At 33.3% G+C, this 72,089-nt stretch overlaps 1 long non-coding RNA gene across 1 annotated transcript; it reads left to right on the forward strand.

Annotated features, from left to right (window-relative positions):
- The first annotated feature begins 18,642 nt into the window (after positions 1-18,642).
- Positions 18,643-53,627, forward strand: LOC140693939 (uncharacterized). The gene is made up of 3 exons (XR_012069658.1): positions 18,643-18,899; positions 27,445-27,515; positions 53,397-53,627. It is a non-coding gene; the product is annotated as an uncharacterized lncRNA (long non-coding RNA).
- Positions 53,628-72,089: the final 18,462 nt, after the last annotated feature.

Consider the following 72,089-nt stretch of genomic DNA (forward strand, 5'->3'; position numbering starts at 1 on the left):
CTGATCATCGTTTATTATCCTTCCTATCTACTGCTGGATTAGTTTGTTGATGTTGTTCGAGGATTTTTGAATGTATATTCATCAAGAATATTGGCTTTACATTTTCTTTTTTTTTTTTTTGTTAGTATCTTTGACTGGTTATGTTATCATGGTATTGGTGGCCTAATAGAATAACTTTGGGAATTTTCTTTCCTCCTTCATTTTTTGAAATACTTGGGAGGAAAGTGGTTTTAGTGAAGGCATCCAGGCATTTTGTTCAAGGGGTGTTTTTAAAATTATACATTTTATTTAACTTGCACAGATTGTTCTTTTCAAGTTTTCAGTTTTCTCTTTATTCAGTGTTGGCAGGCTGAGAAATTTATCCATTTCTTTAAGATCGTCCAGTTGGTTGTCATGTAACTGCTCAGAGTGCTGTCATAATCTTTGTTTGTATTTCTGTAATATCAGATGTTATTTCTACTGTTTCATTTATTATTTTTTGGGGGCCCACTCCCTGTATTTCTTGATAAGCTTGGCTAAATTTTATCAATTTGTTAAAATTTTTAAGAAAATAAAAGCTGGTTTTTTTATGATTTTTAAATTATTTTTTAATTTTATTGTATTTATTTTCAACCTAATCATTAAAGATTTCTCATTCTACTGCCTTTAGGTTTTGTTTGCTCTTATTTCACTTTATTTTGGGTGGCAAGCTTGGTCCTTTGTGTGAGGTTTCCTTTTTCCTTGTAGAAGGCCTGAATTGCTCTAAACTTCCCCCTTAGATTTGCCTTTGCTGCATCCCATAAATTTTATGAAGCTCTTTTCATTGTAATTTGATTCTACGTATGTTTTCATTACCTCTTTGATTTCATCATTGACCTTGTTTTATTTTATTTTTTTAAAGGATGTAGTTTAATCTCATGTTTGTGGTTTTCCTGTTCTTCTCTACAGATTTGATGCATAGTTTCATAATTTTGTGTATGGAAAATTACTTGCTGTAAACTATATTAGCTTAATGTTCCTGAGGCTCTTTTTATGACATAATATGTGGCTAATTCTTTAGAAATCATCCTGTGCACCCATGAGAATCTTATGTGTTCTCCTTTTCTGATGCAGTTTCCAATAACTCATTTAGATTCAAATGATCTAATTTGACATTAAGACCTCTGTTTCCTTACAGATACTCTTTCTGGATGATATGGCCATCAGAAAAGTGAGGTGTTAAACTCATCTATTATTGTTTTATAATGAATTAATTACTTCATGTCTACTAATATTTCTTTTTATACTTATGATCTACATTGTTGGGTACATATATAATTTAATGAGTGTAATACTCTATTTTTATTTTGATCTCTTTTTCTTTATGTAATCTCATATTTATCTTTCATTGTAAACCTTATTTTAAAATGTATTTTGTATGATTTGAGCTTTGCAATCTGCACATTCTTGTCATTTCCATGAAATATAATTTCCATCTATTTCCTGGCTGTGTATGTCTTCCACCATAGAGTAAGATTTTTTTGGGTGGAGGCCAAGATGTTGGAGGAGAAGGATGCTGGCATCGCACCCTTTTCCACAAATGCACCAAGACTCATCCACAGACCCACTCAGCTAACCAGAGAACCTGCAGAACTCTGATAGAGCATTGTCCTCTTCAAAAGATAAAGATGCAAAAAATCTGGCAGGAGAAAAGGAGGAAAGAAAGAAGAAAAGGTAAAGCAGATTGTGACAGGTCTCACAGGGAGGGATCAGCTAAAAAGGACTGGCGCTCTTTCACTAGGTCTCCCCACTCCCACTGAAATGTTGGCAGAACGGACGGGGAGCCTCCAAGGATTGGATCTCTGAAGTCTATAAGTTGACTGACAGTACTAAGTTAAACAGGCAGAGGATCCCTGTGACAGCCAGCCTGTGATGCATCCAGGCAGCTGAGGGCAGGGCCATGCTGCAAGACCTGGTTGGAAGATGGGGATGGGTGCACTGAGGCAGACCAGGGGAATGGATGGGGCTGTGTGCCATTGCTGTGGGTGGACAGGGCAGAAAAACCTGGGCCCTCCATAAAACAACAGGGCAGATGTTCCCTGGCAGGGGAAAGGTGCATTCCCCATCTCTGAAATTCCACAAATTTTCTTGGAGAAGAGAGCTGGGGCTCAGCCACAGCCACCATACCCTCTGGTGCTTTGCACCCAGGTGGCAGTGGGGGCAAAACCTGTATCCTCTCCTAAGGACTTAGCAGCCTCAAAAGCCAAATGGGGCTTGTCTACAGTCCGAGGCAGATAGGATACTTCTGTCATTTTTCCTCAGAATACTTGCTCTGCCTAGACAAACATGGAGATGTGTTTTGGCCCAAACAGGGACAGGTCTGTTCCTAAGTCTACCCTGAGCCCAATTCCGGTGTGCAAGCCTGAGGCGGAGCATTCAGTGGCACAGAGCAGTGGAGAGACTGGCACCCTGAGGTGGCTGGCAGCCCACCAAATTTTGGGGTTGAATGCAGCCTCTGGCCATGGTGCTGGGAGAGGGCATGACACCCACTCCTGCCTGCTCAGTCAGAAACATTTGACTGCAGCCTCAGACAGGGCAGTGAGAAGCCAGCTTACAGTAAAGATAGCTGCTCCAGAACCAGTTTTCAGTGTAGGAGCAATCTACTTGCTGATAGGCTCTGGGAGCAGCACAGATGAGGGCTCCAATGGAGGGCCTCTGGAAAAAGCAAGCTCAGCTTCAAAAACAGGATGAATACAGAAAGAGTTCACATTAAATGTACACAGTCTCCAGGAGGACACTGACCATCCCCTTGTCTTAATCTGTTTTTACCTGTTCCATTTTCTATTACCCTCTTAATTTTTACTACTAAGTCAATTATATATACCCCCATATTAATCCCTTTGAAATTTTTAAAAATATTTTTAATATTATTATTTTTCAAAACTCTGCACCAACTTGCTTTTCTATTATTCATTATACAATGTCTTCAAACTTTTATTTCTCCCTTCTTTAAAATTCTTTATGTCTCTCTCTCTCTTTTTTCTCTTTTCTTAGTTGTATTTCTACATAGGCATTGTGTAGATAAACACCTTTAAGAGCACAGTAGATAATTGATACTCCATAAACCACAGTGCCAGAGAGGTAGGAGCAAGATGAAGAAGCAAATATTCTCAATTAAAAAACAAGAGAAATCCCCTGAAAGAACGATCAGTGAAATAGATATCGATAGCCTACTAGATCAAGATTTCAAACAAGAGTGATCAAATTATTGAAGGAAATAAAAGATAGAGTTTAGAGATATAAAATATGTAAAAAATGAAATGGAAGATATAAAGAAAAGCTGAGTAGAATAGGTAAACCTATTTACTGAGATGAGAAATGATCTAAAGTGGTCACAAAGCTGACTAGACATTGCAGAGGAATGAATTATTGACTTAGAAGACAGGACAATAGAAAGCATCCAATCAGATTGTCTACAAGAGAAACAATTGAATAAAGCATGAGACCTAAGGGATAATAAAAAGCATGCCAATCATGGCATGATAGAAATCCCAGAAGGGGAGGAATGATCAAAGGGGATTGCAAAGGTGTTTGAAGAAATAATGACTGAAAACTTCCCAAACAGATGCAAGGAATCAGATATCCAAGTACACTAACCTCAGAGTGTCCCAAACAGGAAGAATGCAAATACCAACACCAAGACATAAAATTAAGATGTCCAGAGTCAAGAATAAAGAAATGATCCTAAAGGCAGCAAGAGAATAGCAAAGAGTGAGTTATAAGGGAATCCCCATAAGGCTCCCAGCTGATTTCACTACATCAATACTAAAGGCCTGAAGGGAGTGGAAAGATATATTCAATGTCCTGAATGAAAAAAAGTTGTATCCTAGGATACTTTAATCAGCATGTTTATCCTTCATGGTAGAAGGATACATAAAGAAATTCACAGACAAGAAAATGCTACAAGAGTTTAGCAACACTAGACCCATGCTAGAAGAAATATTTAAAAGTCTACTCTAAATAGAAAAGCAGCAGGATACAACAAATATGTGAAACTCACAGCAGGAAAAGTGCTAACTCATGAATTACAAATAAAATACACACAAAATTTTAAAACAAGTGATACAAATCATTGAGAATGGGAGAGGGAGGCAGGAAAAGAGAGAATTTTTTTTTTGTTCTTTCTTTTTAAAATATTTTGTTCTCTGTAGGATGGGTTTGAGATCATGTTACTATAAGTTTAATAAAATCACTTATAATAATGGTCTAAAAGACTTATAAAAAAGGGTAACAACAAGACAAAAACTTATCAGGGTGTCAATAAAGCTAAATAAAATACATGATAATACAAAGGAAAATGACCAAACCATAAAAGGAAGATAAAAGGAACAAAGAGGAAATACCAAATCAACTGCAAAAATAATGTCAAAATAGCAATAAACACAAACCTATAATCGATTATTTTAAATGTTAATGGACTAAATGCTCCAGTCGAATGTCATAGAGTGATATGCTGGATAATAAAGCAAGAACTTTCAAAATGCTACATACAAGAGACCCAATTGAGAGAGAAGGACACATAGAGATTGAGAGTGAAAGGATGGAAAAGAGTATTCCATTCAAATGGAAAAGCCAAAAAAGCAGGTGTTACAGTAGTCATTTCAGATAAAGTAGTCTTTAAAACTAAGGCCATAAAGGAAGGTAAAGAAGGACATTTTATTCTGATTGAAGGAGTTATACAAGATGAGGATAGCACACACGTTAATATATATGCACCAAATAGAGGAGCTCCTAAATACATAAAATAATTACTAACAGATATAAATGGGGATACTAATGGGAATCTAAACATATTTGGAGATTTCAACACTGAATTAACATCACAGGACAGATCACTGAGATAAAAAATAAATTAGGCAACAGAGAAGTTAAATAATACAATAGAAATATTACACTTGGTGGATATTTTCAGAGCATTGCACCCCCCACAAAATAGTATATACATTCTTTTCAAGTGCACATGGGACATTTTCCAGGATTCATGATATACTTGGGCACAAAAGAAACCTCAGCAATTTTAAGAAGACAGAAATTACCTCAAGCATGTTTACTGAACACAATGCCATGAAGCTATAAATCAACAACAGAGAAACAAATGATAACAAAAGGAAAACATGGAGATTAAAAAATATATTATTAAAAAACCAATGGGAAAATAAAGAAATCAAAGCTGAAATGAAAAAGTACCTTGAGACAAAAGAAAATGAAAGCAAAACGGCACAAAATTTATGGGACACAGCAAAAGCAGTGCTGATAGGGGAGTTTATAGCGATACAGGCCTTCCTCAAAAAAGAAGGACAATCACAAAAAAATAATTTAACTCACCAGCTGAATGAACTAGAAAAATAAGAACAAAAAATCGCCAAAGACAGCAAAAAGAAGGAAATCATAAATACTGGGGAGGAAATAAAATAGAGATTAAAAAGAGCATAGGAAAAAATTAAACCAATCCAAAAGGTGGTTTTTTATAAAAGTAAGTAAAATCGACAAACCTCTGGCAAAACTCAAAATGAAGAAAAGAGAGAGAGCACAAATTTGCAAAATAAGATAGGAGAATGGAGAAATTACAACAAATAAAATAGAAATACAGAATATCATATGAGAATATTCTGAAGACTATATGGAATCAAACTGTATGACCTAGACGAGATGGACAAGTTTCTGGAAACATACTGTCCACCAAGACTGAATCTAGAAGAAATTAACCCCTTGAACAAGCAGAGCACTAGAAATGAAATCAAAATAGCAATATAAAACCTCCCTATGAATAACAGCCCAGGACAGGATGGCTTCACTAAGGAATTCTACCAAACATAGAAAGAAGGACCCATATCAGTTTTACTCAAACTCTACCAGAAGATTGAAAAGGAAGGAATACTCCCAAAGTCATTCTATGAAGCCACATTCACCCTGATACCACAACCAGGCAAAGACACTACCAAACAAGAGAATTAAAAGCCAATATCACTGATGAACACAGATGCCAAAATCCTCACCAAAATAGTAGCAAATAGAATCCAAAAACACAGAAAAAAATTATACATCTTGACCAAGTGGGGATCATGCCAGGGACACAGGTGTGGTTCACCATATGCAAATCAATCAATGTAATACAGCACATCAAAAAGAGAAAGGAACAAAACCGCATGATCATCTCAATAGATGCAGATAAAACATTTGCTATAATTCAACACAGAAGTATGATAAAAATTTTAACCAAAGTGGACATAGAGGCAACATATTTCTGCATCATGAAACCTATAGATAACAAATCTACAGACAGCATAGTACTCAATGGTGAGAAAGTCAAAATCTTCCCACTAAAAACTGGGACAAGTCAATGATGCCCACTCTCACCATTTCTATTAAACACAGTATGGGAAGTCCTAGCAACAGAATTCGGACAAGAAATAAAGTTATTCAAGTTGGATAGAATGAAGTAAAACTGTTATTATATTAACTTAGATGACCTGATCATCTATATAGAGAACCCTAAAGATTTTCCAGAACAAAACTACTAAAGCTAATAAAGACAATTCGCCAAGTAGCATGATTCATGATTAATATATAAAAACTGTCACATTTCTTTACCCTAACAGTGAAATATTCCATAATTTTAAAAAATTCATATGAAATCAGGTCAAAAAATGAAAAACCTAAGAAAAACCAAGATAAAAAAATCAATAGGATACTGATAAATAAATTTGAAGATGATGCAAAGAAATGGAATGAAATCTCAAGGTCTAGTTGAGATTAATTAATATTGTTAAAATATGCATACTACAAAAGATGTCTACAGATATAAAGTGATTCAGCTCGAACTACATGATATTTTCCTCATAACTAAAAATACTCCTAAGATTTGTATGGCACTGAAAAAGAACAAGAACTGCAAAAGTAACAATGAGGAAAAAGAAAAATTTGGAGGTATAACCCTAAACCCTCCCAGATCGCAGAATATATTGCAAATATACAGTAATCAAAACAGCACAATACTGGAAAACATACAAGCAACTATATCACTGGAACAGAACACATAGGCAGAAATGAATCATCACATCTATGGTCAACTAAACTATGACAAAGGAAACAAAAATATACAATGCCTAAAAGACCATCTTCAGCAAGTGATATTGATAAAACTAGACAGCTACATGTAAATCAATGAAATTAGAACACTCCCTCACACTGTACACAAATAAACTCAAGATGTTTTAAGTATCTGAATCTAATACATGACACAATAAAACTCCTGGAAACTAACATATGCAAAACAAGAGAGAAATTGTAGTAAAATTTTCTTACGTCATTCTTCCAAGCTGAAAACAATAAAAGCAAAATAAATAAAAGCAAAAAAAATAAACTTAAAAGCTTCTACACAGCAAAATAAACAGAATGAAAAGATGAACTTAAATCTAAGAACACATTAGGAAACTACGCAATCAACAAGAGGCTAATTTCTAAAATACACACATCGTTCATTCAACTACATTTCAAAAATCTACAAACAACTCAGACAGAAAATGAGCAGAAGACAATTCTCTAAAGAAGACACACAGATGACAAATAGGAACATAAAAAAAAGTTCACATTGCTAATCATTATACAAAGGCAAGACAAAAATAAAATAATGTTTTACCTCACACTAGTGAGAAGGGCTGTCATCAAAATGTCTCAAATAATAAAGACTGTGGAGGTTGTAGAGGAAAAGGGACTCTCCAACGCTCTTGGTGGGTATGAAAATTGGTGCAATAACTTTGGTAACACTATGGAAGCTCCTTTAAATAATAAAATTAGACCTATCATATGACCCAGAAATCCCAGTCCTGGGCATATAAAACATAAAACCTGAAAACAAAGAATCCTAGGGTAAAACATAAGAAGTACACTTGACTTAATTTGATACTTTATATGTCTCCTCTGGCAAGGGAAGCAGAAGCAAAAGTAACAAAATATGATTAGATCATTCTAAACAGATTTACACTGAAGAGGAAATGATCAATAAAACGAAAATTCAACCAAAACAATGGGAGAATATATTTTCAAGTGATATTTTCCAATCAACTGTTAATATTCAAAATATATGGCAAACACATACACCACAACAACAAGAAAGACCAAACAATCCAATTTAAAAAAATGTCCATAGGAACTGAATAGATAGATCTGAATCAATTTTCTGAAGAAAACATACAGTTGGCAAAATGACACATGAAAATATGTTCAGAGTTATAAATTTTTAGGAAAGTCATAAACCAAAAATGAGACAAGACCTCACACTTCTCAGAAGGCTCTCATCAAAAAGTAAAGAAATAGATGTTGGAGAGATTGTGGAGAAAAAGAATAACCGAGGACACTGTGTATGCAAAGAATGCAAAGTATTAATTCCATTGCATATAAACATCAAATTTTCTTCATCTAGTTTTTTTCAAGGGATGTTGGGTTTGTAGGCCCCTGTCTGAAGGCTGTAGAGATTAAGCCCATCGGCTGAACTGATAAACAAGCTGTGAGGAATGTCACATATTCAGGCTGGATAAGAAATGGCCTACTCAATGTATCCAGTATAGATGGCTGGATACCCAATGATGGGTAAGTTCCTCAGAGGAGGACAAACTACGGCAGGCACAGCCGCCGGCTGGATAAGAGATGGCCTGCTTAATGAAGTTCCGTGATGAACTTGAAAACAATCCTTGATCATTTAACATCCTGTGCTTTCTGCAGGAGCATCAGGACATAAATAGCTTAAGATTATTAACATTGTTATAACTTAGATGATATATGAGGTATTGTGCATGTCCTATATAAACCCTTCTTCTAATAATCAATGAACAGAGAACTGCTTCGCTTCTCTCCACACAGTGTTTTTGTATATATGTTATCGTGCCACTGACAGGGTTAATTTAATTTGTTGGGAGTGTCTTAAAAGGATGTTGCATTATATACAATGCTCTTTCTGCACCTATTGAGATGATTATGTGAGTTTTGCTTTTCATTCTATTAGTGTGGCATGTCACCTTTATTGATTTGAATATTTTGAAGTCTCCTTAAACCCAGGGATAAATCCCTTTACTCATGTATGTGTATGATACATTAAATGTGTTGTTGAATTCATTTTGCTTGTGTTTTGTTGAGAATTTTGGCACATATTTTCATCAGGGATAATATTCTATATTTTGCATATAATGTCTTTTCTAGCATTGTATTGCAAATAAAGCTGGCACCATAAAATAAGTTTGGAAACTTTCACCCCCTTCAAATTCTTGGAAGATTTGGGGAAGACTTGGTGAAAAATTGTCTTCAAATTTATGACAGAATTCACCAGTAAAGTCATCTAGTATATATTTTCTTGTTTGGGAGGTTTGGATTTCTGATTTACTCATACACACTTTTGCTCTATTTAAATTTCTAATTTTTTCTTGATTCAGTATTGGAAGACATATGATTCTGGGAATTTGTCTTTTGTTCTAGGTCATTCAAATTGTTGGCTAGTGGTAATTTCTTATGATGCTCTGTATCTCTACACATCTACAATATCTTCTCTTTTATTTCTAATTTAATTTCAATCTTTATTTTCTTAGCCAACCTAAATGTTTGTCCAATTTATGTTTAAAAGAAACAGACTTATGTATATTTTATATCTTTTCAATTATTTCTCTTGTTATTTCCCTTACTCTGATTCATTCAATTTTCTCATTATTCTTTCTGTTTTCTCCTAGATTCTTGATGTGTAAAGATAAGTAGTGTGAATATTTGTATTTCTTTTATTATTAAATATTATTTATATAGTTATTATTTATTCATTTACTTACATAATCATTTACTTATTTACTTATTTATTCATTTATTTATCAATGAAGTACTACCATTTACAATGTGTCAATCTATGGTTTATAGCAGAATGTCCAAATTCATGCATATGTTATTGTGCCTATTAAAATAAACTTCATGATATTTACATACAGCCCTGTGTCATACAAAAGGCATTTTGAAAAAATCTATTGTTATATATAGTTGATAACATATATAACTCTACAGCTCCCAAATACATCGTCTCTTAGCCCCTTTCTTCAGTAACCATGAGATTATTAAGTAGGTCTGCAAGTTTGTTTCACTTTTGTAAATGGAATCATAGTGTTCTCATCCAAAATTTTTTTAATGTTCTACATATGTGATGTCATGTATTATTTTTCTTTCTCTTTCTGGCTCACTTCAATTAGAATGACACTATTTGGGACATCCATTTTGCTGCATTTGTCATTGTTTTATCATTTTTTATGGCAGAATATAATTCCATTGTGTAAATATGGCATAAATTCTGCATATTGTCATCTCTTGATGGACAATTAGTGTGCTTCCATGTCGTGGCTCTTGTCTATAGCACTGCTAAGAATATTGGGGTGCAGGTGTCTTTTTGAATTAGGGTTCTCTTTGATATATACCCAGATGTGGGATTGCTGGATCATATGTTAAGTCTAGTTTTATTCTTTTGAGGAATCACCGTCCTGTTTTCCACAAAGACTGCAACAAACTCTATTCCTACCAACAGTGTAGGACTGGTCACTTTCTCTACAGCTTCCCCAGCATTTATTGTTTGTGGAGTTTTGAATGATGGCCATTGTGACTATTGTGAGTTGATACTTCATTAAAGTTTTGAATTTCCCTTCTCTGATAAAGATAGTGAGCAATTGTTTTTTCATATTTCTATGTGGTATTTGTATGTCTCTAATGGAGATTTGCTTGCTTAGGGCTTTTGAAAATTTTCATATTGGGTTTCTTGTTTTTTTTTTTATTATTATTAGGTTGTATGAACCCTTTATATTTTAGAAATTTAGCCTTTTTCAGTTGCATCACTTCTAAATATTTTCTTTAATCCTGTAGGTTGTCATTTTGACTTGTTTATGGTTCACTTTACTGTGCAAAAGCTTATAAGTTTAATTAGGTCCCATTTATTAAATTTGCTCTTACATCCATTACCTGGGTAGGCTGTTCTATAAGATAATTGCTGAGATTCATCTCAGAGTGTTTTGCGTATGTTTTCTTCTAGGAGATTTACTGTGTCTTGGCTTATGTTTAAGTCTTCAAGTCATTTTGAGTTTATACTTGTGTATGGAGTGAAGGAGTGTTCCAACTCCATTGCTCTGATGCTGCTATCCAGTTTTCCCAACACCAGTTGGTGAAGAGATGGAATTTTCTCTGTCATATTCTTGGCTACTCTGTCAAATATTAATTGAACATAGGCCTGTAGATTTACTCCTAGGCTCTCTATTCTGTTGCATTTGTCCATATGCCTGTTTCTGTACCAATATCATGTCGTTTTGATTATTGTAGCTCTGCAAAAGTGTATGGAGTCCAGGCGGGTTATTCCTCCAGCCTATTTCTTTGTCTTCAATATTGTTTTGGAAATTATGGATTTTTTTTTGATTATATATAAGTCATATAATCATTTGTTTCATTCCTAAAAAGAAATGTTTTGCATAATTTGATAGGAACTCCGATTAAGTCTGTGGATTGCCTTGGGCAGTATGGCCATTTAAACAATAGTATTTCTTCAATTATTAGACCATTGGGTATCTTTTCAATTCTTCAAATCTTTCTTGATTACCTTAATCAATGTTTTCTTGTTTTCTATGTATAAGTCATTTGCTTCCTTGGTCAGAGTTTTGATTAAACATTTTATAGTTTTGGGTGAAGTTATAAAAGGGGATGTTTCTATACTTTGTTTTCCTGTTGATTCAATGGTAGTGTAAAGAAATCTAAATGGTTTGTACATTACTCTGTCTACCTTTCCCATTTCCTTTTATTGCCTAAGTTATATTTTGTGAAGCTTTTACAATTTTCTATATATAGTGTCATGTCTGAATATCGTGACAATTTTACCTCTTCTTTCCCAGTCTGAATTTTTATTTCTTTTTCTTGCCTGATCGTTGTGGGTAAGAATTCCAAGACTATATTGAATTGAAAGTGTGAGAATGGGCATCCTTGTCTTGTCTCAGGTTTTTGTGGGAAGTTTTCCAGTTTTTCACCATTGAGTATTTTGCTGGCTATAAGTTTGTGGTAAATAGTTTTCATTATGTTGAAATATGGTCCCTCTATGCCCACTGTGATAAGAACTTTTATTGCAAATAGGTGTTAAATTATATCAAATGCTTTTTCTGCATCTACTGAGATGATCATATCGTTTTTGTCTTCTCTTTTTTTGATATGGTGTTTCATAATTTATTAATTGATTTGCATATGTTAAACCATCCTTGTGTTCCTGGGATGAACCCAACTTGTTCATGGTGAATGATTTTTTTTAAATGCTGTTGGATTCTGTTTGTTAATAATTTCTTAAGGACATTTACATCTATGTTTATCAATGATATTGGCCTATAGTATTCTTCTTGGGGTAGTGTCTTTGGTTTTCTTATCGGTTTGATTTTGACCTTATGGTGTGAGATTGGGAGTACTCTTCCATATCAATCTTTTGGAAGAATTTGAGTTGGAATTGTATGGATTTTTCCTTCTATGTTTGGTCAATTTCCTCAGTGAAGCTATTTGGGTCTGAATTTCGTTTGCAGAGATTTTTTATTTAATTGATAATTCTATTCCAGTTTTGGTGATCTGTCTATTCAAATGGTTAATCTCTTCTTGATGCAATATTGCTGGGATGAATGTTTCCAAAAACTTCTCCATTTCTTCCTGGTTATCCAGTTTGTTTCCATACAGTTGCTTATGGTATTCCCTTATGATGTATTGTAAATTTGTTGTACACTTTGTAGTTTCTCCATTTTCATTTCTTATATTATTTTTGTTCTCTCTCTTTTCTTGCTGGTGAGCCTGTCCAGAGATTTGTCTATTTTGTTTACTACTTCAAAAAAGAGTTTGATTGATTTTTTTTCTATTTTTTAACTTTATTTTATTCTTCCTCCCTTCATCTTTATTTTTTCCTTCTTTCTGCTGACTTTTGGTTTTGTTTGCTCTTCTTTTCTTGATTAGTTTACATAGAAAATTAGATTATTTATTACAAAATGTTCTTCTACTTTTAGGAGGGTCTTGTCACTCTGAACTTCCCTCTTAAGAGTGCTGTTACTGTATTCCATAGACTTTGTGTAGTGTTTTGTCATATTTCTCAAGATATTTTTTAATTTATTCTTTTATTTCATCACCTACCCCCCTTGTTTTAGTACCATGTTTTTAATCTGGATGCTGTTATTTTCCTCCCTGGTTTTCCGTGATTGATTTCTAGTTTCATGCTATTATACTCAGAAAAGCTGCTTGAAATTATTATTATCTTCTTAAATTTGTTGAGGCTTCTTCAGTGCCTGAGTTCATAATCTTTCCTAGAAAATGTTCCATGTGCACAGGAAAAGAATGTATATTCTCTTTTGGGGAGAAGTACTGTTTTGAAAATGTCAACCATCTCTAATTATTTTATAATGACTTTTAGTATCTTTGTTCCCTTATTAATTTTCTGTGTGAAAGACCAGTCCAGTGGTGGTAATGGGAAGCGGTAGTCTCCTACTGTGATTGTGTTCCCAGGGATTTCTCTCTTTTTATCTATTAGTATTTGCTTTTCTTTTAGGTGCTCCTCTATTGAGTGCATATATCATAATGAGTATAATATCCTCACGTTGTATTACTTCTTTAATCATTATGTCATGTCCTTGTTTATCTTTCTCTATGGCCTTTCTTGTAAATTCTATTTTGTGTGAAGTCAGTACTGCTAGTCCTGCTTTCCTGTCAAGTGCATTTGCATGGAATATAATTTTCCATCTTCTGATTTTCAATTGATGTGTATTCCTCTTACTAATGTGGGTCTCTTGTATGCTTCATAATGTAGGGTCTTGCTATATTATCCCATCTGACAATATATATCTTTTTATTGAAGCACTAAGTCCATTAACATTTGTGATAATTATTGATAGACTGGTGTTTATTTCCATTATGAACTTCATTTCCCAGGTGATTTGGTATTTCCTTTTTGTTAATTTTTTTTCTCCTTGTGGCTTGATAAGTTTTCTTTTACTATTTTGGTTTTTTTTTTCTTTGTGACTTCATTGTTAGTATTTGATTTATGGTTACATTGTTTTGTATTTATATTGACCCGTACTATATCTGTTTATTTTAGCTGAAAAGAACACAAACTCAAATCCATCCTACAGAGAACAGAAACAAGAAGAAAACTCCCTGTATTGTCCTGTTTCACTCTGTGACACTTAAAAATTTTAATGTCCTGTTTTACAACATAATATTTATTCTGTTGTAAGTCATTGAATCTATTGCCTTTCTAATTATGCCTTTCTCTTCTTTATAGTGTCCTGCTTCTATTTTATTTAGAGTAGATCTTTCATTATTTCTTTTTCTCTTGCTAAATTCTTTTAGTATTTGCTTGTGTGCAAGTTATTTATCTCTCCTTCAATTCTCAAAGATAGCCTTGCTTCATAAAGTATCTTAGAACCCAGTTTTATTTTATTGATGACTTTGAATATGTCTTGTCACTGCCTTCTGCCTGCTGTATTTGTGTAGGAAACTAGTTTACAAATTTTATATATATAATTATATATATTTATGTAAAGAGCACCTAGAAATGAAGTTAATATATAAGGTGAAAACCTATACATAAAAAAACAGAAAACATTGATGAAGAAATTAAAATTTATCCAAAGAAATGAAAAGATCTCTTATGTTAACGATGTGAAACAATGTGGTTGAAACAACCATACTACCCAAAGGAATCTACATTTAGTGTGATTCATATCAAAATACCCATGAGAATTTTCCATTAAATAGATCAAATAATTTCAAAATTTATATATAATCACAAAGACCATAAGTTGACAAAATAATTTTGAATAAGAGTATTAAATTTAATGGTGTAAAGTTCTCTGATGTTAAACACTCCTACAAAGCTTTAGTAATTAAAACAACATGTTACTGGCTCAAAAACAGACACCAATCAAAAGAAGAGAATAGATAAACCAGATATAATTCCTCACACCTATGATCAGTTAACCCATGGTAAAGTAAGCAAGAGTACAAAATGAAGACATTCTCCTCAATAATTAGTGCTGGAGAGATTGAACATGTAAAAGATTGATTAGAATATTTCCTCACATTGTATACAATCCATGAGCAAAGAATATCATTCTATTTATTTTGTTTTCTTTTATTTCTTGCACCTGAAATTTATAGATCTATGTTAAGATCTTTTATTTCACATACCAAATGTATTCCTATATTATTCTATTTGATATAAGTTAACACACAATTGTTTTCCTAATTTCTCTTTCTGATAATGTGTTGTTACTATACAAAAATGCAATGAATATTTGTATATTGATTTTGTATTCTGCAAGTTTACTGAGTTTGTTGGTTATTTCTAACAGTCACTGGAGGTGTCTATGGAGTTTTCTATCTATGCATAATTATGTCATCTGTAAAAATTCACTGCTTTTTTACAAGTAGGATGACTTTTATATTTTTCTTGACTGATTGTTCTGGCTAGGACTTCTAGTAATGTAATTTAGGACTTGTGTAAGTGAGCTAGTTTTTCTTATTACTGGACCAGAGTAAAACATTCCTGTATGCTAATATTGAAATTGATGTTAGTCATGGTTTTTTCATATATGGCTTTTATTATGTTTAGTTACATTCTATGTAGAGCAAATTTGTAAAGAATATTTTTATAAAATATTTATGATCAGATCTGTCAATAATTTTCCTACATTTTTTGAGATTGTTATTTTTGAGTTCTTTGTTTTTTAAGGGATGATATCACATATATTGATTTGTGTATGTTAAATAATATTTATGTATCAGGACTAAACACAACTTAACTATAGTTTATAATACTTGTAATATGCCATGAATTCAGGTTGCTAATATTTATTTAGAATGGAATTTATAGATACTGAAGGAAAAATTTTCTTTGTAGCTTGAGTGTACATTTATTTATTTAAAAATTTTATCACTCATTTTGAATTTGGCTTCAGTTTAACGGAATTTATTACTAAATAAAAATATAAAGTTTTGTAGAACAGCATTTACTTCAGTTTACTGATACAGAACATAGCTATTATTTACAATTAGTGAACAAAACACTTGCCTTAAAATGCCGTATTATACTAACAATGCCAACTGTTTCAGAACTGAGAAATGTACTGCTACCTAAAATGAATTGCCTGGTCTTTTTCACCCCAAACCACATATACTGTTGTTTCTTTGTTTTTGATTGTTTATTTCTTTGCCCCTTAATGGAGGCACTGCTTATTGAACCAAGGATCTTGTGCATAAATGTATTTATCAACATCATTTTGGAACACATAACAGAACCCACAAGAGTATGGATAATAAACATGACAAAAAATTTATTTCTTCTAGCGACTGAAAAACCTCTGAGTGAAAGAATGGCAAACATAAACATTTGTAAATATACAATAATATGTTCTCTTTTGTAATTTTAAAGTAGAATATTAAATTACATTTTTTTTACTTATAGCAATGAAATGAAATTTAAAACAAAAATTCCCCCCTTTGGGATTTCTTAAATTTGATTGCTTATTTTAACCTAATTTTATTTCATAAATATTTACCATTTATTTATAAACATACCAAATAAACAGATATTTATTCTGCTAATATTTTGAATATAGAGTTATTTATTGTAAAGTACACAGATAAATACATACTTCCATTTCCAAATCAAATTATTTTTCACCTTAATTACAACTGATCATGAAAGTGTTATAAATTTTATGTAGAGGTTTTAAACAGTTTTCACTGTAAATTCCAAAATTTAAAATTATTTTATATATTTTCTGCATTATTTATACTCTGTTCCCCAATCTGGTGTAAATTTATGTACAAAAGGATGGATATTGGTTTTATTTCATAGACCCCAAAATTAAATTATTAAAAAGATTTTGTGTGGATAATATTTGCAGATCACACTATAAAAATAAACATCCTACATGTTTCATTTTAACTGGATAAATGAGAAGTAAACACTGACTGAACATTACACTTGAGTTGCTAGGAGACCAGTCGTTTTGTGATGTCACAGCTACTCAGGTTGAGAACCATTGTGATGGCCTAGCAGTTTATCTGTGCAGGCCTACCAAAGCAGCATTTGAAGATGCAGTGCTCAAAATCATGCAGAATAAAAAGGTAGCTGTAGATAAAGTTACTTTAGATGGCATATTTTTCTTCAGAAATTCAAGTTGTGTCTCATAAAGATGGACCAATTGGTTCAGGAAACCCCGGTAGATCTCTATTGTGTAATCAAACATTCCTTGTGGACTTGGACTTGAAGACTATGATTGAAGAAAATGCTGTTCAGTATTTGTCTGAAAGATCCTTGATTAAAAGACCATGTTACATACATTGTGTCTCTGAACCAGATGAAGATAATGATTTTCGTTCTCTGTCATTTCCAAGAAAACTCTGGAAAAAAGGTGCGAGTGACAAACTTAAATCCATCTGGTGGGGTGATAATGGACCTTCCATAGTGATTGATGAAGATGTCTTTAAGAAGGAAGTTTTGGAAAGAAAGCCCCCTTTCAGAATATTTCAAATTGGAAGTATGAAAAGTTTAGTTAGACAGCTTAACCTTTATGGGTTTGGTAAAGTGCAGCAGAATTTTCAAAGATCTGCTTGTCTAGTTGACTTTCTGGCAAAAGAAAAAGAAGTCTCTGTTTTAAGAAAGGTATACAAAAATTTTAGATACCACTTGGTAACTTATATATAAAATTTTATTCTGTACATCATCCTATGGTAATATAAATGTTAAGATAGATTTTGAAAATTGTATTAAACTACTAAGGCTAAAATACTTTATTATTTCTAAAAAATGAGGACAGTACCTTAAGAAGTCAAAATTATGAGAAACTTTGCTTGAAACTCTGAATCTTAACAGAAATCAAAATAAAGGTATTAATGCTGCTTTTAAAACGTGGCATAAACCATTACTGCAAATACTACCTTCTTAAATTTGATGACTATTCTATTTAAATGTGTAGTTTCCAAACAAGAAACTTAAAAATATCGTCAGCAATGTTCATATTTTGATGATATTATCTTTGCATTGTAAACGTGAAATCTGAGGATTTAAAGGTTAGGCTAATTTTTGACTTGTATTTTGATTTAAAATATTACTAAAAATTTTCACCTTTGGTTGTAGCTGCAATTCTATCATAATCCAAATTTTAAATGAGGCTGTCCCCAGATTTTACTTAGAGTAAATAGAAGAGTTGGGATTAAAAATGATTCTCTGGTATCTTCATTGGCTGAAGATTTCAAAAAGAAGCACTTTAAAGCAGGGGGTAATGTGGATAATCATAATTCTGGTTTTGTGGCTAACGCTAGTGGAGAAAGTGCTTTTTAACCTACTGCAAATTTTAACATGCCTCTAATAAGAAGGCCCTCTACCACCCAGATAATTGGTGATACAACTACCCTTATCAGAGGTGATTTTTCTCCTCCATCATCAAGGTCAGTTAGACCAACAGAACAAATTGCAGTGGATCAACGTGCTATTTTAAATGAGTTGACCACTGTCCACTGGCACTATCAATGCAGCTAAACTGAAGCAAATGGCCGTGTTGTGAACTTCATTACAACTAAATATTCTACTTCTCTGTACAGCATATTGTCTCCCATACCGAGCAATTATTTTGGACTGATGGTGGAGCCTTATACTTTTCCAAATACATATCACAACATATCTGCCAATGAAGGTCGTTTTTATAAACTTCAACCTGGGAGCAACCCACGGATTCTAGTGCCAGTGATAGCTGATACATCAGCTACCTCTCTTTCAAGGCCAACTCATCAGCCATCTTCAGTTTATGAACGTCATCCTAATTACAACTGATCTACCACAGGATTACCATATTATACAGGTAACAAAGATTAAAATGATGTTGAAAAATGTCGACAAATATCTGCCAATTTCTTGTTTGAACGATAAACATAGATGTGTAGCTGTATTTTCCTTTTATTTTTTAATAGAATTAAGAGTTAAATGAGGAGTAAGTTACCATTTAAAAAAAAAGAGATATTTGATATGATCATTTGATGAAACAATATGGGAGTAAATTTAAATAATTTCTTGTAAGGAAGAAGAGAAAATGGAAGAATTTGGAATAAGACTAAAACATGGAGAGTGGGAAAAGTACTAAATGGTTTCTGGTTCATACTGGAAAGTATTAAAAGTGTTAAGTTAGGATAGGTTGGAACAGTAGATAAATGCAGGTATCGGCCCAGGGATCATGGTCTCTATTATGTCATCCCTGGAATCATAAAGGTCACATGATGTAGTCTCAGATGGCACATTCAGCACGTGGTAGAATTTAAGAAGTAATTTTATCAATGGTCTTCTTTGCGCTGTTCTCAAAGCATTCGAATGGGTGCTTTCATTCCCTGCCCTCAAGATTCTACACTATATTTTCTAGTCAATAATTTATATTGCTTTTCTGTTCCAGCCAAAGGCCAACTTACATCCTCAGGGTGGCACTTAATGCTTTTCCAACTCAAAGCCCACAAACTCAACTTAGTTTAGTCAGTTCTTTATAAATTGGCATCTGACTACCTTGGCATATCTTAATGTTTCACTGTATCTGGAGATACATCCAGGCAAATGCTTGTCAACTGTTTTAGCTCCAACCTCACCACTTTTGCTCCAGCTCATCCTTGGAAGTTGTGTGTCCTCCTTTTACCTACTTACACTTTTCCAGTCTCAGCACAGAAACCACCTCCTCCAGATGTTTTCTGTCTATCCCACTTTCCTTGTCTAACTTGTATACCAGCAAAGTAAGCACAGCACATGCCAAAGGATGAATTTTACTCTTTAGTGAACGAAAAATACATGTTGACTTTAAGCAAAATCTACTTTCCTGAAACAACAAAACTCTCATGGTTTTCAAAATATTTCGTTATGGTCTTTACTCTTCACCACAAACTAGTTCTTTTCATAGTCCAAGGACTAGTAACTCAAGAGAGTAAGTGGAAGTAGGTACAGGAGAAAAAGTATTATTTTCTTCTTAATTCATGCCTCCAGAGGCCTAAAGCATTCCATTCCCATTTGCTGGAATTTTTCCTGTCTCTTCATCACCCACCCACCCCAAAATAGCTGATTCTCTTCCCCTTACCAATAACTATACTGACTTCTAATTAATTTACTTCTTAGAATCAGAAATTTACACAGAAGAGACAGTGCCATTGCAAATATTTAATGTATGTTTATACACCCCACATAAATTGTGCCCCTTCTAACTTTCACACAGGAAGCATCTTAGAGGTACTAGCCCGTTGGTTGGAGTGGTCATATTCAGTAACCCAATTGCAATCTAAAATGTGTGGAGTAGGAGGAAGTGAGGGTAGTGGAATTAAAGATTTATCTAACTGCAAGAACACCAAATTTCTGCAGATATTAGAAATATAAAATATTCATGGAAGACTCTGACTTTTTCCCATTATTTTAAAATTAAAGGTGAAGCATTTTCAGAATGTGAAATGCCCTGAAATGCTGGAAAAATTGTAGGCAAGTTCAGGGAGCCTAAGGCTTCTGCTCATAATCATGCAGTCAGTGTCAGCTGATAAGACTGAAATGGCAAGATTCAGTCCTGAAAATGCATCACCAGTTGTGAAGAAAGCCTTTGATAATCTGGAGAAAAGGCAAATGGGCCAGGGTAAGCTGTAGCAACATCCCACCAATATGAAATTTACCAAGAGAAGAAAATAGCCCACTTGCAGCAGGAGAACTTTGTCTGGACAGCAGTGGTTTTTTCCTACAACAGAAATTTCAAGCTTTTAAGTTTGTGAGCTCAACTCTGATGGTGGCTATGTTTTTGCTTACATTAGCAGTCTGGGGTTCAGATGGGCTGGTTCAGCAGCTAGTTTCCAGCTCTCTTATCAGACAGTGGTTCTTACCACGATCATATTAACAAGGTTCTATAATGAAAAGTGAAAAGCTACAGTTTACTTTCAAAATTAGAAATCCTAAATAAGAATATTGTTTATTTGTCCATCTGTAGTATTCTACCTTGCAAAAGCTAGACTATTGGCAAAAGTAGAAAAGTAGTCTGGTGTTTGAAAACTATTATCTGAGACCTGCCCACTGAATTCTTCCCACTAAGTACAACAAATATGTCTACCATTGTGTGTGTGTGTGTGAAAATGGATTGTTAAACAGCAACTGTTTGTCTTATTTGAGTCATCAGTGAATTATTCCTCTGCATCTAGCAGAATCTCTGTGAGTTAAGAGTTTCATTGAGCCACCAGATTTCCTTCCAATCAGGGATAGGTAGTTTTTATTTCTCCCAGTATACTAATTGTTACCTGTTCATTGAATCCCAAGCTGATATTAGGGCCATTATAATGAACCCTTGAATTGGACTGAGGTATATACATTTTCCTGTCCCCAGAGCCCAGCACAGGACGGTGTCTCCTTTTTAATTTAAGCTTATGTCTAATTTTTTTTGTCTTATTCTCATTGTTGACACAATTTATTATGGCTTTGAACAGCCGTTGTCTTATTTATAGCAACTGAGCCACTGACTTATTCCCGTTCAACTAGAAATTGCAATAACCTTTCTTTCCTTGGACTACCTGGAATAGAGTGAGCGTAGTCATCATTTTGAAAGCAGTCCTCAGTCCTAATAATGCAGAACCTTTACAGTTCTTTGCCCAGCACTTGAGCGAAAATGTTTGTTGTGGATCACAGGGATTATCCTCACATCGCCTGTTGCAACCATGAGAAAACACCACATTGTTATCCAAAATCAAGTGTTTGTCAGTATTGCATTCCCATTGCAAAACAGTTAAGAATTGTAGGAGTTCTGAGATTTTACCATGCTGAGATTTTTAGCAACCCAGCAGGTTCCTTTATTACAGATGCTGTCGTGGAGATGAGACTTTCGGTCAGAGACAGTGAACTTTATCACTCACAGCAAAAGCAGCCAGGGTTACCATTTGTTTCCATTCTCTAATCTTAGATGAATATACAGAGTGATATTTTGTTGCCTACAGAAGCAGTGGGCTTTTAACATGAAGAAAGTTTAAGGCATGACAAAACACTAATTTTATTAGTATCTTTATGTATAATTTATTAGAATCACTTATTTATTAGTATTTTTACCTAGGATAAGTATATCATGACTCAAGATTTCTTGCTGCAAAAACAATCATGAGAAATGACATGAGAAAAAATGACCATTGGTTTTCCATTTTTTCTTCCACTTTTTTTTGAGATATAATTGGCATAAAACATTGTGTAAGTTTAGGTGCACAGGATAGTGATTTGATTTACAAGTATCATGAAATAAATATCATAGCAACTTTAGGGAGAATTCATTATCTCTTTTAGATACAATTTGAAAGAAATACAACTTGTCTTTTGGTTGTGATGAGAAACATTATGGTCTACTCTCTTAACAACATTCATTTAGCACATAAAGCACTATTAGTTGTAATTTTCATTTTACTATGGGACATCCTTACAACACGTTTATTTTATGGCTGGAGGTTTGTAGATTTTGAGTGCATTAATCAAATTCTCCTTTCCCAAACTCTGCCTCTGTTGACTGCAATTCTAATTTTTTTCTATAAAAATGTTTCCTTGTTTTTGAAGTGTACTTTAATCTAAACACTGTGTTGGTTTCTCTTACACAACATACTGTTTGCAGTTTTTAATACATTTCAAGCTGCTCACCAGAATATACCTAGTTATGACTTGTTGCTATGTAAAGAAGTTTTATTGTTAATTACTAATACCCATACAGTATATTTCTTGTCCCTGACTCATTTAATTTGCAATTGGAAAATTTTCTCTCTTAATTTCCCTCAACTTTTTCTTTTCCTTACCCCATTTCCCTTCTTCTTGTGAACAACCTGTTGCTTTCTATAACTATAACTCCTTTTCTGTGTTGTTATGTTCATTTGTTTTAAATTCCACATATGAGTAAAATCATTCAGCATTTGTCATTCTGTTTCTGACTTATTTCACTTAGCATATTACCCTCTTGATCTACGAATTTGTTGCAAATGACAAGAAATTATTCTTTTTAGAGCTGAGTAATAACTCATTGTATTTTTATGTGTGTGTGTGCATATATATAGTGCATATAAATATATATTGTGTGTATGTATATATAAATATTGATAAATCTGCATTTAAGTTGGGTAGATATATATACTATAAACACACATGTTCTTTATCAATCATCTATTGATGAGCAATAAATATGCTTCTATATCCTGTCTATTGTGAATAATGTTGCAGTAAATATAGGTTTGAATTTATCTTTTCTAATTAGTGTTATCATTTTCTTGAAATAATTATCCAGATATGGAAATGTTGGTATATATTTCATTTTTAATTTTCAGATATATCTCCATGTTGTTTTCCACAGTGGCAGCACATATTTACATTCACTCCAGCAGTGCATCATGGTTGTTTTTCTTACATCCTCATGAACACTTATGTTTGTTATCTTTTTGATAATAGTCATTCTGACAGGAGTGACATAAAATCTCATTGTGTTCTGGACTTGCATTTTTCTGATGGTTAGTGATGTTGATCGGTTTCATAAGCCTGTTGGTTGCCTTTCCCCCACTGTATATTCAATTTTTGTAATGGGATAAATGACCATAAGTGTCTGATTTCATTTTGAAGCATTCTTTGTGTTCCATTATTCTGTTTGTTCTGTGCCACTACCATATTCTTTTAATTCTGTAGCTTTTAATTGTAGTTTAAAATGAGGGACAGTGATACACCCTCTTAGTTCTTTGTCAAAGCGTTTGTGTTTTTAGTTTGTTTTCTTTTCTTTCTTTTTTTTAATTGATTTCAACTATTTTGTGTTTACATGTAAATTTTAGATTTATTTATTGTAAATTCTGAAAATGCCCTTGGTATTTTGATAGGCACTGAATTTAATTTGTTTATTTTCTTGGCTAGTACTGTCATTTAAAGAATTTATTTTCTCATCTACCAACACAGTATATCCTTTCATCTGTTTGCATTATCTTCAATTTCTTTTGTAAATATTATACAGTTATGTGAGAACAGGTCTTTTAACTCCTTGGTTGGAAACATTTCTTGATTTTTTTTTGTTTTTTGTAATCCAGCTGTAAAAGTGATATTTCTCTCACTTTCTCTATCTATTAGCTTGTTGTTAGTGTGTAGAAATGCAAGTTTTCTGTATGTTAATTTTACATTCGGAAATTTTACCAAATGCGTTGATAACTCCTAGAAATTTTGTGGCACCATTTTTAGGATTTCTGTTTAAAGTATTTCATCTGCAAACAGATACTTTTACTCCTTTTCTTAATTAGTTATATTTTATTTACTTGTATTTTGGATAGCTATGGCTAGAATTTCCAGTACTATACTGAATAAAAGTGGTAAGAATGAGCATTCTTGTCTTCTTCCTTCTCTTATTGGGGATGCTTTCAGCTTTTAATCAGTGAGTGTCATGTTAGCTGAGTTCTTGTCATATATGACCTTAACTATGTTGAGGTATGTTTCTTTATACCCACTTTGAGGAGAAATATATTCTTAAAAAGATACCAAATTTGTCAAAACATTTTATGACTCTATTGATGTGACCATATAATTTTTATTCTTCAGGTTGTTAGTGTGGTGTATCATACTGATTAATTTGTGGGTATTTAATCAATTTTGCATCCCTAGAAAAAAATGGACTTATTCATATTGTATAATCCTCTGAAAATATTGTTTGATTTGCTAACAATTTAGTGATGATTTTGCATCTATGCTTATCAGTAGTATTTAATCTCTAATTTTTTGAGGTATTTGTTCCAGTTTTACTAGTGGTGTGATACAGAAATGTGCGGTAGAAAGCCTTCCTTCCTCTCGAAATTTTTGGAATACTCTGTGAAGTATAGATGAAACCTCTTCTCAAAATGTTTGGCAGAAATCACCTGAGAATCTGTGTAGTCCTGTAATTTTGTTTCTTGGAAGATTTGGTTTAATTACATATTCAATTTCATTAGTGATAATCTGTTCATGTTTTCTTTCTCATTCCATTCTGGAGATTAGTTCTTTCTAAGAAATTGTCCATTTCTTCTAGGCTTTCCATTTTATTGGCATATAATTTGTTGTATCATCTTATGATGCTTTGTATTTCTTTGAAATAAGATGTAACTTCTCATTCATCTCTGAGCTTATTAATCTGTAACTATCTTTTTTGCTCTTGTGTCTGGTTAAAGTTTATCAACTTTATTTATCTTTCAAAAGGCATTATTTAGTTTGATTATATGTTTCTATTTTAATCTTTATTTTATTTAATTATGTTCTGTCCTTTCAGCTGTCTTTCCTTCTAGCAAAAAGTTTGTTTATTATTTTCTACAACATTTGCTGGTAACTATATTTTATAAGAGAGAGATATTTCCTATTTGTATAAGTGGGATTATTTTGCTATAAGCATCCCTATTAATACTGCTTGTGCTATACCCCATGGATTTTGTTTTGGTTGTCATGTTTTATATATATTTTTTCTTTCAATTATTCAGCAATCCATTTGTTGTTAATATTGCATGATTTATCCTCCACACTTTAGTATTTTCCTCAGGTTTTTTCTTTTAGCAAATTTTCATTCTCACAGAATCCATAAGTTTCTTCAAAAAACAAGGAGAATAATACTAAAATTTATACATAAATCTGAAAGACCCAAATTTTCTAAAAGTATTTCGAAAAATGAACAAAACTGTGGGCATTACCCTCCCTGACTTTATAACATACTACAAAGCTACAGCAATCAATACATCAAAATATGGTACTTAAAGAAACACATAGATCAGTAGAACAAAATAAAGAGTCCAAAAATAAACCCACACACCTAAGGTCAATTAGTCTACAATGAAGGAGGCAAGAGTATACAATGGAAAAAAGGCAGTCTCTTCAACAAGTAGTTCTGAGAAAAGTAGACAGTACATGTAAAATGAAGATGTAAGAGCACTTCCTTCCAAAGTATAAAAAATGAGGTAAAAATGGATTAATTTCCCAAATGTAAACACAAATTTATACAATTTCTGACCAAGAACAGGAGCAGAAGTGACTCTGAGATAAATCATAGCAATGTTTATTTTTGATTTGTCTTCAAATTTCAAGCATAAAGGAAAACTAACAATTACAGTTTTTAGTTTACTGAGGAAAAAATAGATGTATTATGTGACACAGGGATTCTAATTCTTGTATATGTGTGATGTGCAAAACCTTTTCCAGAGCAAAGGAAACCTTCAACAAGACATGATATCAGACAGAATAGAAGGAAAAATTTCAGACAATGAGACCAACAAGATGTTAATATTCATAATATATATATAGCATATTAGACAAAATATTTAATAAACAAAGACCCCAACTTAAAAACAGTTGAAGGATCTTCATGGAAACTTTTCAAAAACAGACATGTGGATGATTTTCATGCACATAAAAAGAAACATATTGTTGCTATTCATTAGGAAATTAAAAATCAAAACCAGAATGAAACATAATCTCACAACAACCAAAACGGCTTTTAATAAAAACTCTACAAATGACAAATATTAATAAGAATATCAATAAGAGGGAACCCAGGTGTACTGTTGGTGGAAATATAAATTGATGCATCCACTATTATAAAAGTGTGGACAGTGCTAAGGAAACTAGAAATAGAAACATTATATGTAGCCACAATTCCAGTTTTTGTTATAAATCTGATAAAAATGAAAACATTAACTTTAAAGGATAAATTACCCACAGAGTTCTTAACATCATCATTTATAGTAGCCAAGGATAGAAGCACAACTCAACTGCCTATCAACAGATGATTGGCTCAAGTAGATGTGAGATATAGATAACATAATAAATACTAAGTCATTGTCATATTAAAAAATAAAACTCTACAATTTGGAAATATGTGAGTGGACCCAGAGATTATTGCATATAGTAAAATAAGTCATACAGAGAAAAACACACTATGTTGTCACTTAAATGAGGAAAATAAAGATATAAGAGAAATAATCATAAAAAAACAGAAACAGAATCACTTATATATGTGTAGTGTACCAAGTAGTGGTTTCCTGTGGGGACAGGGAAGAACGATGGAGAAGACAGAAATGTGCAAGATACTGGTAATAAATTAGAAAACCAAAAGGGCTATATTTACAGCACAGAGAAATATTTTAATAATTTAATTGATTTTAAAGATGTTATATGGATATATTATAGTAAAATGTGCATGTGGGTGTAAAAAACATTGAAGAAAAACCCCAGGAAAAACAAAATATTTTGTAGTTCTATGATATTAAGGGATGTGATTTGTTCACTTTCTTTACTGTTCTTATAATGTCCTTAGTAGAATTTAAGCTTTCATTTGAAAAAGTATATACTTTTAAAAGTGACATAAGTTTAAATTATTTTTGTCTCTCCCCTTACATCTACAGTCAGTAAAGCATTCACATCTGAAGAAAAATAACTACAACACAAAGCAATAATCCAGAAGGCATGTGAACAGGTAAAGTTTGATGGACTAAAATACACAAATGAGGCTGAACTAAGGGAAGAGCAGATTTGGTGTCTGCAACCAAGGCCCACTGACTAAGATATCTTAGTCCACAAGTTCAGAGAACCCAGTAGAAACAGAGTCACAGTGGTTCGCACAGATTCGACCTCCAACTTCACCAGTGCTCATGGTCACATGTAATTAGGAGGGACCCACAATGGAGACAGAATTTCCATCCTTCAGACGCTCAGACATTCATGACACTGTCCCTACTCCCCATTCACAGTGGTGGAGACATGTTACCTTGCAATACTGGACATGGCAAAGGCACTTGCCTGATTCCAAATACCCACCTGTCTTTACATGTTTCCTCACTGAGTACACTGAGTTTCAAGGGATATCAAATAAAAGGAAGGGTTCACAGTCCCAGTGACAAGAGTGGCATTAACTACCAGAGAAGTCTAAGAAGTGACAATGAAAACATATCTTTATCCAGAAAATAGTGACTGGAAAGTGCCAGTATGAAATATTATCACAGGTAGCTCAGGTAAGTAAAACAAAATCTGTGCAATATTGCAAACAACCAGAAAACAAAAACAAGGACTCCAACTCAAAATCTGTTATTTAGTGTCATCAGAGAAATAACTTATCAAGACCATGACAAATCACAGTAACATTATAGGGCAGGCACACACACAGATAGACACACAAAGTCACCGACACAGACACAGTCAAACACGCACATGCAACTGCACACACACACACACACAATGTCAACCCTGCAGCAAACAAACTTAAAGTCATGGTATATTGCCACATTACTAATAGAGAATCCAAATAGGTGTCATACAGAATCTCAATACAAAAAACAAAACTAAGAAAGCAGTTTAGTGAGCTCAGGAATAAATGAAATGATGATAAGGAATACATTATCAAAGAGACTGAATCTATAAAATAACCAAATACTATTGGAGGACCAGGAGAATTTAATAAATGAGATGAAGAAAGCAACAGAAAGCATTGGAAGTAGACTGTCTTTGTGGAAGAGAGATTAGCAAACTCACCAATACAAAACTAGAAATGATAGGAGAGGGCAGAGATTCAAGATATTAAAAAGTGAGGGAATTCTACAATAGCCATCAGACTTCTTCAGGAAGTACACATTAGACTGGAATCCTGGAGGGAGAAGAAATTTAGAAGGCAGCTAATGGTTTATTTAAAGAAGTAATAGTTGATAACTTTCCGAACCTGTGTAAGAAGCTGATATACATGTCCGTGAGCCAACACCAATAACTATAAGAAAAAGGGACCTCCTTCAAGATACGTCATATGCAAATTGGCAAGTCAATGACAGTGTAAAATTTTAAAAGCATCCAAAAAAGTTATGATAATCTACAAATGAACCCCCATTAGGCTATCAGCAGATTTCTGAGAAGAAAACATAGGCCAAGGGTAAATAAAATTACATTTTCAAATACTAAAATACAAAATGTCTCACCCATTAATACTTACACAATTATCACTTAGAGATACAGTGAAAATAAAGACTTTAACAGACAAACAATACCTGAATGAGGTAAAATAAACAACCGAGATAACTTATAATAGGTGTAAAAAAGAAGCTTTCCAAGAAATATAAAATGGCAAAAATATGCAAAACATTGACCAAAATGCTAAGGAGAGACCACGAGAAATTTGCAACTGTTTCTTTGGGTATGTTTTTAAATGCTACTATAATATATGGATTAAAGAGAGAAAAATAGGAAATCAGTTGCAATAAATATAGATACTTCAAACTGGTTACATGTTCATAGCAGTAAAAGAAATAAATTGAAACAGTAATCATAAAAGGTAAAGATTAAAAATAAAATAATATTTAAGGAAGCTTCTATCAGCTGATAAAGGACTAAATTACACATGAGATGTTTTATTTTTAATTGAAGTACAGTAGATGTAGTATATTGTGTAGTTTCAGAAGTAAAGCATAGTTATTTTTACCAGTTTGTAGATTTTATTGCATTATGAATTATTAAAATGATTGTAACATACAATTATTTTAAGCCATTGTGTATAATTCCCTGACCTATGCAGATTATTCTTGTTGCTTCTCTCCTTTATTTATACTAGTTTGTATCTGTCAATGTCCTACCATTAAATTCTCTTTTCCTTCCGCTTTGGTAAACATAAATATTTTCCCATATCTTTGAGCCTGCTTAAGTCTTGTCTATCTAATCTCTTTACCTCTCCATCATGTCTCTGTCTATTTATCCATGTATCTATCTATCTATCTATCTATCTACCTATCTATCTACCATGTATGTATGTATCTGTCCATCTATTTATCTGTCATCTATCAAAAGATAGCTATAGATTGATGTAAACTGATAATTGTTATTCTTTATATTCCACATATAAATTATGTTATATTCTTTTGTCTTTTTCTAAGTTACTTCACTAAGCACAATATTTACTAGGTTCATTCATGATGCTGAAATAACATAGTGTTATACTTTTTCATCACTGAGTAATATTCTATGGCATATTTATAGAAACATCATATATTCTTAAGTCCATAGTCTACTGTGGACTCTTGGATTGCTTCCCTGTCTTGTATATTATAAACACTGCTATTGGGAACATTGGTTCCTCTCAATTTAGGGTGTTTCCCCAGATTTTTTCTATGAGAGGCATTACTGGGTCATATGGTAGTTAACTTTTTAGGTTTTAAAGAAATCTGAATACTGTTTTCCATAGAAGTTGTAGCAATTTACATTCCTGCCAAGAGTATACAAGAGATTTGTTACCACAACATCATCTCCAACACTTACTATTTGTAGACTTTTTGATAATAGCCGTTTGACCTATCTGAAGTGATAACTCATTTCAGTTTTGATTTGCAATTACCTAATAATTAGTTATGTTGAGCAATTTTATCACTTGCCTGTTACTCATCTGTAAGTTTTCTTTGGAAAAATATTAACTCAGGTACTCTGCTCTTGTTATTGATTGGGTTTCTGTTTTTCACCTTGTGTTGTGTAATCTAAATACATCTTACATCTATTAACATACATCTATTAACCCCTGGTCACTTGCATTGTTTGCAAATATGTTCTCCTATTACACAGGCAGTGTTTTCATTTCATTGATATTGTCCTTAGCTGTGCAGAAATTTTCAAGTTTGTTTAGGTCCCACTTGCTTATTTTTGCTTTTATTTCTTTTGCCTTAGGAGATTGATATAAGAAAATATTCCTATGATATATATCCAATAGGGTTTCACCTACATTCCCTTCTAGACGTTTTATATTATCAGGTCTTATATTTAGGTCCTTAATATACTTGGAGTTTATTTTTGTATATGATGTCAGGGAATGCTCTCATTTCACTGTTTTACATGTAGATGTCCAGCTATCCCAACACCATCCATTGATGAGACTGTCTTTTCTCCATTGTGTACTCTTGCCTCTTTTATCATAGATTCATTGCTCATAGGTGTGTGGAATTATTTCTAGGCTCTCTATCTGTTTCTAATTGATTATATCTCTTTCCCAATGCCATACTGTTTTTATTACTGTAGGTTTGTAGTATAGTAAGGTGTCCAGGAGGGTTATACCTCCAGATATGTTGTTTTCCTCAAGATCATTTTGGCAATTTTTAATGGTTTCATGTAAAACTTAGAGTTATTTAATTTCTGGTTCTGTAGAAAATACTACAGCTTCGTAACAAGAATTGCACTTGATCTGTAGGTTTCTTTGTGTAGTACGGCCATGTTAACAAGACATCTTTCAATCCAAGAGCACAAGACATCTTTCCATTTCTTTGAAACATTTCAATCCAAGAGCACAAGACATCTTTCCATTTCTTTGAAACATTTTTAATTTCTTTGTCAATGTTGTGTAATTTTCAGTGTGTAGATATTTCACATATGTTGCTACATTTAATCCAAAATATTCTGGGGAATGGGGTTTTAAACATTATTGCTTTCAATGTCCATTTTATGGTATCTCTTCATTAATGTGTAGAAATGCAAGAGACTTTTTTACGTTAATCTTGTACCCTGCTCCCTTAATGAAATTATTTATTGTTCATAATAGTCAGTGTGGAGCCCTTAGGACACTCTATGTAGATTTTTATGCCATCAGTACTGGTGAAAATTTGGCCTCTTTTTCCATTTTGCGTTTCTTTTACTTTTTTTCTTTTCCTCTTCCTTTCTTGTATTAGTGTGGAACACAAGTGGTGACAGTAGGAGCCCTTGTCTTGTTCCCGAATTTACCCAGAAGGCTTTCAGCCTTTCCCCTGAGTATTATAAATTGTTATAAATGGCCTTTAGTATGTTGAGAGATGTTCCCATTTTACTCACTTTCATGAGAGTTCTGAAGGTTAATGTATGTTGAATTTTCATGTGCTTTTTCTTTGTGTATTGACATGGTCTTGTGAATATTGTCCTTCCTTTATTAGATAATTGTCATACTGATTGAATTGTGTATGTTGAACCATCCTTGTGTCTCTGGAAGGAATCCAACTGATCATCATGTATAATCTTTTCTATGTATTGCTGGATTAATTTGTTGATGTTTTTTGAGGATTTTTGAATATATATTCATCTAGGATATTGGATTTTCATTTTCATTTTTTTTTGGTATTGTCTTTGACTGGTTTTGTTATCAGTGTAATGGTGGCCTCATAGAATAACTTTGGGAATTTTCCTTCTATCTTCATTTTTTAAAATAGTTGGGGGGAAAGTGGTTTTAGGGAATGCATCCAGGCATTTTGTTCAAGGGGTGTTTTTAAAATTACAGATTTTATTTAACTTATACTGATTGCTCTTTTCAAGTTCTCAGTTTTCCCTTACTTCACTGTTGGCAGGCTGTACATTTCTAGAAAATTGTGCATTTCTTTTAGGTAGTCCAGTTTGTTGTCATGTAAAAGCTCATAGTGCTTTCATAACCTTTTTTTTTTGTATTTCTGAAATATCAGATGTTATTTCTACTCTTTCATTTCTTATTTTGTTTTGGTCCAGTCTCTGTATTTCTTGATAAGCCTGGCTAAATGCTTACATGTTTGTTAAATTTTTAAGAAAAATTAAAGATGTTGATGATATGAATTGTAATTTATTTTTCAACTTTTACTTTATTTATTTTCAACTTAATCATTAAAGATTTCTCTTTCTATTGCCTTTGGGTTTTGTTTCTTTTATTTCTTGTTATTTTTGGTGGTATGCTTTGTCCTTTCTATGAGGTTTTTCTTGTTCCTTGTAGAAGCCCTGGCTTCTTCTCAACTTCCCTCTTAGATTTGTCTTTGCTGCAACCCATACATTTTATGAAGCTGTGTTGTCATTGTAATTTGTCTCCAGGTATGATTTTATTACCTCTTTGATTTCATCATTGAACATGTTTTATTTTATTTTTTTAAACGATGTGGTTTGACCTCATGTTTGTGCTTTTCCTATTCTTCTTTCTACAGTTGATTCATAGTTTCATACTTTTGTGTATGTAAAAATACTTGCTGTAATCTATATTTGCTTAAAGTTCCTGAGGCTCATTTCATGACATAATGTGTGGTTAATTCCTTAGACAACATCCTGTGCACACTTGGAAAGTTTATGTGTTCTGCTTTTCTGATGCAGTGTCTAAAATTTCAGTTAGGTTCAAATGATCTAATATGCTATTAAGACCTCTGTTTTCTTACAGATATTCTTTCTGGATGATCTGGCCATCATTATAATAAGGTCTTAAACTCATCTGCTATTATTGTTTTATAATGAATTAATTCTTTGTTGTCTACTAAAATTTCTTTTTATACATAAGATCTATGGTGTTGGGTCCATATATAATTTAATGAGTGTAATACCCTATTTTTTTATTGATCTCTTTTTCTTTATATAATCTCATGTTTCTTTCATTTTGGCCCTTATTTTAAAATGTATTTCCTATGAGTTGAGCATTGCAATCTGCACTTTCTTGTCATTTCCAGGGAATATCATTTCCATTTATTTCCAGACTATGTTTATCTTCCACCATAAAGTGAGACTTTTTTGGGGGGGAGGCAAAGATGTTAGAGCAGAAGGATGCCCGTAGCTCACTCTTTCACACAAATGCACCAAGACTCACATCCACAGACCCACTCAGCTAACCAGAGGACCTGCAAAACTCTGCCAGAACATTGTCCTCTTCAATAGATAAAGGTGCGAAAAATCTGGTAGGAGAAATGAAGAAAGAAAGAAGAAAAGGCAAAACATAGTGGGACAGATCCCATGGGGAGGGAGCAGCAAAGAAGGACTGGTGCTCATTCACTGTATCTCCCCTCTACAACTTAGAGTTTGGCAGGACGGAAGGGGAGCCTCCAATGTTTGACCTTTACAAAGTATAATTTGACTGACAATTCTAAGTTAACAGGCACAGAGGATCACTCTGAAACACAGCCAAAAATGCACCCCAGATGCAGGGGGCAGGGCCTTGCTGCCCGAGCTGGGAGGAAGATGGGGATGGCTGCACTGAGGCATCCCAGTGGAATGGAAAAGGCTTTGTGCCATTGCTGTGGGTGCAAAGGGCAGAACAACCTGGGCCTTCCATAAAACGACAGGGCAAATGTGCCCTTTTGGGGGGAAGGGTACTATCCCCATCTCTGGAAATCTGCAAAAAGTTCTAGGTGAAGAGAGTTGGGGCTAAGACACAGCCACCATAACCTCTGGTGTTTTGCACCCAGGTGACAGTGGGGGCAAAACCTGCATCTACACCTAAGAACCTAGATGCCTCAAGAGCCAGATGGAGACTTGCCTACAGCCTGAAGCAGATAGGATACTACTGTCCTGGTTTCTCAGAGATCTTGTCCACCAAGACAAACAAGGAGCTGGATTTTGGCCCAGAACAGGGACAGGGCAGATACTCAGTCTACCCTGAGCCCACTTCTGTTGTGCAAACCCGAGGCAGAAAGTACAGTGTCACAGTGCAGCAGAGTGACCGGCACCCTGAGGGTGCATGTGGCCCCCTATATTTTGGGCTGGAATGCAGCCCCTGACCATGGTGTTGGGAAAGGTTGTGATGCCCAATCCTGCCTTGTCAGTCTGCAACATCTGACTGCAGCATCAGGCAGGGCAGTGATAAGCCAGCCCATAGTAAAGAGAGCTGAACCTGACCCAGTGTTGGGTTTAGGAGCTATCTGCTTGCCGACATGCCCTGGGAGCACCACAGATGAGGGCTCCAATGGAGGGTCTCAGGAAACAGCAGGCTGAGATTCCAAAACAGGATGAATACAGAAAAATTTCACAGTCTCCAGGAGGACACTGACCACCCCCATGTTTTAATCTGTTTTACCTATTCCATTTTCCATTACCCTCCTAATTTTTACTTCTTATGCAATTATATATACCCCCATTTAAATCCCTTTGAAATTTTTAAAAATATTTTTATTATTATTATTTATCAGATTTCTGCTTCAACTTGCTTTTCTATTATTCATTATACAATGTCTTCAAAGCTTTTGTTCTCCCTTCTTTAAAATTCTTCATCTCTCTCTCTCTTTTTTCCATTTTCTAACTTGTATTACTACATAGGTATTAGGTAGATAAACTCTTTTAGGACCGCAGTAGATAACTGATACTCCATAAATCACAGTGCCAGAGAGGTAGGTGCAAGATGAAGAAGCTGAGAAACCATTCACAATTAAAAGAACAAGAGATATCCCCTGAAATAATGATCAGTGAAATAGACATCAATATCCTACAAGATCAAAATTTCAAAAAAATAGTGATCTTATTATTGAAGGAAATTAAAGATAGTGTTTAGAGATATAAAATATGTTTAAAATGAAATGAAAGGTATAAAGAAGAGCCGAGTAGAATTAGTAAACCCATTGACTGAGATGAGGAATGATATAAAAGCATCACAAAGCTGACTAGACAATGCAGAGGAAAGAATTAGTGACTTAGAAGACAGGACAATAGAAAGCACACAATCAGAATAGCTACAAGAGAAACAATGAGAAACAAATGAAAAATGCATGAGATCTATGGGATATTATAAAGCATGCCAATCTTGGTATGATAGAAGTCCAAGAAGGGGAGGAAAGATCAAAGGTGATTGCAAAGCCGTTTGAAGAATTCATGACTGAGAACTTCCCAAACATAAAGAAGGAATCAGATACTCAGGTACAGTAAGCTCAGAGTGTCCAAAACAGGAAGAACACAAATATACCCACACCAAGACATATAATTAAGATGGCCAGAGCCAAGGATAAAGAAATGATCCTAAAGGCAGCAGGAAAATAGCAAAGAGTGAGATACAAGGGAATCCCCATAAGTCTCCCAGCTAATTTCACTACACAAGTACTACAGGCCTGAAGGGAGTGGAAAGATATATTCAAAGGCCTGAGTGAAAAAAGATATACCCTAAGATACTTTAATAAGCAAGTCTATCCTTTTTGGTAGAAGGAGACATAAAGAATTTCACAGACAAGAAAATGCTTCAAGAGTTTAGCAACACTAGACCCATGCTAGAAGAAATATTGAAAAGTCTACTCTAAATAGAAAAGAAGCAGGATGCTTCAGAAATGTGAAATTCACAGCTGGAAACGTGATAACTCATGAATTACAAATAAAATATGCACAAAATTTTAAAATAAGATATCCAAATCATTGAGAGTCGGAGAGGGAAGCAGGAAAATAGAACATTTTTTTTTTAGTCTTTAAAAATTCTTTTGTTTTTGGTTAAATGGGATTGAGATCATGTTACTATCAGTTTAATAAAAGCAGTTATAATAATGGTCTAAAAGACTTATAATGAAGGGTGACAACAAGACTAAAACATATCAGGGAGTCACTAAAACAAAATAAAATTCATGAAAATACAAAGGAAAATGACCAAACCATAAAAGGAAGGTGATATGAACAAAGAGGAAATAACAAATCAACAGCAAAGATAAGGTAAAAATGGCAATAAACAGAAACCTATCATTGATTACTGTAAATGTTAATGGAATAAATGCTCCAGTAGAAAGTCAAAGAGTGGCATGCTGTATAATGAAGCACGAACCTTCAATATGCTGCATACAAGAGAACCACTTCAGATAGAAGGACACATATACATTGAGAGTGAAAGGATGGAACAGGGAATTACATTCAAATAGGAAATCCAAAAAAGCAGGTGTTACAGTACTGATTTCAGACAAAATATTCTTTAAAACAAAGGCCATAAAGAAAGAAAAAAAAGGACATTTTATAATGATTGAAGGAGTGATTAAAAAATGAGAATAGCCCACTCGTTAATACATATGCATGAAAAAAAGGAGCACCTAAGTACATAAAATTATTACTTACAGATATAAAGGGGGATAGTGATGGGAATCTAATCATAGTTGGAGAATTCAACACTGCATTAACATCACTGGAAAGATCACTGAGACAGAAAATGAATAAGGCATCAGAGAAGGTAAATAATACAGTAGAAATATTACACTTGGTGGATATTTTCAGAGCATTGCAACCACAAAAAATAGAATATACAGCCTTTTCAAGTGCACATGGGGCATTTTCCAGGATTCATGATATACTTGGGCACAAAAGAAACCTCAGCAATTTTAAGAAGATAGAAATTATCTCAAGCATCTTTACAGACCACAAACCCATGAAGCTAGAAATCAACAACAGAGAGACAAAGGGGAACAAAAGGAAAACACGGAGATTAAAAAATATGTTAATAAAAAACCAATGGGTCAATGAAGAAATCATAGCTGAAATGAAAAATACTTTGAGACAGAAGAAAATGAAAGCAATACCACACATAATTTATGGGTCACATCAAAAGCAGTGCTCAGAGGGGTGTTTACAGCAATATAGGCCTTCCACAAAAAGAAGAACAATTTCAAAAAAAAATTTAAACCACCAGCAGAATGCACTGGAAAAAGAAGAACAAAAAACAACAAAAGGCAGCAGAAAGAAGGAAATAATAAATATTGGGGAGGAAATAAATAAAATAGACATTAAAAACACCATAGAAAAATATCGACAAATCCAAAAGCTGGTTTTTCGAAAAAGTAAGTAAATTCAACAAATCTCTGTCCAAACTCGAAAAGAAGGAAAGAGAGAGACCACAAATTAGCAAAATAAGGAAGGAGAATAGAGAAATAACAACAAATAAAAAATACAGAATATCATACGAAAGTATTATTAAAAGTATATGGATAACCTAGACGAGATGGAAAAGTTTCTGGAAACATACTGTCCACCAACACTGAATCAAGAAGAAACTGACCCCTTGAACAAGGAGAGCACTAGAAATGAAATCAAAATAGCAATATGAAAGCTCCCTAGAAATAAAACTCCAGGACAGGACGGATTCACTGCAGAATTCTACCAAACATACAAAGAAGAACTCATACCAGTCCTTCTCAAACTCTTCCAGAAGATTGAAAAGTAAGGAATACTCCCAAAGTCATTCTATGAAGCCACAATCACCCTGATACCACAACCAGGCAAAGACACTACCAAAAAAGAGGATTCTAGATCAATATCACTGATGAACACAGATGCAAAACTCCTCACAAAAATTGTAGCAAATAGAATCCAACAACACAGATGAAAGGTTATACATCATGACCAATTGGGGATTATGCCAGGGACACAGGGGTGGTTCAACATATGCAAATCAATCAGTGTAATACAGCACATCAACAAGAGAAAGGAACAAAACCACATGATCTTCTCAATAGATGCAGGAAAATTATTTGATAAAATTCAACACTCAAGTTTGATAAAAAAATCTCACCAACATATCTCAGCATCATGAAAGCTAAAGATAAACCTACAGCCAGCATAGTACTGAATGGTGAGAAAATTAAACCTTCCCACCAAAATCTGAGACAAGACAAGGATGCACACTATCACCACTCCAACTCAATATAATCATGGAATTCCTAGCCACAGCAGTCAAACAAGAGAGAGAAGTAAAAGGGATGCAAATTGGAAAGGAAGAGGTAAAATTCTCACTATATGCAAATAATATGTTACTATATAGAGAAAACCCTGCAAGATCCAACCAAAAACTACTACAGCTGAACGGAGAATTCAGCAAGGTAGCAGTTTACAAGATTAAGGTTCAAAAATCAGTGGCATTTCTTTACGCTAACGATTCAGATAATGCTAAAGAGCTACAGTAAAAATGACAGCACTGTATTGGTAGGAAAACAGACATATAGGCCAGTGGAACATTATAGAGAGCCTAGAAGTGAACCCACAAACTTTTAGTCAATTAATCTTTGACAAAGGAGGCAAGAAAATACAATGGAATTGAGACAGTCCCTTCAGGAAATGGTGTTGGGAAAACTGGACAGCAGCAGGAATATCAATGAAGCTAGAACACTCCCAATGAAGCTAGAACACCATACACAAAAATAAACTCAGAATGGGTCAAAGACTTAAACATAAGACAAGATACAAGAAACCTCCTAGAGGAAAATATAGGCAAAACGTTATCTAACTTACGTCTCCAAAATTTTCTTGCAGGTGAAATAAAAACAAGAATAAACATGTGAGACGTAATGAAACTTACAAGTTTCGGCACAGTTAGAAATCGGAAGTGAAACAAAAAGACCACCTACGGAATGGGAAAATAAATTTGCATATGAAACCTATAAAGGCTTGATCTCCAAAGTATATAAGCAGTTCATCCAACTGAATAAGAAAAAATAAACAACATAATACAAAAATGGGCAGAAAACCTAAACAAGCGATTCTCCAAGGAAGACATACAAATGACCAAAAGACACATCAGAAAATGCTCAATATCTCTGATTATCAGAGAAATGCAAATCAAAACTACAGTGAGGTATCACCTTACACTACTCAGAATGGCCATCATTCAAAAATCCACAAATGACAAATGCTGGAGGAGCTGTGGATAAAAGGGAACAGTCCTTCACTGCTGGTGGCAATGCAGTATGGTGAAGCCACTGTGGAAAACAGGATGGAGATTCTTCAAAAGCCAAGGAATAGACTTATCATATGACACAGGAATCCCGCTCCTGGGCATAAATCCAGAAAAAACACTATTGTAGGATGACACCTGCACCCCAATGTTCATAGCCAGCATTATTTACAATAGCCAAGATGTGGAAAAGTCCAAAATGTCCATCAACAGTTTATTGAATAAAGACGAGGTGGTATATTTATACAATGGAATGCTATTCAGGCTTATAAACTGACAGCATAATGCCATTATCAGCAACATGGATGCTCCTGGAGAAAATCAGTCTAAGTGAAGTAACCCATATATAGAAAGAGAAATACCATATGAGATGGCTCATCAGTGGAAACTAAAAACAAAACAAAACAAAAAACAAAAAAAACAGAAATTCAAAACAGAAATAGACTCATAAATATAGAATACAATGTTTTGGTTGCCAAGGGGGCACGGGGCAGGGAGAGATAGACTGGGAATTCAAAATTGTAGAATTGATAAACAGGATTGTACTATATAGCACAGGGAAATATATAAAACATCTTACGGCAGCTCACTGAGGAAAAAATGGGAAAACAAATGTGTTATGTTCATTGTAACTGAAAGATTGTGCTCTTCGCTGGAATTTGAGTCAACTTTGTAAAATGAATATAAACGAATAAAAAAAGTTAATAATAGAAGAAAACATGATCCTAAATATTACAGGTGTAAATATAAATTAGAGAGCAAAAACACTATGCAAAAGAGTAGTAAAACACCAGATTTTGTTTTATGTTTTCTTTTTAAGGTAAGCAAAATCAAAAAACCTCTAGCCAGGTGCATCAAGAAGAAAAGAGAGACGCTCCAAAGAAATAAAATAAGAAATAAAAAGAGAAATAATAATTGTTACCTCAGATATACCAAAAAAAGGATCATTTTGTCAACACATACATGCCAATAACCTGGACAACTTAGAAGAAATAGGCAAATGTCTAGAAAGGGACAGAGATAAGGAGAAACAAATTATTTGAACAAACTAATTACTAGAAGAAAGTTAGAATCTTCATTTAAAAAAATCGTTAAACAATAGTACAGATATAAACAGCTGTCGTGGAGTACTGTACAAACATACAAAACAGGACTTATACTGTTCAAACTATTCAAACATAGTGAAGATGTGGGAAACTCCCAAATTAATTCAATGAAGACTTCATCAATGTGATAGCAAAGCCAACAAAGTACAGGCAAAGAGAATTTCAAGCCAATATATTTGATTGATTTAGTTGCAAAAGTTCTACCAAATATCATTAGCAAACTGCATGCAACAATAGCTAAAATGAATCATGCACTATGATCAACTTGGATTTATTGCAGGGTCACAAGAGAGGTTCAACATACACAAATCAGTTTGATACACCAAATTAACAAAAGAAAAAGTGAAAATGATGTGGTCACCCCAATAAATCCATAAAAAGCATTTCAAAAAATTCGACATTTATTCATTAAAACAACAACAACAGCAACAACAACAACAGCAACAACAACAACAACAACAGCAACAACAACAACAGAAACCTCTTACAAAAGTAGGATTCAGGAAATAAATCTCAACATAACTAAAGTCATTAATTACAGACCCACAGAAAATATAATATGTAAAAGTGAAAAACTGAAAGCCAAAATAAGAAATAAGACAAGGATGCCCACTCTCAAGATTTCTATTAAACACTGTATGGGATGCCCTAGCAACAACAATTGGAATAGAAAAAAAATGTATTCAAATTGGATTGAATGTAGTACAACAGTCATTATTTTAGATGACATAATAATCTATATAGAGAACTCTAAAGATTCTCCACATCAGAACAACTAAAACTAATAAAGACATTTACCAATGTTGCATGATTCATGATTAATATAAAATACTGTCACATTTCTTTAACAATGAAATATTCCATAATTTAAAAAACCATATGAAATCAGATGAAAAATGAAAAACCTATTAAAAATCAAGATAAAAAATCATTAGGACACTGATAAAGAAAATTGAAGATGATGCAAGAAATGGAAAGAAATCTCAAGGTCCTAGCTTAGAGGAAATAATATTGCTATAATATACATACTACAAAAATGTCTACAGATATAAAGTGATTCAGATCGAAATACATGATATTTTCCATAGAAATAAAAACAGTCCTAAGATTTGTAAGGAACTGCAAGAGAACCAGAACTGCAAAAGGAACAATGTGGGAAAAGAACAAAGTTGGAAGCATAACCCATAACCCTCCCAGATCTCAGACAATATTACAAAAATACAGTAATCAAAACAGCACAATACTGGAAAACGAACATCTATATCACTGGAACGGAACACAGAGGTAGAAATAAAACATCACACCCATGGTCAACTAAACAATGACAAAGGAAACAAAAATATACAATGCCTAAAAGACAGTCTTCAGCAAGTGATGTTGAGGCAATTAGACAGCTACATGTAAATCAATGAAATTTGAACACTCCCTCATACAGTACAAAAATAAACTCAAAATGATTTAATTATCTGAATCTAACACATGACACAATAAATCTCCTGGAAACTAACATAAGGAAAACAATAGATAAATTGTACTGAGATTGTCTTATCTCACTCTCCCAAGCTGAAAACAATAAAAGCAAAATAATCAAATTAGTCTGAATTAAAATTAAAAGCTTATACACAGCAAAATAAACAGAATGAAAACATGAAATTCCAAATGGGAGAAAACATTTGGAAAAAATGCAATCAACAAGAGGCTAATTTCTAAAATACACACATCGTTTATAAAACTCCATTTCAAAAATCTACAAACAACCCAGCCAGAAAATGAGCAGAAGACAATTCTCCAAAGAAGACACACAGATGACCAACAGGAACATAAAAACATGCTCATATTGCTAATCATTATACAAAGGCAAGACAAAAATAAAATAATGTTTTACCTCACACTAGTGAGAAGGGTTGTCATCAAAATGTCTACAAATAATAAAGACTGTGGAGGTTGTAGAGAATAAGGGACTCTCCAACGCTGTTGGTGGGAATGAAAATTAGTGCAACCACTTTGGAAACAGTACGGAAGTTCCTTTTAATAATAAAAATAGACCTATCTTATGACACAGTAATCCCACTCCTGGGCATATAAAACATAAAACCTGAAAACAACGAATCCTAGGGTAAAACAAAAGAAGTACACTTGACTTAATTTGATTTTTCATATGTCTCCTCTGGCAGGGGAAGCAGAAGCAAAATTAACAAAAGATGATTGTATCAGTCTAAACAGATTTACACTGCAGAAGAAATGATCAATAAAATGAACAGTCAACCAAGACAATGGGAGAAAATATATGCAAGTGATATTTTCCTATCAAGTGTTAATATCCAAAATATATGGCAAACTCATACACCACAACAAAATAAAGACCAAACAATTCAATTAAAAAAAGTCCATAGGTACTGAATAGATAGATCTGAATCAATTTTCTGTAGAAAACATACAGTTTGCTAAATGACACATGAAAATATGTTCAGAGTTATAAATTATTAGGAAAGTCATAAACCAAAAATGAGACAACACCTCACACTTGTCAGAAGGCTCTCAACAAAAGGAAAAGAAATAGATATTGGTGAGATTGTGGAGAAAAGGGAACACCATGGAAACTGTTGATAGGAATGCAAAGTATTGATTCCATAACATATAAACATCAAATTTTCTTCATCCAGTTTTCTGTCAAGGGATGTTTGGTTCGTAGGCCCCTGTCTGAAGGCTCTAGAGAATAAGCCCATGGGCTGAACTAATAAACAAGCTGTGAGGAGTGTTACATATCCAGGCTGGAAAAGAAATGGCCTATTCAATGTATCCTGTATGGTTGGCTGGATAGCCTATGCTGGATAAGATACTCATAGGAGGACAACGTAAGACAGGCAGAGCCGGCTGGATAAGAGATGGCCTACTTAATGAAGTTCTGTGATGAACTTTAAAACAATCCTTGATCATTTAACATCCTATGCTTACTGCAGGAGCATGGGGACATAAATAGCTTACGATTATTAACATTGTTATAACTTAGATGATATGTGAGGCATTGTGCATGATGTATATAAACCCTTTTCCTAAGAATCAATAAACAGAGAACTGCTTCGCTTATCTCCACACAGTGTTTGTGTGTATATTATATCGTGCCTCTGACAGGTTTAATTTAATTTGTTGGGAGTATCTTCAAAAGATGTTGCATTATATACAATACTCTTTCTGCACCTATTGAGATGATTATGTGAGTTTTATTTCTCATTCTATTAGTGTGGCATGTCATCTTTATTGATTTGAATATTTTGAAGTTTCCTTAAACCCAGGGATAAATCCCTTTACTCATGTATGTGTATGATACATTAAAAGTTTTATTGAATCCATTTTGCTTGTGTTTTCTTGAGAATTTTGGCTTATATGTTCATGAGGGTTATATTATATATATTGCATATAATGTCCTTTCTAGCATTTTATGCAAATATAGCTGGCATCATAAATCTAGTTTGGAAACTTTCACCCCATCAAATTCTTGGAAGATTTGGGGAAGAATTGGTGAAAAATTGTCTTCAAATATATGACAGAATATACCGGTAAAGACTTTTTGTAAATATTTTCTGGTTTCAGAGGTTTGGATTACTGATTTGCTCATACACAGTTTTGCTATATTTAACTTTCTAATTACTTCTTGATTCAGTATTGGAAGACATATTTCTGGGAATTTGTCTTTTGTTCTAGGTCATTCAAATTGTTATCTAGTGGTCATTTTTTATGATGCTATGCATCTCTACAACATCAGTGTTAATATCTTCTCTTCTATTTCAAATTTTATTTGTCTTTATTTTCTTAGCCAGTTTTATTTTCTTTTGTCCAGTTTATGTTTAAAAGAATCACACTTAGGTATATTTTTTGTTATCTTTTCAATTATTTCTCTTGTTATTTGCCTTACTCTCATTCATTCAATTTTCTTCTTCATTCTTTCTGTTTTCTCCTAGGTTCTTGATGTGTAAAGTTAAGTAGCGTGAATCTTTGTATTACATTCATTATTAAATATTATTTATTTATTTATTTATTTAATTTGTCTATTTATTTACTTATTTATTTTCTTATTTACTTATATATTCATTTATTTATCATTGAACTACTTCCATTTACAACGTGTCAATCTGTGGTGCATAACACAGTGACCCACTTCATGCATATGTTTGCATGCCTATTAAATTTAACTTCACGATATTTAACATACTGCCCTGTGTCATACAATAGACATTTTGAAAATATTTATTTTTATATATAGTGGATAACATTTATAAATCTACAGCTCCCAAATATATCCTATCCTTGACCATTTCGGCAGTTACCATAAGATTATTATGTAGATCTACAAGTGTGTTTCATAGTTGTAGATGAAATCATAGTGTTCTCATCCAAATTTTTTTTTTAGGTTTCTCCATGTGTCATGCCAGGTATAATTTTTCTTTCTCTTTCTGGCTTACTTCAATTAGAATGACACATTTTGGGAGATATATTTTGCTGCAAATGTCATTGTTTTATCAATTTTTATGGCAGAATATTATTCCATTTTGTAAATAAGGCATAAATTCTGTATACTGTCATCTGTTGATGGACATTTAGGGTGCTTCCATGTCATGGCTTTTGTATATAGCACTGCTAAGAACATTTGTGTGCAGGTGACATTTTGAATTAGGGTCCTCTTTTATATATACCCAGGAGTTGGATTGCTGGATAAGTTAAATATATTTTTATTCTTTTGAGGAATACCCATCCTGGTTTCCACAATGACTTCAACAAACTACATTCCTACCAACAGTGTAAGAGGGTTCCATTTCATCATAGCTTCCCCAGCATTTATTGTTTTTGGACTTTTTATTGACGGCCATTGTGACTAATGTGAGGTGATAATTCATTATAGTTTTGAATTGCCCTTCTCTGATAATGAGAGTTAGCAATTTTTTTTTCATATTTCTATGTGGCATTTGTATGTCTCTAATGGATAATGTATTGTTTAGGGCTTCTGTGCATTTTCAGATTGGGTTTCTTTTGTTTTGTATTATTATTAGGTTGTATGAACTCTATATTTTGGAAATTTAGCCTTTGTCAGTTGCATCATTTCTAAATATTTTCCTTAATCCTGTAGTTAGTCATTTTGCTTTGTTTATGGTTCCCTTTGCTGTGCAAAAGCTTATAAGTTTAATTAGGTCCAATTTTAATAATTTTGCTCTTACATCCATTACTTGGGTAGACTGTACTAGGAGATCATTGCTGAGATTTATCTCAGAGTGTTTTGCCTATGTTTTCTTCTTGGAGATTTACTCTGTCTTGCCTTACATTTAAGTATTCAAGCCATTTTGAGTTTATTCTTGTGTATGGAGCGAAGGAGTGTTCTAACTCCATTGCCCTGCTTGCTGCTATCCTGTTTTCCCAACACCAGTTGGTGAAGAGATGGTCTTTTCTCAGTCATATTCTTGGCTACTCTGTCAAAGATTAATTGAACATAGGCCTGTAGATTTATTCCTAGTCTCTCAATTCTGTTGCATTGGCCATATGTCTGTTTCTGTACCAATATCATGTCGTTTTCATTATTGTAGGTCTGCAATAGTGTATGGAGACCAGGAGGGTTATTCCTCCAGCCTCTTTCTGTGTCTTCAATATTGTTTGAAAAATTATAGATCTTTAGTGTATCTATATAATTCTTATGATCATTTGTTTCAGTCCTAAAAAGAAATGTTTTGAATAATTTGATAGGAAATCACATTAAGCCTGGGGATTGCCTTGGGCAGTATGAATATTTTAACAATATTATTTCTTCCATTACAAGACCATTGGTTATCTTTTCAATTCTTAAAATCCTTTTTGATTTCCTGAAACAATGATTTCCTGTTCTCCATGTATAAGTCATTCACCTACTTGGTCAGAGTTTTTTTTAAGCATTTTATAGTTTTGGGTGCAGTTATAAAAGGGGTTGTTTCTATACTTTTTTTTTCCTGTTGATTCAATGGTAGTGTAATGAAATCTAATTGGTTTTTGTACATTACACTGGCTACCTTGCCCAATTCCTTTTTTACCCTAAGTATTTTTTGTGAAGCTTTTACAGTTTTCTATATATAGTGTCATATCTGCATATCATGACAGTTTTAACTCTTCTTTTACAGTCTGAATCATTTTATTTATTTTTCTTGCTTGATCGTTGTGGCTAGGAATTCCAAGACTATATTGAAATTGTGAGAATGTGCATCCTTGTATTGTCTCAGGTTTTTGTGGAAAGGGTTCCAGTTTTTCACCATTGAGTATTTGCTGGCTAAATATTTGTCATAAATAGCTTTCATTATGTTGAGATATGGTCCTTCTATGCCCACTGTGATAAGAACTTTTATCACAAATAGGTGTTAAATTTTATCAAATGCTTTTTCTGCATCTACTGAGATGATCATATCATTTTTGTCTTCTCTTTTGTTGATATGGTGTATCACAATTGTTTGATTGATTTGCAAATGGTAAACCATCCTTGTGTTCCTGGGATGAACCTAAAGTGTAAATGGTGCATGATCTTTTTTTACATGCTGTTGGATTCTGTTTATTAATAATTTCTTAAGGACATTTACATCTGTGTTTATCAATGATATTGGCCTATAGTTTTCTTTTTGGGGTAGTGTCTTTTTCTGCTTTTGGTATCAGTTTGATATTGGCCTATGGTGTCAGTTTGGGAGTACTCTCTCCATATCAATCTTTTGGAAGAGTTTGAGGAGGACTGGTATGGATTTTTCTTTGTATGTTTGATCAAATTCCCCAGTGAAGGTAATTGGGTCTGGATTTTGTTTGCAGAGAATTTTATTTTATTGATATTTTTATTCGATTTCTGGTGATCTGTCTGTTCAAATGGTTAATTTCTTCTTGATGCAATATTGGTGGGCTGAATGTTTCCAAAAACTTCTCCATTTCTTCCTGGTTGCCCAGTTTGTTTACATACAGTTGCTCATGGTAATCCCTTATGATATTTTGCAAATTTGTTGTACTCTTTGTATTTTCTCCATTTTCATTTCTTATATTATTTGTGTTCTCTCTCTTTTCTTGTTGGTGAGCCTGTACAGAGATTTGTCAATTTTGTTTACTATTTTAAAAAATAATTAGATTATTTTTTTCTATTTTTTAATCTCTATTCCAAATCTTCCTTCCATGGTCTTTATTTTTTACATCATTCTGTTGACTTTTGGTTTTGTTTGCTCTTCTTTTCTTGATTAGTTTACATAGAATGTTAGATTATTTATTTGAAATTGTTCTTCTTCTTTGACGAAGGCCTTTTCACTATGAACTTCCCTCTTAAGCCTGCTTTAAGTTTTCCATAGAATTTGTGCTGTGTTTTGTCATATTTCTCAAGATATTTTGTAATTTCTTCTTTTACTTCATCAACTCTCCCCCTTGTTTTAGTACCATGTTTTTTATTCTGGATGCTGTCATTTTTTCTCCCTGTTTTTCTGTTTCATGGTATTATACTCAGAAAAGATGCTTGAAATATTTTTTATCTTCTTAAATTTGTTGAGGCTTTTTCAGAGCCTGAGTTCATAATCTTTCCTAGAAGATGTTCCATGTGCACAGAAAAGAGTGCATATTCTGTTTTGGGGAGAATTACTGTTTTAAAAATATCAACCATCTCCAATTATTTTATAATGTCTTTTAGTATCTTTGTTCCCTTATTAATTTTCTGTGTGAAAGACCAGTCCAGTGATGTAATGGGGAGTTATAGTCTCCAACTCTGATTGTGTTCCCAGGGATTTCTGTCTTTTTATCTATTTGTATTTGCTTTATATATTTAGGGGCTACTATATTGAGTGCATATACATTAATGAGTATAATACCCCCATTTTGCATTGTTCCTTTAATCATTATATCATGTCCTTGTTTATCTTTCTCTATGGCCTTTCTTGTAAAGTCTCTATTGTGTGAAGTCAGTACTGCTAGTCCTGCATTCTTCATATGTACATTTGAATGGAATATATTTTTCCATCTTCTGACATAAATTTGATGTGTGTTCCTCTCGCAAAAGTGGTTCTCTTGAATTCGTCATAATGTAGGGTCTTGTTATATTATCCCATCTGACAATATATATCTTTTGATTGAAGTACTAAATCCATTAACATTTGCGATAATTATTAATAGACTAGTGTTTATTTCCATTTTTAACTTCATTTTCCAGTTGATTGGTATTTCCTTTTTGTTCATTTCTTTTTCTTTTTGTGGCTTGATAAGTATTCTTTTATAATCTTGGTTTCTTTTTTGCTTTGTGAATTCATTGTAAGCTTTTGACTTATTATTACGTTGTTTTATATTTATATTGACCTATGATATTTCTGTTTATTTTAACTGATAAGAATATAACTCAAACCCATCCTGCAGAGAAGAGAAACAAGAAGAAAACACTCTGTATTTTCATGTTTCAGTCGGTGACGCATAAAATTTTGACGTCCTGTTTTACAACATCATATTTATTCTGTTGTAAGTCATTGTAGCTATTTCCTTTCTAATTATACCTTTCTCTTTTCTATAGCTTCCTGCTTGTTTTTTATTTAGAGTAGATCTTTCATTATTTCTTTTTCTCTTGCTTAATTCTTTTAGTATTTGCTTGTGTGGAAGCTATTTATCTCGCCTTCTACACTAAAAGGTAGCCTTGCTTGATAAAGTATCTTAGATTACAGCTATTTTCATTCAGGACTTTGAATATGACTTGCCACTGCCTTCTGCCTGTTGTATTTGTGCAGGAAATGTATTTACAAATACAATGTATTTAATTATATATATGTAAAGAAAACCTACATATAAGTTAACAAATAAGGAGAAAACCTATACATTAAAAAACAGAAAATATTGATGAATGAAATTAAAACTGGTCCAAAGAAATGAAAAAAATCTCTTGTGTTAATAATGTGAAACAATGTGGTTGCAACAACCCTACTACCCAAAGCAATCTACATTTAGTGTGATTCATGTCAAAATACCCATGATATTTTTCCATTTAATAGAACAAATAATTTCAAAATTTATATGTAACCACAAAGATCATGAGTTGCCAAAATAATCTTCAAAAAGTGTATTAAATATAATGGTGTAAAGTTCTCTGACGTTAAATAGTCCTACAAAGCTTTAGTATTTAAAACAACATGATACTGGCTCAAAAACAGACACCAATGAATTGAAGAGAATAGAGCAACCAAATATAATCCCTCACACCTATGATCTTTTAACCCATGATAAAGGAAGCAAGAGTATAAAATGAAGAAAAGACATTCTCCTCAATAATTAGTGCTGGGAGATTGAACATGTAAAAGATAGATTAGAATATTTCCTCACAATGTATACAATCCATGAGCACAGAATATCTTTGTATTTATTTTGTTTGCTTTTATTTCTTGCACCTGTAATTTATACATCTATGCTTAGATCTTTTATTTCACTTATCAAATTTATTCGTATTTTAATATTTTTGGTATTAATTTACACACAATTGTTTCCCTAATTTCTCTTTCTGATAATGTGTTTTTAGTATACATAAATGCAACGGATATTTGTATATTGATTTTGTATTCTGCAAGTTTACTAAGTTTGTTCATTATTTCTAACAGTCACTGGAGGAGTATATGGAGTTTTCTATCTATGCATAATTATGTCATCTGTAAAAATTTTACTGCATTTTTACAAGTTGGATGCCTTTTATAATTTTTCTTGACTACTTGTTCTGGCTAGGACATCTAGTACTGTAATTTAGGACTTCTGAAAATGAGCTACTTCTTCTTATTACTGGGCCAGATGAAAACATTACTGTATGTTAATATTGAACTTGATGTTAGTCATGGGTTTCCCATATATGGCTTTTATTATGTTTAGTTACATTCAATCTAGAGCAAATTTGTTAAGAATATTTTTATAAAAAAAGGTAATATCCAATCTGTGAATAATTTTCCTACATATTTTCAGATTGTTATTTTTGAATTCTTTGTTTTCTAATGGACGGTATCACATATATTCATTTACATATGTTAAGTAATATTTATGAATGAGGACTAAACCCAACTTAACTATAATTTCTAATACTTATAACGTGCAATAAATTCAGGTTGCTATTATTTATTTAGAATGGAATTTACAGATACTGAAGGAAAATTTTACATTGTAGCTTGAGGGTACATTTATTTATTTAAAAATTTTATCTCCCATTTTGAATTTGGCTTATGTTTAACGGAATTTATTTCTAAATAAGTATATAAGTATTGGTAGAACTGGATTTACTACAGTTTACTGATACAGAACATAGCTATTATTACAATTAGTTCACAAGACACTTGCCTTAAAATGCCGTATTATACTTACAATGACAAATGTTTCAGGACTGAGAAATATGTTGCTTCCTAAAATGCATTACCTGGTCTTTTCCACCCCAACCCACATACACTGTTATTTCTTTGTTTTTTGATTGTTTGTTTCCCCCTTAATGGAGGCACAGTTATTGAACCCAGGATATTGTGCATAAGAGTATTAATCAACATCATTTTGGAACACATAACAGAAGCCCCAAGGGTATGTATTATATAGATGACAAGAAAATTTATTAGTTCTATGCACTGAGAAACCTCTGAGTGAAAGAATGGCAAAAACAAACATTTGTAAATATACAATAAGATTGTCTCTCTTGTAATTTTAAAGTAGTATATTAAATTACATTTGTTTTACTTATAGCACTGAATTACAATTTAAAACAAAAATGCCACCCTTTGGGATTTCTTAAATTTTAGTGATTATTTTAATCTAATTTTATTTCATAAATATTTATCATTTATTATAAACATAAAAAATAAACATATTTATTCTTCACATGTTTTGAATATAGAGATACATATTGTAAAGTACACAGATAAATAACTACTTCCATTTCCAAATCAAACTAAGTTTCACTTTAATTACAAATGATGATGAAATCATTATACCATTTCTTTACAGTTTTTACACAAATTTCACTTTAAATTCCAAAACTTTAAAATTACTATAGATATTTTGTGCATTATTTATACTCTGTTCACCAATCTGGTATAAATTTGTGTACAAAAGCATGGAGATTGGTTTTATTTCATAGACACCAAAATTAAATTATTTAAAAAGATTTTGTGGGAATAAGATTTGCAGATAACACTATAAACATAAGCATCCTATATGTTTCATTTTAACTGGATGAATGAGAAGTAAACAGTGGCTGAATGTTACTCTTGGGTTGGTAGGAGATCAGTCGCTTTGTGATGTGACAGCTACTCAGGTTGAGAACCATTGTGATGGCCTAGCAGTTTATCTGTGCAAGACTGCCAAAGCTGCATTTGTAGCTGCAGTGCTCAAAATCATGCTGATTAGAAAAGTAGCTGTGGAAAAATTTATTTGAGATGGCACATGTTTCTTCAGAAATTCAAGATGTGTCTCGTAAAGATGAACAAACTGGTTCAGGAAACCCCGGTAGATCTCTATTGTGTGATCAAACATTCTCTGGGGACTTGGACTTGAGGTCTATGATTGAGGAAAATATTTTCCAGACTTTCTCTGAAGAATCCATCATAAAAAGACCATGTTACACACATTGTGTCTCTGAACCAGATGAAGATAATAATTTTCGTTCTCTGACATTTCCCAGAATACTCTGGAAAATGACTGGGAGTGACCAATTTAAATCCATCTGTTGGGATGATAATGGAACCTCTGTAGTGATTGATGAAGATGTCTTTAAGAAGGAAGTTTTGGAAAGAAAGTCCCCTTTCACTATATTTGAAACTGGAAGTATGAAAAGTTTAGTTAGAGAGCTTAAGCTTTATGGGTTTAGTAAAGAGTGGCAGAATTTTCAAAGATCTGCTTGTCTAGCTGACATTCTGGCAGAAGAAAAATTAGTCTCTGTTTTAAGCAAGATATTCAGAAATATTAGTTACGACTTGGTAACTTATATATAAAAGTTTATTTTGTACATCAATCTATGGTAATATAAATGTAAAGCTAGATTTTGAAAATTGTATAGAACTACTAAGACTAAAATCCTTTTTTTTTCCAAAAAAATGAGGACAGTGCCTTAAGTAGTCAAGATTATGAGAAACTTTGCTTGCAACTATGAATCACACCAGAAATCTAAATAAAGGTATTAAAGTTGCTTTAAAAATTGGAATTCACCGTTGCTGCAAATGTTAACTTCTTAAATTTGATGACTATAAAATTTAAATTTGTATTTTCCAAATAAGGAACTTCAAAATATCATCAGCATTGTTTATATTTTGATGATATTTTCTAGGCACAGTAAACGTGAAATCTGAGGTTTTATTAGTTAGGCTTATTGTAGTCTTGTATTTTGGTTTAAAATATTACTAAAATTTTTCTCCTTTGGTTGTAGCTGCAATTCTATCATTATCCAAATTTTAAACGAGTCTGTCCCCAGCTTTTAGTGAGAATAAAAAGAAGAGTTGGGATTAAAAATGCCACTCTGGTATCTTCATTGGATGAAGATTTCAAAAAGAAGCACTTTAAATCAGGTGGTAATGTGGATAATCTTAATTCTGGTTTTGTGGCTGACACTAGTGGAGAAAGTCCATTTTTATCTCCTGCAAATTTAAATATGAATCTAATAAGTAAGCCCCCTACTAGCCACATTATTGGTGATACAAATACCCCGATCAGAGGTGATTTTTCTCCTCCATCATCAATATCAGTTAGACCACGAGTGAAAATTGCAGTGGATCAACGTGCTATTTTAAGTCAGTTTACCACTGTCCACGGGCACTCTCAAAGCAGCTTCAATGAAGCAAATGACACTGTTGTGAACTTCATTACAACTACAACTTCTAATTCTCAATACAGCATCTTGTCTCCCATACAGAGCAATTGTTATGGACTGATGTTGGAGCCTTCTACTTTTCCAAATAGATATCACAACAAATCTGCCAGTGAAGGTCGTTTTTCTAAACTTCAACCAGGGAGCAACCCACAGTTTCCAGTGCCAGGGATAGCTGATACATCAACTACCTCTCTTTCAAAGCCAACTCATCAACCATCTTCAGTTTATCAACGTCATCCTAATTAAAACTGATCTACCAGAGGACTACCAGATTATGCAAGATAACAAAGATTAAAATTGATGTTGTCAAATGTCCACAAATATCTGCAAATTTCTTATTTGAACAATAAACATAGATTTGTGCCTGTATTTTCCTTATTTGTTTTAAATGGAGTTAAAATTTAAATGTGAGACTAAGTAACCATTTAAGAAAAAAAATATTTGATTGATTTGATCATTTGATGGAACAATATGTAAGTAAATTTAAATAATTTCTTGTAAGGAAGAAGAGAAAATGGAAGAATTTGGAAAAAAACTAACACATGGAGAGAGACAAATGTATTAAATGGTTTCTGGTTCATCCTTGAAAGTATTAATAGTGTTAAGTTAGGATAGGTTGGAACAGAAGGTAAATGTAGGACAAGCCCAGGGATCATGGTCTCTATTGTGTCACTCCTGGAACCATAAAGTTCACATAATGTAGTCTCAGATGGCATATTAAGCATGTGGTAGAATTTAAGAAGCAATTTTATCTATGGTCTTCTTTGTGCTGTTCTCAAAACATTCCAATTGGTGGTTTCATTTCCTGAACTAAAGAGTCTACAGTATATTAACAAGTCAATAATTTATGTTGCTTTTACGTTCCAGCTAAAGACAAGCTTATGTCCTCAGGTTGGCATTTAATGCCTATCCATCTCTAAGCCCAGAAACTCAACTTAGTTTAGTCATTCCTTAATAAATCTGGTATCTGACTTCCTTGGAATATCTTTATGTTTCACAGTATCTGGAGATATATCCAGGCAAATGCTTGTCAACAATGTAAGCTCCAACCTTACCACTTTTGTTCCAGCTCATCCATGGACTTTAGGTATCCTCCTTTTACCTTCTTAGACTTTCCCAGTCTCAGCATGAAACCACCTCCTCCAGATGTTTTCTGTCTATCCCCCTTTCATTGTCTAACTTGGATACCAGCACTGTAAGCACAGCACATGCCACAGGATGCAATTTAATATTTAGTGAATGAAAGATACATGTTGACTTTAAGGAAAATCTACTTTCCTGAAACAACAAATCTCTCATGCTTTTCAAACTATTTCGTTATGGTGTTTACTCTTCCCCACAAACTAGCTCTTTGCATAGCCCAAGGACTAGTCACTCAAAACAGTAAGTGGAAGTAGGTAAAGTAGACAAAGTATTATTTTCTTCTTAATTCATGCCTCGAGAGGCATAAAGTATTCCATTCTCATTTGCTGGATTTCTTCCTATCTCTTCATCACACACCCACCCAAAATAGCTGATTCTCTTCCCCATACCAATAACTATACTGCCTTCTAATTAATTTACTTCTTAGAATCAGAGCTTTGTCCAGAAGAGACAGTGCCATTTCAAACTTTTAATGTAGATTTATACACCCCACATAATTTGTGCCCCTTCTAACCTTAACACAGGAAGTATCTAAGAGGTACTAGACCCTTGGTTGTGGTGGTCGTATTCAGTAACGAAATTGCAATCTAATATGTGTGGAATAGTAGGAGGTGAGGGTGGTGGAATTAAAATTTGTCCAACTGCAAGATTACCAAATTTCTGCAGATATTAGGAAATATAATATATTCCTGGAAGACTTTGAGTATTTCCCATTTATTTAAAATAAAAGCTGAAGCATTTTCAGAATGTGAAATGCCCTGAAAGGCTGGAAAAATTGTAGGCAAGGTCAGGGTGTCTAAGGCTTCTGGTCATAATCATGCAGCCAGTGTCAGCTGATAAGACTGGAATGGTAAAATTGAGTCCTGAAAATGTGTCACCAGTTGTGAAGAAAGTATTTGATTATCTGGAGAATGGGCAAATGGTCCAGGGTAAGCTCTTGGAACATCCCACCAATATGACCTTTATCAAGAGAAGAAAGAGACCACTTGCAGTAGGAGATCTGTGTATTGACAGCAGTGGTTTTTCCTACAACAGAAACATCACGCTTTTAAGTTTGTCAGCTCAAATCTGATGGTGGCTATGTTTTTGCTTACATTAGCAGTCTGGGGTTCAGATGGGCTGGTTCAGCAGCTAGTTTCCAGCTCTCTTATCAGACAGTGGGTCTTACCGTAATCATCTTAACAAGGTTCTATACTTATAAGCCAAAAGCTACAGTTTACTTTCAAAATTCAAAATCCTAAAGAAGAATATTGTTTGTTTGTCCATCTGTAGTTTTCTCCCTGGTAAAATCTAGACCATTGGCAAAAGTACAAAAGTTGGCTGGTGCTTTGAAAACTATTCTCTGTGCACTGCCCACTGAATTCTTCCCAGTAAATACTACAAATCTGTCTACCACTGTGTGTGTGTGAAGATGGATTGTTAAGTTTGTCTTAGCTGAGTCATCAGTGAAATATTCCTCTGCATTTGGCAGAATATCTGTGTATTAAGAGTTTCATTGAGCCACCAGATTTTCTACCGATCAGGGAGAGGTAGATTATATTTCTTCCAGTATACTAATTGTTAACTGTTCATTGAATCCCGAGCTGATGCTAGGGCCAAGCCTCTGAACCCTTGAATTGGACTGAGGCAGGTACATTCTTCAGTCCACAGAGCCCAGAACAGGATTGTGTCTCCTTTTTAATTTAAGCTTACATCTAAGTTATTTTTCTTTTAATTCTCATTGTTGTCACAACTTATTTTGGCTTTGAACACCCGTTGACTAATTTATAGAGACTGAACCACTGACTTATTCCTGTTCACCTAGAAATTGCAATAATCTTTCTTTCCTTGGACTACATGGAGTAGAGTTTGCATTGTCATCATTTTGAAAGCAGTCCTCAGTCCTAATAATGCAGAACATTTACAGTTCTTTGCCCAGCTCTTGAGCGAGAATATTTGTTGTGGGTCTCAATGATTATCCTCACATTCTCTAATGCAACCATGAGAAAACACCACATTGTTATCCAAAATCAAGTCTTTGTCAGTATTGACTTCCCATTGCAAAACAGTTAAGAATTGTAGGGGTTCTGAGATTTTCCCATGCTGAGATTTTTAGCAACCTAGCATGTTCCTTTCTTACTGATGCTGTCATGGAGATGAGACCATCGGTCAGAGACAGTGAACTTTATCACTCAGCAGAAGAGCATCCATTTCCTAATCTCAGATGAATACACAGAGTGAAATTTTGATGCCTACAGAAGCAGTGGGCTGTTAACATGAACAATGTTTAAGGCATGGTAAAACTAATTATATTAGTATCTTTATGTATTATTTATTAGAATCACATATTTATTAGTATCTTTACCTAGGATAAGTATATCATAACTCAAATTTACTTGCTGCAGAAACAATCATGAGAAATATCATGGGAAAAATGAATATTGTCTTTCCATTTTTCCTTCTGCATCTATTGAGATATAAATGGCATAGAACATTGTGTAAGTTTAGGTGTCCAGGATATTGGCTTGATTAACAAGTATCTTGAAACAAATATCATAGCAACATTAGGGAGAATTCATTATCTCATTTAGATTCAATATTAAAGAAATACGATTTGCCTTTTGGTTGTGATATAAAACCTTATTGTCTACTTCCTTAACAACATTCATATATAACATAAAGCAGTATTTATTGTAATTTTCATATTACTACGGGGCATCCCTTGAACACGTTTATTTTATGGCTGGAGGTTTATAGCATTTGAGTGCATTAATCAAATTCTCCTTTCCCAACCCCTGCCCCTGTTAACTACAAATCTAATTTCTTTCTAAAAGTATGTTTCTTTACGAAGTGAACATTAATTTATAAACTGTGTTAGTATCTCTTAAACATCAAACTCTTTGCAACTTTTAGTACACTTCAAACTGATAACCAGAATATATCTAGATATGATATGTTGCTATTTAAAGATATTTCGTAGTTATTTACTATTCCCCATACAGCACATTTCTTGACCCTGACTCATTTAATTTGCAACTGGAAAATTTTCTCTCTTAATTTTCATGAAATATTTCTTTTTCCTCACCCCATTTCCCCCATTCTTGTGAACAACCTGTTTCTTTGTATATCTATATCTCCTTTTCTGCTGTGTTATTTTCATTTGTTTTAAATTACAAATATGAGTAAAATCATATATCATATGTCATTCTATTTCTGAATTATTTCACTTAACATATTACCCTTTTGGTCTACAAATTTGTTGCAAATGAAAAAATTATTCTTTTTATAGCTGAGTAATAACCCATTGGAATTTTATCTGTGTGTGTGCATATATATATACATATATATTTATATATACATGTAAATATAGATTAATCAATAAAATCAAAGATAAAAATATAGCTGTGTAGATATATATATTATAAACACACATTATCTTTATCCATCATCTATTGATGAGCAATTAATTTGCTTCTATATCCTGTCTATTGTATATAATGCTGCAGGGAATATATGTTTGAATTTATCTTTTCTGGTTAGTGTTTTTATTTTCTTGGAATAAGTACCCAGATATGGAAATGTTGGATTATATTTCATTTTTAATTTTTCGAGAAAACTGCGTACTGTTTTCCACAGTGGCAGCACAAATTTACATTCACTCCAGCAGTGCATCAGGTTTGTTTTTCTTACATACTCACCAACACTTATATTTGTTATCTTTTTGATTATATTCTTTCTGACAGGGCTGACATAAACTCTCATTGTGTTTTGGACTTGCATTCTTCTGATGATTAGTGATGTTGACCGGTTTCATATGCCTGTTGGTTACCTTTCCCCCACTGTATATTCATTTTTTTAATGGTCTAAATGACCATAACTGTCTGATTTCATTTTTAGGCATTCTTTGTGTGCCATTATTCCCTTTGTTCTGTGCCACTACCAAATTCTTTTTATTACTGTAGCTTTGTATTATAGTTTTAAATTAGGGAAAGTGATACATCCTCTTTGTTGTTTATAAAATAAATTTGTATTTATGGTTTGTTTTTTTCTTTTGTTATTTGTTTTAGTGATTTCAACAATTTTGTGTTTACATGTAAATTTTAGAATTATTTATTGTAAATTATGAAAATGCCCTTGGTATTTTGATAGGCACTGAATTTAATTAGTGTATTTTCTTTGCTAATACTGTCATTGAAACAATATTATTACCTCATCAATGAACACAATATATACTTTCATCTGTTTGCATTATCTTCAATTTCTTTTATAAATATTTCATAGTTTTCTGTGTACAGTTCTTTTACCTCCTTGATTGGATATATTTCCAGGTTTATTTTTTTTGTAATGCAACTCTAAGTGAGACAGTTCCCTCACTTTCTCTATCTGTTAGCTTGTTGTTAGTGTGCAGAAATGCAAGATTTCTGTATGTTAATTTTACAATATGAAATTTTATCAAATGCATTGATAAGCCCTAGTAGTTTTGAGGTGCCATCTTAAGGATTTCTGTTTAAAGTATGTCATCTGCAATCAGATACTTTTATTCCTATTCTAAATTAGCCATATTTTATTTACATTTATTTTGGATAACTATGGCTAGAATTTCCAATACTATTCAGAATAAAAGTTGAAAGAGTGTGCATTCTTGTCTTTTTCCTGTCCATAAAGGAGATGATTTCAGCTTTTAATCAGTGAGTGTCATGTTAGCTGAGTTCTTGTAATATATGATCTTATCTGTGTTGAGGTATGTTTCCTCATGCCCAATTTGAGGAGAAACTTACTCATAAATAGATACTGAATATTTCAAAACATTTTATGACTCTTTTGAAGTGCGCATATTATTTTTTTCTTCAATTTGTTAGTGTGGTGTATCATATTAATTAATTTGTGGGTAATGAATCGCTTTTGCATCCCTTGAATAAAATGGACTAATCATACTGTATAATCCTTTTACTGTATTTTTTTCATTGCTAACATTTTAGTGATGATTTTTACACCTATGCTTATCAGTAGTATTTAACCTGTAATTTTTTGAGGTATTTGTTCCAGTTTTAATAGTAGTGTGATACAGAAAGTTGGGGTAGGAAGCCTTCCTTCCTCTGCAAATTTTTGGAATTCTCTGAGAAGTATAGGTGATAGCTCTTCTCTAATTGTTTGTCAGAATTCACCTGTGAAGCTGTCTAGGCCTGGAATTTTGTTTCTTGGAAGATTTTGTTTAATAACTTATTCAAATTCATTAGTGATAATCTGTTCATATTTTCTCTTTCTCATTCCATCCTGGAGATTATGTCTTTTTAAGAAATTGTCCATGTCTTCTTGGGTTTCCATTTTATTGACATATAATTTGTTGTATCTTCTTAAAATGTTTTGTATTTCTTTGATATAAACTGTAACTTCCATTTATTTATGAGCTTATTTATCTGTATTCTGGTTTTACTCATGAGTCTGGTTAAATTTTATCAATTTTATCTATCTTTCAATAGCCATTATTTAGTATGATTGAATGGTTCTATTTTTAATCTTTTTATTCGTGTATCTTATGATCTTTCAGCTGTCTTTCCTTCTACTAACAAGTTTGTTTCATATTTTGCTACATCATCTGTTTGTACGATTATGTTATAAGAGAGAGATATTTCTTATTTGAATAAGTGGGATTATTTTGCTATATTCATCCCTATTAATACTGCTTTTGCTATACCCCATGGACTTTGTGTTTGTTGTCATTTTCTTTATATATATTTCCTTTGATTTATACAGCAATCCATTGGTTGTTTAATATTGTATGATTTATAATCTAAATTTTAGTATTTTTCTTTTGTTTTTTCCTTTAGAAAATTTCTATTCTCCCAGAATCCATATGTTTCTTCACAAAACAAGGAGAAAAATAATAATATTCAAAATCAGAAGACACAAATTTCCTAAAATTATTTTTGAAAAATGAACAAAGCTGTGGGTATTACCCTCCCTGACTTTAGAACATATTACAAAGCTACAGTATTCAAAACATCAAAATTTATCACTAAAAGACACACATAGATCAATGGAACAATATAAAAAGTCCAGAAATAAACCCACACACATATGGTCAATTAGTCCACAATGAAGGAGGCAAGAGTATACAATGGAAAATTGGCAATCCCTTCAACAAGTAGTTCTGGGAAAACAGGACAGTACATGTAAAAAGAAAATGTATGAGCATTTCCTTCCATAGAATACAAAAAAAATGGATTAATTTCCTTAATGTAAAACCTGAAACTATACAATTTCTGACCAAGAACATGAGGAGAACTGACTTTGAGATAAATCATAGCAATATTTATTTTTGATATGTCTCCTAATTAAAAAAAGGAAAATTAATAATAGTTTTAAGTTTACTAAGGAAAAATTAGATTTTCTACGTGATACAGGGATTCTAATTCTTGTATAAGTGTGAAGTGCAAAACCGTTTTCAGAGCAAAGGAAACCTTCTACAAGAAATATGACAACACATAGAATAGAAGGAAAAACTTCAGACAATGAGACCAAGATGGTGTTAATAGCCATAATATATATGTAGCATATTAGACCCAATATTTTAAAACACATGCCCCATCTTAAAAACACTTTAAGGGTCTTCATGTAAACTTTTCAAAAACAGACATGTGGATGATTTTCATGCACATAAAAAGAAACATAATTTTGCTATTCATAAGGGAATCATAAATCAAAACCAGAATGAAATATAATCTCACAGCAACCAAAATGGCTATTAGAAAAGTCTTCAAATGACAACCATCAAAGGATAAAATGGAGCCCAGGTACACTGTTGGTGGAAATAAAAATTGATGCATCCACTTATATAAAAGTATAAACAGTGCACAAATAACTAGAAATAGAAGCATTATATGTTGCAGCAATTCCAGTTTTTGGTATAAATCTGTAAAAACATGAAAACATTAACTTTAAAGGATATTTTACCCCCAATGTTCTTTACATCATCATTTATAATAGCCAAGGATAGATGCACAAATCAACTGCCCATCAAGAGATGATTGGCTGAAGTAGATGTGAGATATAGGTAACATAATAAATAGTCATTGCCATATCAAAAAATAAAATTCTTCAAATTGGAACAATGTGACTGGACCCAGAGAGTGTTGTATATATGAAAATAAATCATACAGACAAAAACACTTTAAGTTATAACTTACATGAGAAAATTAAAGATATAAGTGTAATAATCATAAAGAAACAGTAACATAATCACATATATATGTGTACTGTTCCAAGTAGTGGTTTCCTTTGGGGACAGACAAGAAGGATGGGGAAGACAGAAATATGCAAGCTACTAGTTATAAATTAGAGGAGCAACAGTGCTATATTTACAGCACAGAAATATTTTAATAATTTAAATGATTTTAAAGAAATTATAGGCATATATTTCAGTAAAATGTGCGTGTATGTGGGAAAAATATTGAAGAAAAGAACCCAGGAAAATAAAATATTTTGTAGTACTATGACATTAAGGGGGGTGATTTGTTCAATTTCTTTATTCTTCTTATAATTTCCTTATTATAATTTAAGCATTTAAATGAAAAAGTATATACTTTGAAAAAAGTGACATAAGTTTAAATTATTTCTGTCTCTCCCCTTAAATCTACAGTCAGTAAAACGTTCACATCTCAACAAAAATAACTACAACACAAAACAATACTCCAGAACGCATATGTACAGCTGACGTTTGGTGGGCTAAAACACATAAAGGAGGCTCTACTGAGGGAAGAGAAGATTTGGTGCCTGCAACCAAGGACCACTGACTAGGGTATCTGAGCCTACAGGTTCAGAGAACCCAGTAGAAACAGGGTCTCAGTGGTTCACACAGCTTCAGCCTCAAACTGCACCAGTACTCATGGTCACAGGTAACTAGGAGGGAGCCACAATGGAGACAGGAATTCCATCCTTCAGACACTCAGACATTCATGACATTGTCCTAACTCCCAATTCATATTGGTGGAGACAAGTTACCTTGCAAAACTGGTCATGGGAAAGGCACTTGCCTGATTCCAATTACCCACCTGTCTTTGCATGTTTCCTCAATGTGTACACTGAGTCTCAAGGCATATCAGATAAAAGGAAGTGTTCACCATACCAGTGACAAGAGTGGCATTAACTACCGGAGAATTCTAAGAAGTGACAATGAAAGCACATCTTTTATCCAGACAGTAATGACTGGAAAGTGCCATTTTGAAATATTATCAGAGGTAGCTCAGGTAAGTAAAACCAAAAATTGTGCAATATTGCAAACTACCAGAAACAAAACCAAGGTCTTCAACTCCCAATCTGTTATTTAGTGTCATCAGAGCAGTAAATTACCAAGACCATGACCAATCACAGTAAAATTATAGGGCATGGTAACATACAGATACACAGACACAGACACCAAAACAGACACAGTCACACACGAGCACACACACGCACACACACACAATGTCAACCCTGCAGCAAACTTAAAGTCATGGTATATTGCCATATAATTTAGACTCCAAATAGGTGTCATACAGAATCTCAATACATAAAACAAAACTCAGATATAAGTTTAGTGAGCTTAGGAATAAATTAAATGCTGATAAGCAATACATTACCAAAGAGACTGAAACTATAAAATAACCAAACATAATTGGAGGACGAGATGAACTCAAAAACTGAGACGAAGAATGCAACAGAAAGCACTGGAAGCAGACTGCCTATGTGGAAGAGAATTTACCAAGCTGACAATACAAAACTAGAAATGATAGAAGAGGGCAGAGATACAAGATATTAAAAAGTGAGGAAATTCTACAATAGCCATCAGACTTCTTCAGGAAATGCACTTTAGTGTGAAATCCTGGAGGGAGAAGAAAGTTAGAATGTAGCTGATGGTTTATTTAAAGAAGTAATAGTTGATAACTTCCCAAACCTGTGTAAGGAACTGATATACAAGTCCGTGAGCCATCAAAACACCAATAACTTTAAGGCAAAGAGACATTCAAGATACGTCAGATGCAAATTGACAACTCAATGACAGAGGAAAATTTTAAACGCAGCCAAAAAATATTATAATAATCTACAAAGGAACCTCATTAGGCTTTCAGCAGATTTCTCAGCAGAAAACATTGGCCAAGGGTAAATAAAATGACATTTTCAAACTCCTGAAATAATAAACCTCTCACCCAAGAATACCCTACCTTGCACAGTTATCACTTAGGTATAAAGTGAAAATAAAGTCTTTACCAGACAAAAAAAACCTGAATGAGATGAAAAAACAAAACTGAGACACCTTATACGGGGTGCAGAAAAGAGCTCTACTAAGAAAAATAAGAGAGCAAAAATATGCAAAACATTGAACAAAATGCTAAGTAGACACCATGAGAAATTTGCAACTGTTTCTTTGGGTATGTTTTTAAAAGCTTCTCTACTATATGTATTCAAGAAAGAAAAATAGGAAATCAGGGGCAATAAATATATATACATCAATCTGGTAACAACTTCACAAGAATAAATGAACTAATTTGAGACAGTAATATTAAAAGTTAAAGAGTAAAAATAAATCAATATTAAAGGAGCTGCTATCAGCGGAAAAAGGGCTAAATTATACATGAGATGTTTTATTTTTAATTGAAGTACAGTTGATGTAGTATATTGTGCAGTTTCAGATGTACAGTTAAGGGATACCAACCTCTTTGTGGATAATATTGCATTATAAATTATGACAATATTTTTAACATTAAATTATTCTAAGTTATTGTGTATAATTCCCTGATCTATACAGATTATCTTGTTGCTTCTCTCCTTTATGTATTCTATATTATATCCCTCAATATCATACCATAAAATTGCACTTCCCTTCCACTTTGGTAAAGATAAATGTTTTCCCATATATTTCAGTCTGCTTCAGTCTTGTCTATCTAATCTCTCTTTCTTTCTACCATATCTCTATCAATCATTCAATCAATCAATCAATCTGTCTATCTGTCTATCTATCTATCTATCTATCTATCTTTCTATCTATCATCTATCTATATATCTATCTATCTCTCTATCATTTATTATCCTTCTATCTATCTATTTATCTGCCATCTATCAATAGATAGCTATAGATAGATTTACATAGATATCTGTTATTCTTTAGATTCCAAACATAAATTATATTATATAGTTTTGTCTTTGTATAAGTTACTTCACTAAGCACATTATTTACTAGGTCCTTTCATGACGTTGAAATAGCAATGTGTTATACTATTTCATGGCTGCATTTTATACCATTGCATATTTATAGAAATATCATATCTTCTTAATTCCATAGTCTACTGTGGACTCTTGCATTGCTTCCCTGTCTTGCATATAATAAACAGTGCTGTTTTGAACATTGATTCTTCTCAATTTATGGTGTTTTCCCCAGATTTTTCTGAGGAGAGTTATTAATGTTTCATATGGTATTTGTCTTTTAGGTTTAAAGAAATCTGACTATTGTTTTCCATAGAAGTTGTTCAAATTTACATTCCTACCAAGAGAATTCAAGAGAATTCTTACTTCAACATGGTCTCCAACACTTTCTATTTGTAGACTTTTAGATAATAGCCATTTGAGAAGTGTGAAGTGATACCTCTTTGTTGTTTTGTTTTGTAATTACCTAATAATTAGTAATGTTGAGCAATTTTATCACTTGCTTGTTGCTCATCTTTATGTTTTCATTGGAAAAATATTAGCTCAGTTACTCTGCCCTTGTTTTGATTGGGTTTTTGCCTTTCACATTGAGTTGTGTAACCTAAATGTATGTTGCATCTATTTACCTACATCTATTAAACCCTGGTCATTTGCATTGTTTACCGATATGTTCTCCAATTACACAGGCAGCGTTTTCATTTCATTGATTGTGTCCTTAGCTGTGCAGAAGTTTTCAAGTTTGTTTAGGTCCCACTTGCTTATGTTTGCTTTTATTTCTTTTACCTATGGAGACTGATATAAGAAAATATTCCTATGATATATATCCAATAGGGTATCACCTATATTCCCTTCTAGCAGTTTTATAGTATCAGGTCTTATATTTAGGTCCTTAATACACTTGGAGTATATTTTTGTATATGATGTCAGGGAATGCTCTAAATTCACTGTTTTACATGTAGATGTCCAGCTTTCCCAACACCATCCATTGACGTGACATTTTATCCATTGTGTACTCTTGCCTCTTTTATCATAGATTCATTACTCATAGGTGTGTGGAATTATTTCTAGACTGTTTTTATTGATTATATCTCTGTGCCAATTCCATGCTGTTTTTATTCCTGTAGGTTTGTAGTATAGTAAGGTATCTGGGAGGGTAATATCTACAGATTTGTTGTTTTTCTCAAGATCATTTTGGCAATTTTTAATGGTTTCATGTAAAACAGTTATTTTTTTCTACTTCTACGGAAAACACTATAGCTATCTAACAGGAATTTGCTTAAATCTGCAGATTTCTTTGTGTAGTACGACTATGTTAACAATACAAACTCTTTCAATCCAAGAGCACAAGACATATTTCCATTTCTTTGAATAATTTTTAATTTCTTTGTCAATGTTTTATAATTTTCAGTGTGTAGACCTTTCCCATATGTGGTTACATTTATTCCAAGATATTCGAGGGGATGGATTTTAAATAGTATTGCTTTCAACGTCCATTTTAGGGTATCTCATGATTAATGTGTAGAAATGCAAGAGACTTCTTTACATTAATCTTGTACCCTGCTCCTTTGTTGAAATTATTTATTATTCATAATAGGCAGTGTGGATCCATTAGGACTCTCTATGCAGATTGTTATGTCATCAGTACTGGCGACAGTTTTGCCTCTTTCTTTCCATTTTGCATTTCTTTTACTTCCTTTTCTTTTCCTCTTCCTTTATTGTTTTACTGTGGAACAGAAATGGTGAGAGTAGGAGCCCTTATATTTTACCCTAATTTACCCAGAAGGCTTTCAGCTTTTCCCCCTGAGAATTATAAATTGTTTTAAATGGCCTTTATTATGCTGGGAGATGTTCCCATTATACTCACATCCATGAGAGTTCTGATCATGAATGTATGTTGAATTTTGTCAAATGCTTTTTCTGTGTGTATTGACATGGTCCTGTGAATTTTGTCCTTCTTTTGTTAGATATGTGTCATGCTGATTGACCTGTGTATGTTGAACCATCCTTGTGATTCTGGAAGGAATCCAACTGATCATCGTGTATAATCCTTTCTATGTATTGCTGGATTAATTTGTTGATGTTCTTTTGAGGATTTTTGAATGTATATTCATCAAGGATATTGGATTTTCATTTTTTTTTTGGTAGTGTCTTTGGTTTTGTTATCAGGGTAATGGTGGCCTTATAGAATAAATCTGGGAATTTTCCTTCCTCCTGCATTTTTTGAAAGAGTTGGTGGGAAAGAGGTTTCAGTGAAGGCACCCAGGCATTTTGTTCAAGGGGTGTTTTTAAAATTAAAGATTTTATTTAACTTATACTGATTCTGCTTTTCAAGTTTTCTTTTTTGTCTTTATAAAGTGTTTGTAGGCTACACGTTTCTAGAAATGTATCCATTTCTTTAAGGTCGTCCAGTTTTTTGTCACATAACTTCTCACAGTGCTTTCATAATCTTTTTTTGTATTTCTGTAATATCAAATGTTATTTCTACTCTTTCATTTCTTATTTTGTTTGGGTCCATTCTGTGTATTTCTTGATAAGCCTGGCTAAATGCTTACCAGGTTGTTAATATTTTTAAGAAAAAAACTCTTGATTTTAGGACATTTAATTTATTTTTTGATTTTTATTTCATTTATTTTCAAAGTACTCATTAAAGAATTCTTATTCTAATGCCTTTGGGTTTTGCTTGTTTTTATATCAAGTAATTTTGGGTGTTATGCTTGGTCCTTTGTGTCAGGTTTTTCTTGTTCCTTGTAAAAGGCCTTAATTGTTCTAAACTTACTTGATAGATTTGTCTTTGCTGCATCCCATACATTTTATGAAGCTGTGTTTTCATTGTAATTTGTCTCTAGGTATGATTTTATTACCCCTTTGATTTCATAATTGACGTTGTTTTATTTTTTTAAAGGGTGTGGTTTAATCTCATGTTTGTGTTTTTCCTGTTCTTCTTTCTAGAGTTGATGCATTTTTTCATAATTATGAGTATGAAAAAATACTTGCTGTAATCTATATTTGCTTAAAGTTCCTGAGGCACTTTTCATGACATAATTTGTGGTTAATTCCTTAGATAACATCCTGTGCACACTTGAAAAGTTTATGTGTTCTGATTTTCTGATGCTATGACCAATAAACCAGTTAGGTTCAAATGATCTAATATACTATTAAGACCTCTGTTTCCTTACAGATATTCTTTCTGGTTGAACTGGCCTTCAGAATAAAGAGGTGTTAAATTCATCTACTATTATTGTTTTATAATCAGTTAATTCCTTCATGTCTACTAATATGTCTTTATATAATTTGGATCTGTGGTGTTGGGTCCATATATAATTTAATGAGTGTAATACCCTATTTTAATATTGATCTCTTTTTCATTATATAATCTCATATTTATCTTTCATTGTGGCCCTTATTTTGAAACGTATTTTGTATGAGTTTATCATTGCAATATGCACTTTCTTGTAATTTCCATGAAATATCTCTTCCATCTATTTCCAGGCTGTGTTTATCTTCCACCATAAAGTGAAACTTTTTGGGGGCAGAGGCCAAGACGGTGGATTAGAAGGATGCTCGTTACTCACCATTTCCCACAAATGCACCAAGACTCACACACACAGACCTACTCAGCTAAGCAGAGAACATGCAGAACTCTGCCAGAACATTGTCCTCTTCACTATGTAAACATGTGGAAAAGCTGGTAGGAGAAAAGGAAGAAAGAAAGAAGAAAAGGCAAAACAGAGGGGGTCAGGTCCCCCAGGGAGGGAGCTGCAAAGAAGGGCTGGTGCTCATTCACTGGGTCTCCCCTCTCCAACTGAGAATTCGGAAGGATGGAGGGTGAGCCTCCAAGGCTTGGGTCTGTACAGAGTATAAGTAGGCTGACAGAACTAAGTTAAACAAGCAGAGACACCCAGATCAAAATGCAGCCCGGAAGCTGCGGGCAGGGCCATGCTGCACAAGCTGGGTGGTAGATGGGAATGGCTGCACTGTGGCAGCCAGGGGAAATGGAGGGGGCTGTGTGCCATGGCTGTGGGTGCACAGGGCAGAAAAATCTGGGCCCTCCATAAAACAATAGGGCAGATGTGCCCTGTGTGGGGAAGGGTGCATAACCATGTCTGAAAACCCACAAAAGTTTCTAGGTGAAGATAACTGGGGATCAGATACAGCCACCATACCCTCTGGTACTTTGCACCCAGGCAGCAGTGGGGGAAAAATCTGCATGCACCTCTGAGGACATAGCAACCTTAAGGGCCAGACGGAGACTTCTTTACAGCCTGAGGCAGATAGGACACTTCTGTCCTGGTTCCTCAGAAAACTTGATTCACCAAGACAAACAAGGAGCTGGGATTTGGGCCAGACCAGGGACAGGGCTGTTCCTCTGTCTTCCTGGAGCCAACTTCTGGTGTGCAAACCCGAGGCAGACAGTACAGTGACACAGAGCAGCGAAGTGACCAGCACCCTGAGGGGGAGTGTGGCCCCTCACTTTTTGGGCTGGACCGCAGCCCCTGAACATGGTGCCAGGAGATGGTGTGATGCCCACTTCTGCCTGGTCAGTCTGGAACAGCTGACTGCAGCATCCGGCAGGAGAGTGACAAACAAGCCCAAGTCAAAGAGAGCTGCTCCAGATGCAATGTTGGGGGTAAGAGCGATCAGCTTGCCGACAGACACTGGTAGCAGCAGAGTGAGGGCTCCAATGGAGGGCCTCTGATAAAATGAAGATGAGATTCCAAAACAGGATGAATACAGAAAGATTTCACATTAAATATACACAGTCACCAGGAGGACACTGACCACCCCAAAGTTTTAATCTGTTTTTAACTGTTCCATTTTTTATTAACCTCTTAATTTTTACTTCTAAGGCAATTATATACACACCCATTTTAATCCCTTTGAAATTTTTAAAAAATAATTTTATTATTATTGTTTTTCAAAACTCTGCTTCAACTTGATCTTCTATTATGAATTATACAATGTCTTCAAACTTTTGTTTATCCCTTCTTTAAAATTCTCTGTCTCTCTCTCTCTCTTTTTTTTTCTAAGTTGTATTACCACATAGACATTAGGTAGACAAACTCCTTTAAGACCACATTAGATAACTGATACTCCATACACCACAGTGCCAGAGAGGTAGGAGCAAGATGAACAAGCAGAGAAACCATTCCCAATTAAAAGAACAAAAGAAATTCCCTGAAAGAATGATCAGTGAAATAGACATCGATATCCTACTAGATCAGGAGTTCAGAAGAGGAGTGATCAAATGACTGAAGGAAATAAAGTATTTAGAGATACAAAATATGTCAAAAATGAAATGGAAGCTATAAAGAAGAAATGAGTAGAATATGTAAACTCATTGACTGAGATGAGGATTGATCTAAAGATGTTGCAATGTTGACTAGATAATGCAGAGGAAAGAATTAGTGACTTAGAGGACAGGACAATTGACAGCACCCAATTAGAAGAGCTACAAGAGAAACAATGAGAAAAAAATGAAAAACGCATAAGGAATATATGGGATAATAGAAAGCATGCCAATCTTGGCATGATACAAGTTCCAGAATGGGGGAAAGATTAAAGGGGATTGCTAAGGTGTTCATAGAAATAATGACCGAGAACTTCCCAAATTTAAATAAGGAATCAGATATCCAAGTATAGGAAGCTCAGAGTGTCCCAAAAAGGAAGAACCCAAATACACCCACACCAAGACATATAATTAAGTTGGCCATAGAAAAGGATAAAGGAATGATCCTAAAGGCAGTAAGAGAATAGCAAAGAGTGAGTTACAAGGGAATCCCCATAAGGCTCCCAGCTGATTTCACTACAGAAATACTACAGGCCAGAAGGTACTGGCAAGATATATTCATAGTCCTGAATGAAAAAAATGATATATTGTAGGCTACTTTAACCAGCAATGGTATCCTTTCTGGTAGAAGGAGATATAAAGATTTCACAGACAAGAAAAAGCTACAAGATTTTAGCAATACTAGACCCATGCTAAAAGAAATATTGAAAGGTATACTCTAAAATCAAAAGAAGTAGGATACTGCAGGAATGTTAAACACACAGCTGGAAAGGTGATAACTCATTAATCATAACTAAATTAAACATAAAATTTTTAAAAAAGACATATAAATAATTGAGAGTGGGAGAGAGAGGCAGGAAAATAGAGAATTTTTTTGTCTTTCTTTTAAAATTTTTCTTTCTCAGTAGAATGGGTTTGAGATCTTGTTACTATCAGTTTAATAAAAGCAGTTATAATAATGGTATAAAAGACTTCTATAAAAGGGTAACAAAAAGACAAAAACATATCAGGGAGTCAGTGAAACTAAATAAAATTCATGATAATTCAAAGGAAAATGACCAAAAGATAAAAGGAAGATGAAACGAACAAAGAGGAAATATCAAATCAACTGCAAAGATAAGGTCAAAATGGCAATAAATAAAAACATATCATCGATTATTGTAAATTTAATGGACTAAATGCTCCAGTCAAATGTCATTGAGTGGCAGGCTGCATAATAAAGCAAGAACCTTCAATATGCTGCATACAAGAGACCCACTTCAGGGAGAAGTATACATATAGATTGAGAGTGAAAGGATGGAAAAGGGTATTCCATACAAATGGAAAAGCCAAAAAAGCAGGTGTTGCAGTACTGATTTCTGACAAAAGAGTCTTTAAAACATAGGCCATAAAGAAAGATAAAGAATGATTGACTATAATGAAAAGACATATAATGAAAGACATATAATGATTGAAGGAGTGATACAAGATGAGGATAGCACACCCGTTAATACATATGCACCAAATAGAAGAGCACCTAAGTACATAAAATAATTACTAACAGATGTAAAGGGGGATTGTGATGGGAATCTAATCATAGTTGGAATTTACAACACTGAATTAACATCACTGGACCTATCACTAAGACAGAAAATGAATAAGGCAACAGAGAAGTTAAAAAATACAATAGAAATATTACACTTTGTGGATATTTTCAGAGCATTGCCCCCCCACAAATTAGTATATACAATCTTTTCAAGTACACATGGGACATATTCCAGGATTCATGATGTACTTGGGCACAAAAGAATCCTCAGCAATTTTAAGAAGATAGAAATTACCTCAAGCATCTTTTCTGAACACAATGCCATGAAGCTAGAAATCAACAACAGAGAAACAAATGAGAACAAACGGAAAACATGGGGAGTTAACAATATGTTACTAAAAAACGAATGAGTCAAAGAAGAAATCAAAGCTGAAATGAAAAAGAACCTTGAGACAAAAGAAAAGGAAAGCAATACCACACAAAATTTATGGGACACAGCAGAAGCAGTGCTGAGAGGGGAGTTTATAGCCATACAGGCCTTCCTCAAAAAAGAAGAACAATCACAAATTAACAATTTAACCCACCAGCAGAATGAACTAGAAAAAGAAGAACAAGAAACCCC

This window comes from Vicugna pacos, unplaced genomic scaffold (genome assembly GCF_048564905.1).
Source record: "Vicugna pacos unplaced genomic scaffold, VicPac4 scaffold_20, whole genome shotgun sequence".
NCBI lineage: Eukaryota > Metazoa > Chordata > Mammalia > Artiodactyla > Camelidae > Vicugna > Vicugna pacos.